Source organism: Mixophyes fleayi, chromosome 9 (assembly GCF_038048845.1).
Source record: "Mixophyes fleayi isolate aMixFle1 chromosome 9, aMixFle1.hap1, whole genome shotgun sequence".
In the NCBI taxonomy this organism is placed as follows: domain Eukaryota; kingdom Metazoa; phylum Chordata; class Amphibia; order Anura; family Limnodynastidae; genus Mixophyes; species Mixophyes fleayi.
This window is the reverse complement of record NC_134410.1, coordinates 32980334-33052422: the sequence shown is the minus strand read 5'-3', so window position 1 is coordinate 33052422 and position 72089 is coordinate 32980334. Positions and strand designations below refer to the sequence as shown.

Sequence of the window (72089 nt, the reverse complement as noted above, 5' to 3'; positions counted from 1 at the left end):
CCCAGCACGAGCTGTCAGGGGGGACGACGACAGACACACAGTCCCAGCACGAGCTGTCAGGGGGGACGACGACAGACACACAGTCCCAGCACGAGCTGTCAGGGGGGACGACGACAGACACACAGTCCCAGCACGAGCTGTCAGGGGGGACGACGACAGACACACAGTCCCAGCACGAGCTGTCAGGGGGGACGACGACAGACACACAGTCCCAGCACGAGCTGTCAGGGGGGACGACGACAGACACACAGTCCCAGCACGAGCTGTCAGGGGGGACGACGACAGACACACAGTCCCAGCACGAGCTGTCAGGGGGGACGACGACAGACACACAGTCCCAGCACGAGCTGTCAGGGGGGACGACGACAGACACACAGTCCCAGCACGAGCTGTCAGGGGGGACGACGACAGACACACAGTCCCAGCACGAGCTGTCAGGGGGGACGACGACAGACACACAGTCCCAGCACGAGCTGTCAGGGGGGACGACGACAGACACACAGTCCCAGCACGAGCTGTCATGGGGGACGACGACAGACACACAGTCCCAGCACGAGCTGTCAGGGGGGACGACGACAGACACACAGTCCCAGCACGAGCTGTCAGGGGGGACGACGACAGACACACAGTCCCAGCACGAGCTGTCAGGGGGGACGACGACAGACACACAGTCCCAGCACGAGCTGTCAGGGGGGACGACGACAGACACACAGTCCCAGCACGAGCTGTCAGGGGGGACGACGACAGACACACAGTCCCAGCACGAGCTGTCAGGGGGGACGACGACAGACACACAGTCCCAGCACGAGCTGTCAGGGGGGACGACGACAGACACACAGTCCCAGCACGAGCTGTCAGGGGGGACGACGACAGACACACAGTCCCAGCACGAGCTGTCAGGGGGGACGACGACAGACACACAGTCCCAGCACGAGCTGTCAGGGGGGACGACGACAGACACACAGTCCCAGCACGAGCTGTCAGGGGGGGACGACGACAGACACACAGTCCCAGCACGAGCTGTCAGGGGGGGACGACGACAGACACACAGTCCCAGCACGAGCTGTCAGGGGGGACGACGACAGACACACAGTCCCAGCACGAGCTGTCAGGGGGGACGACGACAGACACACAGTCCCAGCACGAGCTGTCAGGGGGGACGACGACAGACACACAGTCCCAGCACGAGCTGTCAGGGGGAGGGGGGAACACACAGTTCCAGCACGAGCTGTCAGGGGGGGGGGGAACACACAGTCCCAGCACGAGCTGTCAGGGGGGGAGGGGGGAACACACAGTCCCAGCACGAGCTGTCAGGGGGAGGGGGGGAACACACAGTCCCAGCACGAGCTGTCAGGGGGGGAGGGGGGAACACACAGTCCCAGCACGAGCTGTCAGGGGGGGAGGGGGGAACACACAGTCCCAGCACGAGCTGTCAGGGGGGGAGGGGGGAACACACAGTCCCAGCATTGAGCTGTCAGGGGGGACGACGACGACACACAGTCCCAACACGAGCTGTCAGGGGGGGAGGGGGGAACACACAGTCCCAGCACGAGCTGTCAGGGGGGAGGGGGGGAACACACAGTCCCAGCACGAGCTGTCAGGGGGAGGGGGGAACACACAGTCCCAGCACGAGCTGTCAGGGGGGACGACGACGACACACACAGTCCCAACACGAGCTGTCAGGGGGGACGACGACGACACACACAGTCCCAACACGAGCTGTCAGGGGGGGAGGGGGGAACACACAGTCCCAGCACGAGCTGTCAGGGGGAGGGGGGAACACACAGTCCCAGCACAAGCTGTCAGGGGGAGGGGGGGGGAACACACAGTCCCAGCACGAGCTGTCAGGGGGGACGACGACGACACACACAGTCCCAGCACGAGCTGTCAGGGGGGACGACGACGACACACACAGTCCCAGCACGAGCTGTCAGGGGGGACGACGACACACACACAGTCCCAGCACGAGCTGTCAGGGGGGACGACGACACACACACAGTCCCAGCACGAGCTGTCAGGGGGGACGACGACAGACACACAGTCCCAGCACGAGCTGTCAGGGGGGACGACGACAGACACACAGTCCCAGCACGAGCTGTCAGGGGGGGAGGGGGGGAACACACAGTCCCAGCACGAGCTGTCGGGGGGGAGGGGGGAACACACAGTCCCAGCACGAGCTGTCAGGGGGGGAGCGGGGAAACACAGTCCCAGCACGAGCTGTCAGGGGGAGGGGGAAACACACAGTCCCAGCACGAGCTGTCAGGGGGGGGAGGGGGGAACACACAGTCCCAGCACGAGCTGGTCAGGGGGGGAACACACAGTCCCAGCACGAGCTGTCAGGGGGGACGACGACGACACACACACAGTCCCAGCACGAGCTGTCAGGGGGGGACGACGACAGACACACAGTCCCAGCACGAGCTGTCAGGGGGGGAGGGGGGGAACACACAGTCCCAGCACGAGCTGTCAGGGGGAGGGGGGTAACACACAGTCCCAGCACGAGCTGTCAGGGGGGGAGGGGGGAACACACAGTCCCAGCACGAGCTGTCAGGGGGAGAGGGGGGAACACACAGTCCCAGCACGAGCTGTCAGGGGGAGGGGGGGAACACACAGTCCCAGCACGAGCTGTCAGGGGGGGAGGGGGGAACACACAGTCCCAGCACGAGCTGTCAGGGGGGAACACACAGTCCCAGCACGAGCTGTCAGGGGGGACGACGACGACACACACAGTCCCAGCACGAGCTGTCAGGGGGGAACACACAGTCCCAGCACGAGCTGTCAGGGGGGACGACGACGACACACACAGTCCCAGCACGAGCTGTCAGGGGGAGGGGGGGAACACACAGTCCCAGCACAAGCTGTCAGGGGGGGGGAGGGGGGAACACACAGTCCCAGCACGAGCTGTCAGGGGGAGGGGGGAACACACAGTCCCAGCACGAGCTGTCGGGGGGGAGGGGGGAACACACAGTCCCAGCACGAGCTGTCAGGGGGGGAGGGGGGGAACACACAGTCCCAGCACGAGCTGTCAGGGGGGGAGGGGGGGAACACACAGTCCCAGCACGAGCTGTCGGGGGAGGGGGGAACACACAGTCCCAGCACGAGCTGTCAGGGGGGGAACACACAGTCCCAGCACGAGCTGTCAGGGGGGGAGGGGGGAACACACAGTCCCAGCACGAGCTGTCAGGGGGGAACACACAGTCCCAGCACGAGCTGTCAGGGGGGACGACGACGACACACACAGTCCCAGCACGAGCTGTCAGGGGGGGAGGGGGGAACACACAGTCCCAGCACGAGCTGTCAGGGGGGAGGGGGGGAACACACAGTCCCAGCACGAGCTGTCAGGGGGGGAGGGGGGGAACACACAGTCCCAGCACGAGCTGTCAGTGGGGACGACGACGACACACACAGTCCTAGCACGAGCTGTCAGGGGGGACGACGACGACACACACAGTCCCAGCACGAGCTGTCGGGGGACGACGACGACACACACAGTCCCAGCACGAGCTGTCAGGGGGGACGACGACGACACACACAGTCCCAGCAGGAGCTATCAGGGGGACGACGACGACACACACAGTCCCAGCACGAGCTGTCAGGGGGGACGACGACGACACACACAGTCCCAGCACGAGCTGTCAGGGGGGACGACGACGACACACACAGTCCCAGCACGAGCTGTCAGGGGGGGACGACGACGACACACACAGTCCCCAGCACGAGCTGTCAGGGGGGACGACGACGACACACACAGTCCCAGCACGAGCTGTCAGGGGGGGACGACGACGACACACACAGTCCCAGCACGAGCTGTCAGGGGGGACGACGACGACACACACAGTCCCAGCACGAGCTGTCAGGGGGGACGACGACGACACACACAGTCCCAGCACGAGCTGTCAGGGGGGGACGACGACGACACACACAGTCCCAGCACGAGCTGTCAGGGGGGACGACGACGACGACACACACAGTCCCAGCACGAGCTGTCAGGGGGGGGAGGGGGGAACACACAGTCCCAGCACGAGCTGTCAGGGGCGGAGGGGGGAACACACAGTCCCAGCACGAGCTGTCAGGGGGACGACGACGACACACACAGTCCCAGCACGAGCTGTCAGGGGGGACGACGACGACACACACAGTCCCAGCACGAGCTGTCAGGGGGAGGGGGGGAACACACAGTCCCAGCACGAGCTGTCAGGGGGGGAGGGGGGAACACACAGTCCCAGCACGAGCTGTCAGGGGGGGAGGGGGGAACACACAGTCCCAGCACGAGCTGTCAGGGGGGGGAGGGGGGAACACACAGTCCCAGCACGAGCTGTCAGGGGGGGGAGGGGGGAACACACAGTCCCAGCACGAGCTGTCAGGGGGGGAGGGGGGGAACACACAGTCCCAGCACGAGCTGTCAGGGGGGGAGGGGGGAACACACAGTCCCAGCACGAGCTGTCAGGGGGGGAGGGGGGAACACACAGTCCCAGCACGAGCTGTCAGGGGGGGGGAGGGGGGAACACACAGTCCCAGCACGAGCTGTCGGGGGAGGGGGGGAACACACAGTCCCAGCACGAGCTGTCAGGGGGGAACACACAGTCCCAGCACGAGCTGTCAGGGGGGGAGGGGGGAACACACAGTCCCAGCACGAGCTGTCAGGGGGGAACACACAGTCCCCAGCACGAGCTGTCAGGGGGGACGACGACGACACACACAGTCCCCAGCATGAGCTGTCAGGGGGGGAGGGGGGAACACACAGTCCCAGCATGAGCTGTCAGGGGTGGAGGGGGGAACACACAGTCCCAGCACGAGCTGTCAGGGGGAGGGGGGAACACACAGTCCCAGCACGAGCTGTCAGGGGGAGGAGGGAACACACAGTCCCAGCACGAGCTGTCAGGGGGGGAGGGGGGAACACACAGTCCCAGCACGAGCTGTCAGGGGGGGGAGGGGGGGAACACACAGTCCCAGCACGAGCTGTCAGGGGGGACGACGACGACACACACAGTCCTAGCACGAGCTGTCAGGGGGGACGACGACGACACACACAGTCCCAGCACGAGCTGTCGGGGGGACGACGACGACACACACAGTCCCAGCACGAGCTGTCAGGGGGGACGACGACGACACACACAGTCCCAACATGAGCTGTCAGGGGGGACGACGACGACACACACAGTCCCAGCACGAGCTGTCAGGGGGGACGACGATGACACACACAGTCCCAGCACGAGCTGTCAGGGGGGACGACGACGACACACACAGTCCCAGCATGAGCTGTCAGGGGGGACGACGACACACACAGTCCCAGCACGAGCTGTCAGGGGGGACGACGACGACACACACAGTCCCAGCACGAGCTGTCAGGGGGGACGACGACGACACACACAGTCCCAGCACGAGCTGTCAGTGGGACGACGACGACACACACAGTCCCAGCACGAGCTGCCAGGGGGGGGGGGGGGACGACACACACAGTCCCAGCATGAGCTGTCAGAGGCTGGGGGTGGCTGCCCCCCGTCATGCATGCTTTATATCCGTCTACCGGTGTCCCCATGCTGCTTTTTGTGTGGCTCCAACTCTTTCCTCACTTCTTCCTCTGTTATTACCAGTATTAGAACTAGTCTGTATTTGCACATCATAGTCACAAGTATCCACCTACTATTGTCAGGACCTGTCACCACGGCCTATTAGATTGTAATCATTTAGTTTTACTTTGTGTTTCATATTATTTATTTGTATCATGATCCCATTGATGTGCAGCGCTTTGTAATAGGTTGGCGCTTTATAAATAAAATATAAATACTACTGATGGCATGTTATTGTTCAAAACATTCTGAATGGGACATGTTATTTTAGCTGTTACCTGCTGTGAGTAACACAGTGTTTGTCTCCGCTAATTTACGCACACCTATTTGATGTATATACTTCCCTCCCATTCTTGCACGCTGAATGGGATAAGTCTCTGTATCATTCAAAGTCCTATTCATATCCACAGTGCAACAGTTCCTTTAAAGTAATGTGCATGAATGTGAGGAGTCTCTAACTTCTAATCCTCTTAAAACTCCCAATTAATGCACAGTGGGACAAGTTTCGGAAGCCTGCTCTCCTATGCGTTTACCGAGAGAGTGACGTTTAGTTGTTGGCATATTCCCTAGGCTACACGTGTGTCTGTAGCCTTCTAATAGGGCCCAATCATCATATTTGAGAGAAGCATTTCCTGAAACACAGTTACTATTGCATTTGGACTCTAAAGTATCTGTGCAACTAACCCACTTAATAGAAGATAAGAGCACTAGACTGGAGATTGTCATGATTGTTAGGTCTTGCAGATCACTGAATGAGAAGTATGTGTAGAATGTGTACATTTAGCAGTATTGAGGGGATTGTTATGGTTCATCAACAGGAGAGTCACGGTTGAACCTCTTAAAGGCAGTGTAAGGCTGGGGTACCTTTGCTGCCAGGGAGTTGGTTCTCTGGGCCAGCTAGGCAGCAAGAAGGAAAGACTAACTATCTGTAACTAACTAAGTCTGGTGCCACTGTCATGTTTCAGGAGTCTAAGGCTGGATACACACTGCAGAAAATTTCTCCTGATGCAATATCTTTAACAATTTTACCAACAACTGAAAGTCCTGATCAGCATTCTCATTCATGTGTATATACACTATACGTGATTCACCTTCAGATCTGTGCTCTTCATCTGTCATAACCATCGACTGACAAGATCATGACTCTATAAACCCCGTAGAGATCTGCCTGCACTTCTGGTCATGAGTGCATACACACTGCAGAATTGGAATGACATTGTTCCATCATTTATAGAGATTTTTAGTTCATTTATAAAATCAAACAATACAATGTGTTTTGTAACGATAAAACTTGATCATTAGAGCATACACACTAATGCAATATCTGACTGGTCGTGTATTGTGTGATTGGCACGATAATCAGATGAGAAACCTGTATTGTGTACCCATGATAAGAGCTTTGCAGTACAGAATGAGTAACTGGCAGCAAATAAGGATAGGTGCTCCCTTGTAGACTGCCAAGTTTATCGCTTGAAGATATATTTCTCTGTATTCCAGTTGCTGTCAACTGTCTTAACCTGGCCACACATGTGCAGCCTTATCCTAACAATTCCCATCCACTGTTGAGAAAGTAAGGAAATCCTCTGCTGATCCAGAAGTGGAGGGGAGCACAAACAGACAAATGCATAATGTGATAAGGTTGCTTAGAGTGGTGCCTGGCCAAGTGTAGTCAAATTGCTCACAGATCCTTTCATTTGGCAATTGGGCTAAGCATCTGGGTTGCACAGTGCGGGACCACATGAAGGCTCACTGTAAAGAAATGGTTTTCTTGGCAAATATGGCTCATCTAAAAATATTTCTTAATGTCTATTATATGGCTGTGTTTTGTAAACGAGTTACAGCAAGTAAGTGGCAGTGTTTTATTTTTTAATTTTACACACACTTTTTTTATGTTTTGCATTCCCTGCTTGTAGGAATGTATCATGTTTAAATCTGGCCATACATGCCATAATTCAGTTGCTCATGAAAACCAAGAATCTGTATCACTTTCCAATCTGGCTACACATGGGTAGCCAAGTCTGAGAACCAACAGTTCAGCACTGTGGACTAAGTTACCAGATAATTTCTGACATTACTGGGCCTGTTAGTGCAGTCTGAATATGGCTGAACTAAAGGGGGGAATTCGATTTCCCGCAATGAATTTACAGACATCGCAGTAATGTCTGGCTGCGCTAATTTCCGGGCAGCTGAAAACCACAGATTTTCCTGTGCACCTCTGTGAGGCAGGAGGAACAACCTGTGATGTTGCATCTCAATGGAGTACCTCCTCGGCTCATATTTTTCAGAAGTGTTCACAGACCGTTATTTTGGGGACATACATGTGATGTTGAGCCAGTTGTCCAACATAGCATTCTATGTGGACAACGTAAGAGGATAATTTAACAATTTTTCCACAAAGATAAAGCAATTGCTCAGTTTTTACTGTGGTCCTTTTATAAATCTTAGTATTCCCAATTGAACAATATAGGGCAAATATAATAGTGTTGTCACAGCCTCTGTAAGCCACTATACTTTCTACATTACATAATGTTGATATACTGCAGTCTTGTTATTCTGACATAGGATTTCACCTCTTTGAGACCAAAGTTAGTGGCACCACAGGGCTTTGTAAGCTTGGTTATTGATTTTTTTTATTTTATATATACACTATTTGCTTGTACATAACAGAAAGTGATGACGCTGAGCTTCTAGCATACAAGTGCTGCTAAGCTATATGAATGTAGTGGACACCCTAATAGAGCATATAGGTGGTCATTTGATTTTCTTGCCACTTGCACAGTCTAATATGTGTAAGCCCTGGATTCCTAGGGCTACAATAAGTATGTACTTTATTATCTTAAAAATAGTAATAGCATTGAAAGCTTTACATAGCTTCTATGAATCTCTTCAGGTATTTGCTATACCACTCACCATCTCATATTGTCTCTTCTAGTTATAGACTTTATTAAGACTGCATTGAAATTGAGATTATTCTGTTAAAGTTGTCTATTTTTTTTTTTACTTGTTTAGTTTTGCTTTAAAGCTGCTCTACCACCTAGTATAATATTAACCTAAGGTGCCCCTCCAACTAGCTGGAGCCCTTTGGGCTACTCCATGCAACCTTTTTTTTCCTGCACTTCTTTCACCTCCATCGCCAAACACTGTGGTGGGGGGGTCGATTGCAAGCTACAATCATTAATTGCGTTTTGTGAATCGTCTTCCCATTCCCCTCCTCTTCTGCCACCATTTAAAGATGGTTAGCTTCATTGACCTGCTGGTTCTGTATCACATGATAATTTAAAATGTTAGGTTTCAATTCATATGTATACTTTTATATGCCCTGCGAATGGAGCTATGAATTTGTGATACTAACTTTTTTGTTGGAACACTTGTACATGTGTTTGTCTCTGATCTCTGAAATGCTTTTTTTTGCTTAAATTGGCAATAAACAAGCTTAATTTCCCTTTTGCCTTGTGTCCACTTTTAATATTTATTTAATACTTTTTATTATGTGGCACCATATAGGTTCAGTACTAGCCTTATATCCGTCTTTAAACAACCTGCTTTGGTTTCTCTTGCAAAAGGGGAAGAAAAAACTTTACGCAGCCAGGGGCTGCTTTGCCGTGTGACTATGCTTGTGATTGCTGAGTTACTTCATCATCAGAAAATGTTATTACTCGTGTTCCAACTAGACTCTAGAAATATTATCACTAGTTTCACATGATATTTAGCAGACAACTATACTGTAGTTATGACATATAGAATGTCCCATATATCCCAGAGAACAAACAAGACGCTACTTTCAGCTATTTTAATTGAATGTAATTTTGCAACAGAATGCCTTTGTTTTTGTCTGAACACATCTTTACTAGTAATAAGCCCCAAAATAAAATGCTAAAAAATGACGTTATGGGGCCAATTCATTTTGGCCACGTTGGTGTAAGCATAACACGGCGCTAATTGTTACTGTTAATACAGTAATGGTATCCCAGTTTTTTGCGTGTGGCTGCGAGCAAAAATCGGCGGTAAAATTATCGTACTAATGGTAATAGTGCACACTTTTACCGTAGTAGCACACTTTTACCGTAGTAATGATAATAGTGCGTAGGCCGTGTTATTCCTAGAATAACGTGGCTGAAATTGAATCGGCCCCTTTAAAATCTACATTAACTTATATCTTTAGTAAACACAAACATTAGTTAAAAAATAAACTTGTTCTCATTATTCCACTGTTAACCACCCTGAAATGTGAACTGCAGTCTGGTTTGGATACTGTCAGCAAAGCAATTGGTGATCTCTCTACTAACTGCAATTCCATTGTAGCTTTTGTTCTGTCTCAATGTTGCACTACCACGCTGTCCTTTCCATTTTGCTGGAACCCTGGGGCTGTTCTATGCAGCCATTTTTCCTATGAGTCCTCCATTTGTTTCACAGCCCTTGACGAAAACTGTGGTGGAGAGGGACCTATCGCAGGCCGCAATCAAGTGATTGCACCTTGTGATTGGTCTTCTCGCTCAGAACCCCCTTCACACCTGCCATTTAAAGAAGGTGAGCTTTATTGATTTGCAGTTTCTGTATTACATGTACTTGTTTTTCAGGGGCGTTGGCTAGGGGGAGGGGGACACCTTGCCGAAAAATATATTTTCCTAGGTGGTAGTGCAATATTGCATGACCACAAAACCTAAAAAAAAAATGCTGCTTATTAATTTAACATGCATGTATTTACAGCGTGTACATACAAAACCCATTCATTGTGGGTTAAACCTATTCAGTGTAGTTTCATGTCACAATTTCTACCACTAATGACGTTATTTTCTAGAAGTAGAAAAAACATAGGTTGTGGTAGAAATTGTGAAATGAAACTACTGTAAACTAATGCCTGGACCAGTAATATAAGCTTATGTCTGGTGCTGAGGTGATGCTTAGTTTTTGTGCTATTCATTTCTGATATGTTAAATCCTCTGTACTAGATAGCTGCTGTAGTTTTGACAGAACATTAAGGTTATTCAGGCTTGTGTATCCAGAGTTTATACTAGAGGTGGATATGTATACGGTCTCCTCTTTTGAACTGCAAAGTGTAATTTTGCATTTAAAATATTACTCACTAAGTTTACCTGCACAGTGGTGTTTATGTGCATCTGTGGCGCAATAGATATAATATCTTGGATAGAAGTAAACCTAAAAAAATATCTCTTTAAATTGTGGTCTTATTTGCTCTTCAGATCAGGGAATCTCCTGTTCTGCATTAGATGGCTTGATAAAGACCAGACAATCATGGCAGATTGAATAGCGGAGCCTAGACCAAACCTAAAATATAAGGGCAGGTAAAACAGAGTGTAAACAGACACAACCAATGTGTATATAGACCTAGCTGTGAAATGGCAAGAGCCCTAACATCTGTATCTTGACAGATGTCTTAAAGTTCTCTAGCCCATGTACATCTTACATTATAGGTATACAGAAAATTAGTTTTCTTTTTTTTTTCTCTTTCTATTAGAGAACCAGCTGTAACTCTTAATCTACAAGTCTGTTTTCAATATAAACACCAAACCTTGGCCACAATTTATTTGCTTGGAAATGTCTTTTCCTAATTGGGTAATTTCTATAACACAAGTTTTTACAGTTTAGATAACCACTAAACCTACAATTCACAGTGCTCTTTATGTAAAATAACTTTCACAAACCTATATGTGAAGCAACATAACTACTTGTTAGAAACTTGAGTGCCTGCCATTGCATTTGGTGCACAAACTTATCTTCTTATCACCAATTGTATGCTAACAGTGTTTATAAGTGGCTGGCTGCTGTTTGCAGAATAATAACACTGGCCACATATGGGATAAACTTGCTGCTTACTGTGTAGCCAATAGTAAAATAGGTATCAGGAAGTGTTAATTATGAATATATAATAGCTCATAAAATACACACTATTAATCGGGTAGTGTCATATGGGGACAAGTCTTGCATTGTTTTATAAAGTAATGCAGTTACAGAGCTATTGCTCATACATTCTGAACAGAGTTCATCACTATATCAAAACTTTGAATTGTAATCTCCTTGTTTAACATTGCCCTCTACCAGTGCTCTGTCAAGCTAGAAACTTTCCACAGCTGGCAACGCCTTCTGTGATCCTGCAGCTAATATTGGGAAATTGGCTCAGTGTTGTAGAATGTGTCACATCAAAACTATCACAATACTAGCTCATTTTGACAGGTGTGATAGTAGATGACCACCACTAGCAGCCTGTGTGTTTGGTCATTTTTAGATGCACTAACAGGCTGCAGTGATGCAGGAGGTTGGCAGATCACCTTGTATGTGGTGATCATAAACAAGCTGACCCTGGGGTGCTTGTGAATTTAACCATTAAAGTTGTAATATTAATCTAGATGAAAGCTGATTCTTGAAATCCATTGTTATACTGTATGATTTCAGCTACTAACATGAGGATGTGAGAGTTGCAAGTATTTTCAAACATAGGAGAAAATATAAACCACAGATGGCTGTATCATGAAAAATTATTGTTAATCCTGAATAGCCTCTCATTATCCGTTGTTGGAATTGCTTTCTGAAGGCACCATACATGCAAATAATAAAATATATAATGTCAGAAAGTCACACAACCAAAATATTTTGTTAACTTTTCCTGGCTAAAAGATGCAGACAGCAGAAGTTCAGTAAAAGCCTTGGGATTGACTGGTCCTCAGATTTGATGTTGTGCACCTGCTTCAGTGTAGTTTGTCCTGATATTCTAACTTGTCTTGCCCCAAAACTCCTGAGATGTCCCAGTAATCTGATAGAAATTCCTTACAGGACATAATGCCAAATTCTGCCACATGACTGGTATTGATTGACCTGTTCCTTTGATCAACGTTTTCTGCACTGTAGTGTCGGGAAGGATCTGGCTTGCTTGGCAAATGGCTTGCTTTCGTTAAATTTGACCACCTACATGTATTGCCAATTTGGCCACTGGTCCTGTCACTTGGCGTTATGGCTAACTGCCGGTATTGGCCTGTGTGTGACTGGTTTAAGCACAGTAAGAATATTATCTGTTTTCATTAACATTGGCATTCCTGTTTTGTTCAGTGGTAAATAATGTTCCTTTTAATATAATCATTTTTACTCATGCTTGCACATCATGTAGAGAGAATTGTGGGTAGTATAACCATATGTTCTTCCATTTTTTTCTTAGTTTCTCAAACAATGTCTAGAATGTTTTATACACAGTGATAGTGTATAATTTTCATACTGCTGAAATTACAGATACAGGTAAGCAATTGCTTTTCCAAAATACAGATTACTTCATATAGTTACTATGAGGTGGACTGCAAAACAATTTACTGAGGGGAATTCCAAGTGTTTTAGTAGATTTCAGGTATGGTGCTCGTATTTATTGAGAATCCCCTTGTTCTGCAAACCTTACGTCCCAAGCATTGCAATAGAATGGAATAATAGACCCATACCTGCTCTAAAAACAAGGACTTTTGGTAAACTTTGTTTCCTATAGAGGTGTGTTTGGCACAACAGTTATCCTTAATCTGTGCGGTTACTTGCCTACTTTGCCTGAGACATGTAGCCCTGCCCACCGTGGGCAGGAGTTTGTATGTTCTCCCCATGTTTGCTCCGGTTTCCTCCCACACTCCAAAAACATACTGGTAGGTTAATTGGCTGCCGGTTAATTGACCCTAGTCCAGGCCTGTCCAACCTGCGGCCCTCCAGGTGTTGTGAAACTACAAGCCCCAGCATGCATTGACGGTAGACAACCAGTTGATAGCTGGAAGGGCATGCTGGGACTTGTAGTGTCACAACACCTGGAGGGCCGCAGGTTGGACAGGTCTGCCCTAGTCTGTTTGTGTGTGTGTGTTAGGGAATTTAGACTGTAAGCCCTAATGGGGCAGGGACTGATGTGAGTGAGGTTTCTGTACAGCGCTGTGGAATTAGTGACGCTATATAAATAAATGGTAATAATAACTAGCCAGACCCCATAAGACAGGACAGGTCACACAAAATTGGCACACTCCTCTCCTGCTGCTGTGAACGCACCTTAATAAATACCTGCCAACGTGACTCAAAGTATTTAACTTTTTCTACATTTGTTTTTTTTTTGTTTGTTTTTTTAACAACATTTTGATATACTGTACATAAGTTTTAGCCTTATTCCTTTGAACAACTTCTTCACTGGAACGGACCTGTCATGTCTAATGTTCCAAAGTCTAAAATAGTTAAATAGTTTTGTCTTAATTTTATGTTTAATATGTGCAGCAGAAATAAATGAAACGTTTAAGTATATAGTCACCAGAGTACACTATTCTGTGTGCAGCTCCCACAGTTTTTCACAAGCACACGCCTGAAACATAACAGTGCATACATAATGCAACAGAAATTGCAAAGCTTGACCGCCCCCCCCTTTCCCCCTCCCCAACCCAGAAAAATAAAAAATAAAAAAGTAATGTATGGTGCGATAACTTTTTAGTTATATTTATTTTTATTGAGTTTAATCGGCTGTTTTTAAAAACAGTTTCTTTTCTGTCCTTCCTCCTTTTAACATGGAGTCTACGGGGGTTGATCTAAAAACCCATTATATGCATTTGAAACATTATATGCATTTTGGACATGTGGTTAAGATGCAAAAAGAAAAAAAAAACAGAGGGAGACGCACTTAAAAAATGTCATACTTTGTTTTAAAACATTGTTCAGAACAAATATGCATTTAAACAAGCTTTTTTTGGTTAACCTGTGTGCATATATTCTTACAATTAATTTTGTTGTGTTAGAAAAATAATTACATTTTTATAAATACTTGTCTGTAAAGGCATTTTTTGACATTCAGAAACTGTTTCCCATACTATGACGGAAACCATTCATTTGTGGTATGCTATGTAGCAGAATGCAGGTCTTCTGACATTTTCTCCTTCAGTGAAAGTCTGTATGGAACAATATTTCATCATAATTACAACCTTGTCTGAAATATTTAGGTCTGACAGCTTATTGAAACATTTATAGTATTGTGTTTATACATTTGTGAATAGCAGGGGTACTCTGATTCTGCTTGCTTCTTTGATTGAGCGTTTGCATTCATATGGTCTCCTCTAGGTGGTGCTTTAAACTGCTTGAAGTCACTGCTATTTCAATAATAGGTTTTTGTGAAGGATCTCTGGAAATTGGTCTTTTCTGTGTTTTCCGTAGTCTGCAGCATGGACCAGTTTTATATGTATTGCCTGTGTTAACTGCTTTGAATTACACTAAAATAAATGAAGGAAAGGACAGCTGAAAATATTTAAGAATAGTGTATTATGCACATATATAGATACAAGTGTATTAATACAGAATTTGGGGATGCATTGTGGTGTTATTTAACTAATGTGGGCAATTAATAAAATTACTTCTGGCCTGGAAAACTGCTGTATGCTTAAAGAATTCTGCCATTGTCTGTTGCTGGCCCTTGAATGTCTGTTTTTCAAGCGCCAGCAATCTCTATAGAGGGCATCAATCCAGCACTGTTTCGTCATATTTATTTAGTTTTTCATTTGTCTCTACACTAGTGCCTGAAATCACGGCTGGATAAATCCAAAGAGCCAGGTGGCCAATTGTTTTTTTTTTTTTTTTTTGGTTTTTTGTTTGCTCCAAGTATCCATTTTTTATGTGGGAGTGAAATACCCACAAGAGTTTTTGGCCGAAGAGGTAGACACACACCTATTGTTATATTCCAGTCAGACAGGAGACAGTTACTGATGGCATGTAACTTTTTATTATTTATTTTTGGCATTGGATATGTAACCTTTTTTTAAATGCTCTTGTTGGCTCCTAATTTTGTTGCAGTGGCTGTTGAATACTACATTATGTTGTCCACCCTTCCACCAAATGTAAAACTTTGCTGTATCATACATATACCATTAACCTTTGTATCGTTAGATCAAGTTCGTAATTAGCATTTGTTTCGTTTTTTTGAGGGTTTTGTTCTTTGTTGATAATTGGATATATGTCATTGTGTGTTTGATGTTTTTTCATGAATATACATTTAAGAATTATACATCATATTTGCATATGATTCTATCTAACTATGAGCAGCTCACAATCTCACAAGATGTTTATACACTGCAGTGCCTGGCATAGAAGAGCCTGTTCCATGGCGTACACTATGCCAGCCTGTGCCTTACACACAATAAAGCGAAGCAGTGCCCCGTGCACGCGCACAAACACTATCAGTTCATTTAAGTCGCTCATCAGCCAGCGTTTTTTTTACAGATTTCAGCACTTGTAATGAGATGCATGGCTGTAAGTGATGAAAGCTGCATTTCTGTATTCATCGGTAACTGGGGTCATCCTGACTGGGGCTTCCTTATACCAGAGCTGTTCTGTCAGCAATGATAGCAGCGCATCTCCTGGTACAATGTCCGGTAGCTGCAAACATTGGGAACTGGTGCTGATAAGTATGACTGATGCAGAGGGCTGTGTTACGGTGGGGGAGGCAGATGGGGACATCAAATAGTGTATAGTTTTCCTTTTTAGTCGCCCTGGCAACTGATATTTGTCCAGCTCTGGTTTATGCATTGAATCCGTGTGTACACTAATATACATAGTTCTGTGCATTAAAAACTTACTGGAATCCCACATACATAAAATAATTTACTGACTTGCCCTTCCCCCTGTCCACAGCTCCGGAATTGGAGCTGTGGACAGGGGGAAGGGCAAGTCAGTAAATTATTTTATGTATGTGGGATTCCAGTAAGTTTTTAATGCACAGAACTATGTATATTAGTGTACACACGGATTCAATGCATGGATGGGGTTGTGTGAAGGAGACGACCTATCACAAGCCACACTTGATCCCTTCTTTCCACAATTTTTGTCTGAGGCGGTAAGAGGAACAAAAGAGCCCCAGGAAAGCAGCCGTATTTAGTAGCCGCCATGCTTCCAGTGGTAATGCAGCTGTAATAGGCAAAGGTGTTTTGTGATCAGATTAAATTTCAGTTAATTATGACAAGTTTAGTTCGCTCAGATTGCTATATTTTAAAGTGAACCTGTCCTGCAGTTGTGGAAAATCTAACATTAATACAGAGTAAACGCCTAATAGCAATGTAAAGTTGTTTACACACACAAGTTCTTGATAAATTAAGATAGAAAACTGTGCTTATCCCTCCTTTGATTGTGCTTCTGTAGCCTTTTGTAGTACTTAAATTAGCTGATTGTATTTAGGTGCTCCGGTTTCCTCCCACACTCCAAAAACATACTAGTAGATTAACTGGCTGCTATTACATTGCCCTTAGTCTTTCTCGATCTATGTGTGTGTGTTTGTATTTTAGGGGATTTAGATTGTAATCCCCAATGGGGCAGGGACTGATGTGAATGAGTTCTCTGTACAGCGCTGCGGAATTAGTGGCGCTATATAAATAGATGATGATGATTGTTATAGTTGACGAGCCTGTGATCTTTCAGAGCCAATCAGAATCCAGTTTCATGTCTCCCAGTAGGGCAGTGAGCATGCTCCTGCCCGTATTCTCCTAATCATTTATACATACCCAGAAGATGGGTACCTTCATATAGATATGGTAAAAACTAAATATAGATGAAACTATGCAGCTGTAACAATGTCTGTTCAGATATCTGTTTCATTTGTAGTTGTGTGTATGTGACAGGTCTACTTTAAATTTAATGTTCTGGGATGAATTGCCAAACCTTGGGGAAGACACTTCTTTCAAGGTTCTGCCTAAGGCTACTTGCATACACTTGCAGTTTACATTGAGTCTTATAGTAACAAAGCAGCTAATATTCATATTAATACCTTACATATAGCAAGAGAGACAAAGGCCAGGTGTACTCTGCTCTCTGTTTCTGCCTTCACAAAGGGAAGCCCCCTTTCCATTAAATACAGAAGCACGATGCACACTTCCATGAATCTCACAGATTTCACATATGTGACCAAATGGATTAGGGGCCTCTTTTATTTTGGATTTATATATAAAACCGCTTCCATTTAACTTGCAGACTAGCATTCAGTCTGTCAAATAGGAAACTGCCTCTAAGAATGTTGCCCCACTGGCTTGGAAATCAGGAATATGTCTGGGTGTAGAAAACACTGGACTGGTTAGACTAAAATGTTCCACTATCTCATGTGCACATTGACTTGTTTTATTTAGGTTTGAGGTCTACCTGAACCGAACTGTCTCTTCTGTTTTTGACTTGGAAGCTCTTGAATAGAAGTGGAAGATCTTAATTGTGTGGTATACTTCCAGATTTATAAAACTGTGTGCTTGTGTATATTTGTTAATCTTTTTCTATGGCAGTTGTTATTTCTGTATAACACACGAATAATGTTTTATGTATATGTAATACACATATATTAATATGTATTAATGAAGTTATCATGTCCTCATCCTTTAGGGAAATCAGCGTATTCTAAGGAATAATGTCCCTCCTATTGTAAATCTGGATATTAGAAGCCCCCTTAGGTTTTCATATCCTGCATGAAAGCACTCTGCCCACAGCCACACGAATTTTAGATGGCATCTTTGTGACTTTTAATAATAAGTCATATCATCATCATCATCATCATCATCATCATCATTTATTTATATAGCGCCAACATATTCCGTAGCGCTTTACAATTGGGGACACATAGTGTACAATGATGGAGATCTTTTGAAATTGTTCCAGAATTTTCATTATATATCTAAAATGTTCTGAAAATCAAATTAAAATAGCTAATTTGCATTATGTAGTTAGTCTGAGTCACTCGTGTTAAACTGCCTTTTGACTGCAAAATCCATGTGTATGGTATTGCTGATTGTTCTCAGACACCCACATTGTGGGTTTTTTTTTTGGTTTTTTTTTTTAGTCCCCTTTTTGTATGTTCTAAAGCTGTCAAAACTATTTAACAACCAACAATATTGCACACATTTTAGTGTGACATATAAACTGCTTCCTCTTGAATGTATTTCTCATTGAATATATCTGGAATAGCTGCATATATACATTATATTACAGAAAACATCTTCACTGCCTCCACATAAAAAATAGCTCACTGAAAAGACGGCTTGCAGTGCACAGAATGAATGAGGTCTATTGTAATTAATCCGGGGGTCTTTTGTTTGCTGATTAGCTGGTACACACCATCCCTTTCTGATGAGCCTGAATTGTTGTTTATCTGCTGCTACTGGTTAAAAATCTTGTGCTACTCGGCAGCCTCTGGAGGTCAGCAAACAGACCAGAGACCTGCAGAGTGGCCCCATATGTACACCTGCATGCCTGGCTTCCCTGTCAGTACTTTAGGCAATTCCTGATCTGTTCAGGGGGAGGGGTGAGCATTCAATTAGATTGTTGATAGCGTCCCTACAAGGACTGCTATTAAGAGCACGCTTCTCTACTGCAGAAGACTGAGATATCCCAGAATCTACAGCATGTTAGCCGTAGAAGATTTTGCATTTCCAGAATGTGGCAAAAGAATAGGGAGATGAGAGACATCACAGCTGTACGCTATGCAGAAATGTACAGCCCTTCGTCTCTGCATGTTTCCGTCCCAATGAAGGATTAAAAGGACTGATATTTTTTTTTGTTGTTTCTCCCCCACATTATGGCACTCTTGCATTGTTTGACCAGAGCTTGCTCCAGAGGAAGACAGGCTGCTGAATTTAGCCACTGATCACTCACTAGCCCTGGCCTAAGGCTATGCTGAGAATTATATCCCATTTGTATTGTTGCAGCTCAAAGGAAGAATGTTCAGAGGATGACAAGTGTATTCTGAGTAGGTATGTTTTATTTTATGCAAATCCCCTTCTCCCACCCTCTGTACTGGATAGAAATGAAGCTAAAGCTTTCTGTGCTTGATTATAGTGCTGCTGTGTCCTTAGTAGACTTCCATTAGAATGAAGATTTTATTTGCATGTGATTTTTAGCTGCACAAGAATAAAGCTGCATTGTACTGCTGTGTGCAGTGCAGATTTTTTCCCTTCTCCCCTCTCCCTACTATTCACTGCAGTCAACGCTTCCCTAACGAGGTGGCACTATTGTTGAGGTAGAACGATAGACTCATCATATCGCTTTAGGGGACAGGAGGATTTAAAAGGCGATGCCTGGCAACCCTATTTTACTGATTGGAAGCATTGGTCTGGGGGCATTGGCAGAGTCATTTGCTTGTGTGCAGAGCAGCAGCATCCACTGCGATGTCAGTAGTGTGTGGGATGGAAGTCCTAGTTGGTAGTCTGTTATGGAAACGCTGTTTACTGTTATTGTAGTACCGTGGTGACAACATGCCATTGAAATGGAAAACCAGCTCTCCTGCTATCTGGAAATTCCCCGTTCCCGTGCTTAAAACATCCAGGTCATCGCTACTTTCTCCAGCATACATGTAAGTGAGAGACATGAGGCAACCTAAGGTGGGCTTTCATTCAAGAGAATACCCTCTGTGCAAAATGCATCACTCGCATTTTGCAGTTCAAAGTTAAAGATAAATATGTGGCAAACTGCAGACCTATGGGGAAAATCACTTCCCACCTGCACCCCCAGATTTGTATCAATTCTTTATCACTATAAGGTATACCTCTTAAATATTTATGTTTTTACGTATGTTATTGGGTATTCTACATTGAAAAAAGGTCCAGCCTTAAGATTAGTGGTCTTTGTAAGTTTCCCTAAACAACGACCATTGGTGTTTCAGTTTGTGTAAGGTGGACAAATATAACACATTTTATATTTATGGTTTTTGTTTTTTCTGGCAAACCATAACTTTAAATGTTTGAGCAATGATGTGTCCAACTTGTGTACTGTGCCAATAAGCCTTCATAAATCATGTATGCCCATGATTTATAAGATGTGATGAGGTTGGTGGATCCTATACCTTTTTGCATGTGTGTGTATGTATTTTATACATTTTAAAATGTTGTGCTTCAGGTTTCTGTCTCTACCCATTGTACCCTCTGAATAGTTTCTTATGTCTTGGCTATTTGATAAACTGTTCTTTTTGTTTTCTCAAATGTTCAAACTAACCTGTTTGTGTCATTAGTGATCTGTTTTAAAAGTGCTTCTATTACCATTAACAGATGCAAAATTATAGCTCTAAAATGATATTAATGCAACCACATTATTTATTTCATGTCTCTGAGGTTGCTGCAAGCTTCGTTCATAACCTCCATTACTTCCTGAATTGGCTCTGTATAGAGCTGGGCCCTTCCATGATGTGGACCTTCGGCACCTTGCTATGACAAAATTAAGAAAATTGCCTAACTTGTATAAATTGTATCCAGTGCTTCTCTTTGTCCATGACTTTTTGAAGACCCAATTGTGTGGTTTAATAAATGCACTTCTAGCTTTACATCATCAAGGACTCCTGAAATTGTTATGGCAACAGAAAAATCAGATTAAGGTGCTGGCTGATCTGTTTTTGACGGGTTACAGTGGATGCCACTGAGTGTTTTCATTGCGTAATACAATATGAAAAGTCTTATTTTTGTCACCCAGATTCTGCTTGTGTGTTTAAAATGTTTGTTTAAAGAAACTGTTATGTAAAAATGTAATGTAAGCAAGCGTCAGGCACTGCTTATGGTGTTCATTATTTAACCCTATGAGTGCTGACAGTGTACCGGTCTTGGAGTTAAAGGGCTAAGCCGACTAGTAATGGCAAAACATGTCAAATCTTTCCTGGCTGTCACAGGCAATGCAGTTACTTGTATAATGGACTTGGCTGCTAGCTGTGTCGCTTTGCATAGACTGTGTGCTTTTCTGGAACAGCTCCTCAGGTGGGCTTATGCACATTATTCTTTCCCCAAAAATGATAAAGGTCATCTTTTCCATCAATAAATAAAAGGAATATATGAACTCTCAACCAGGGTCTACTCTGATTAGTATTGCAGGGTGTTTTGTGTCAATGAATGCACTAGAATGCTGGTTCTTGAGCTTTGTTTTTGTGCTCTGGTTTAGGTCTGATGTCCACTCTTGGACCAATAGTTCAGTTTTGATCTAACGGTATGCCTTTTAATTTCAGATTTTAAGTACATTTTACAAAGTATCTTATTTGTATAGAAGTTTAACTGTTTGAAAATACCTTTTCAAAATAATAAAATGGAACTAACATTTTGTTAGCTAGTAGTACACAATAGGTTGGGAAAAGAGGTACAAGGAGACCCATTTCTGGTTGTTGTCTCTGCTAGAACAACCAGAAGCAATAGATTGTGTATGAAGAAAACATAAAGGCTGGGTATTTACAAGGTCAAATGCTCTTAGTTGTTTACATAGTGTTTTTTGTTTTTTGTTTTTTTTGGTCAAATACTTTTATAATGACTCTAATAACAAACACTGCTCTTTTGATATTGAACGTGAAATGGCCATTTGGGTGAAATAAATATATCACGGCTATCTGTTTTAAAATGACCAGTCAGTGTTTATCCACACTTACTAGTCAGATTCCATGTACTCCCATAAACGGTCCAACGTCGTACAGAAATGCCTTCTAATTTTTCTTTCCTGTTTTCCTGAATCTTGATTGTTGCTGCAACAATTGATTGATGGGAGAAAGGGGGAGGAGCTTGAACTATAATTATATTCTAAAACATTCCCAACACCATAATGTGTGCTACTTCATAGCAAGTTGTAATGTACAAACCTCCCTTAATGCCAAATAATTACCATTAACTTTATGGTCCTTTTAACAGCAATCTTCCAGCCTTGTATTTATATATCCAAATCAGTCTCTACTGCCTTTGTCTCTCTATATTAGAGGACATCTTTTGAAATGCACCCCCCAAGAGTGTGTGCCTTTCATGTTTTCAGTGTCCGTGACCTGATTTTCATGAAGTGATGCAGCTTGCGGGCATGTACATTTTTAATTTCTTTTCCTGTCCTGGTTATGACCCAGTTGGATTTCTTTTAAATGTGAGCACAGTGTCTTGCTGAGAAACATTTAGGGTTTTCTTTTGTTTTTTTCTTTTTTTTTTTTTTGTTCCACTAAAATAGGTTAGTCCTGAGTTGTTGAGCAAGTCACAGCCCGATTAGAAATAAATACTGGCTGTTAGTCTAATTTCGGGTAGAACTTTCTGGCGGTTGTGAATGTTTGCAGTCAACGTCCTTCTATCTTGTACTGTATTATGTATTCCTGTATGCAGGTCAGTTACATGCCATACTGAGAGAACCCTATTTGGAAACATTTATGAATGGGTTCTTTGCTGTAAAAATAGATCACTATTAACGGTTTTAATTTGTCTTACAATTTTTTATACGTTAAGTCTCATTGTAAGAGAAGCCTCAAATTAGACCAAGGCATTAAAAAAACTGACAGATCCATATCAGTGGGAAACACTTCTCAACTCTGCTTTTATGGCAGCCTGCTGCTGCTATGAACAGGTTAACTTTTTGTCTTAAGGCTGCATCACTTCTGTGTACACAGTGTAAATGTCATAGTTATTCTTGCACAACTGACATCAGCTAGTTGGTGCAGGGGGTGGATAAGGGAATAGAACATGTTGCAGTTTGGTGGGTAAGAATACTGTAAAATAAGGAATAAATGGAACACTTTGACATTAAAAAAACTTCTTCTATACATGTCTCCATTTGGCTTCACCTAGCAATTTTGTTAAACACTTTTTATTGTGAAAGTTGCACCATGACCTAGTATGACCTAGTGCAGCCATTTTTCCCAGGGCTCCTCCTATTCTCTCTCAGCTCTTGCTAAAAACCAGGGTGAGGGGGGGGGGGGGCAGGAGTGAGCTGGAGGACTAATGTGATATTGCAACTTGTGATTGGTCACTTCTTCTGCTGCCTTTTAAAGGTGGTTAACCAAATTTCCCGGTTCTGTTTTTACAGAACTGGCAGAGCCACATGGGGGAGAAAGCATCTTGTCATGGCCCCTGGTACCCTGACTAGGGGGAGGGGACAACGTGGGGAACTCTGTTCCTTAACGGTATTGCAATTTTAAGTGTGTTGTGTGTTTTTGTTTTTTTTGTTCCCCCCCCAATGGTAGCATTGTGGCTCGTGAATTCTAACTTGTATCAGCCAGTAATTGCCAGTAGGTTTGTTTAAAGGGGCCCCATCCCCTGCACATGTGCTATAATTTTGTGAGTTGTTATCCTTATTTATGAAGTACCAATATGTAGTGTTGTACATTGAGGGGATCCTGCTACAATGAGAATTCCTCCCATTAATTCATAAGATAGAAGTAATCTACCCAAAACATGGAAACAAATACTTCTATTTTATTCTTTAAAATATATATATTTTTTTAACGTATTTGTTCATTATTTGCCTAGTTGTCGACAAGCCTTAAAAAATGTTATAAATCTAATTCATGTGACAAGTTGCCCATAACACATTCTACTTTTACCATAAATTGCTAGAAAATACAACTGAGACTTTCTGGTGTGTACTTCTCTATTAAAGCTTTACCTGTTCAGTATTGTTTTGTGGTAAATGCCTGAATTTTAACCCTTGCTGTATTCAGAAGTCTGTAGGTCCGTGGATGTAGTTTGTATTGCATCTTAGTGATTTCTCAGAGCATCATATGGCCTAGCACACCCACTCCTGGTAAGATTGGCAAATGTCTTCAGCTTTCTCCATTTGCAAATATTTCACTGTAGAATGATGAGCTTCAAATTGTTTGGAAATGGCCTTCTAACCTTTTTCAGTCTGGTGAGCAGCAAAAATTGTTTCTCCGAGCTCATTATAGATGTATTTTCTCCTTGGCAACGTGTTAAAACAAACCTAAATGCTCCAGACTGAACTGCCAAAGGTTCTGCTTTTATATAAAGGTGATTCTCATCAGAAAGTGCACACTTGATTAGCAGCACTGGGCTCAAATTACTTTCTGTATCGACATGGAAATGGTAGGGCTTGTTTTTTGAATCACAATACAAAATCTGTGGTTGTCACATGACTGAATATATATATATTTATATAAATTTGAATATATATATATATATATATATATATATATATATATATATATATATATATATATATATATATATATATATAATCTCTTTCTATCCATATCCTGATCCTGTCTTGCCTCCCCATGGAAATATTTGTAAATACTGTTAAGGTCCTAGAGACTATCGAATCTCCAGCTTTGATGACATCTAACATAGGGATGGGGGGTGACATGTGTAATAGAAGTATTCATAAAATATAATTTTGCATTTCAAACATTATTTCTGCATAAGTTTAACGTGATCCTTAAATTGGGTCTTGTGTCACCATTTGTAATGTTATAGTTTGTTGGTAATCGCCTATTTACAGCATGCAGTGGAGGCAAAGATTTGTGAACTATTCCCAATATGATGGTCTAGTACCCTATTTCCCAAACCCAGTCCTCGGGAACCCACTAACAGTGCAGGGTGAGATTATTAACACCTGTTGATTTTTCAAAATGTGTCGATCAGTAATGAATACACCTGTGCTCCAGCAAAGAGATGTGGAAAACATTCAGTGTTAGGGGTCCCGGAGGACGGTGTTTGGGAAACACTGGTCTAGAGTGCACTATGTTGTGAACAAGTAAGGCATAGTGACTGTTTGTATTGGTGAATCCAAGGTTACTGTGAGCTTTACTAGTGGTTGACATGAGCTGGTTGTTACTGCACAATCTGAAAAAGTGATTTAAAATTCCAAAGGGTTTTTGATTTGCTCTGTTTTAATCAGCTTGAGTGCAAGCGATTACACATTGACTTTTTTATGGAAGCCTAACCCATGTTTAAATTCATCAGTGTGGAGCAATACATAAACTGCTTATTTTTAAAAGAAATATGTTCTATAGAGATTTTAATATCAACTTGTTTACGGAAACTTTATTTCAATGATTATGAAGTAGACCTTAAAGCAAAGCATGCTTGTGGTCACAGTTATGTATTTCGTTTTTTGTAGTCTTCATATTACAGCAGACACTTTTATTGAGATCATTGTGGTAGCTAAAATAAAACGAGTGGCTAAGACTGTTGAACAGAAATACATATAATAACTTTCACATTTGTGATTAGTTGTAAAATAAACATTGTCAAATTGAGGGTCTGTTCCAATTTAAGTCTACTTTGCTTTCAGCAAATGACTGGGACAGGTAGCAAACACGTTTAACCCTCTAAAGAGCATAATGCAAACATAATTTTTCATGCTTCCTGTCGTACCAATTTAAATCTGAATGTTACTTTTTCCATAAAGCTGCCGAGGCTGAAAAAGGAGCAAGTAAATGTCAGAACGGACCTCTATGCTCCATGTGAAAACATCACTTTTTGAATGATTAAACTGTAGTTATGCTGCTACATTATGGCTGCACATGAATGGAACTGGAGGACTAATACGGAATCTTACAAGAGATGTCAGAGAATGGCCACATATCGAGATCTGAGTAGGCAGCACCTATTTTACATTCACTTAGTAACAATGACTGATTTTCCTGCATAACTTTTTTTTTTCTATATTTAGAAGACAATTGATTACCTTCAAAATTCCCAATAAGCCAACTGAACGTTGATGGCCTTTCATTAAGTAACTCCCAAAGGGTTTAATACATTGAATCACTGCCAACAAAGTTAAACATGGAGCATTTTAGATGTGTTGGTGTTTGATACATGCTGAGCTGTGAACATGGAAGAGTGGTTCTCAAATGGATCAATTATCCCAAGACGACCACAATTTAAATTGGTAGTAGCGTACGTTCCCCAAAGGAAACACCTCACTTTACCACCTACGATTCTTACTGCTATGCTTTACTTCAATGTAATTTATTCCTTCAAAATGCGCTGATGGCAGCCCCCACTACCTTGTTTCTGTATCGCCATCAAGGAACTGAATGGCTGACACAAACTTTCAAATTGCCTAGTTATGCATTTAAATTCCAATTAAGTGTCCATGTCTAGATTTACAGTACAACTTTTATACAAGCAACACATGTTAGCAGGGCTATTCTACAAAAATCTGTCTTTGTAATATCTGTTTTGTAGCATACAAGATTGCCTACCTAATGAGAGGAATCAATAGATTGCGTACAAATGTTCATGTCGGGAGTAGATGAACAACAGTGACTAGTCTAGTTTACACCGGTCTCTTCATCTAGGAGGGAAAGTCACAATCACTCTGCGTATAGTGAGCGGTAATGGAACTTTCTTTTCTTTTTCTTGATTGCTCCATTTTTCTTATTTCCATTTAAGTGTTTAGCAACCATATGACTTCAGTCACAATGGCAGATAGTTTGAACATTGTCTCTAATGAGTTCAAAAAAATATATCATTCTTATTGATTCCAGAGTGTTGAAGCGCCTCTGTAGTGCCCAACCCGCCCCTCAAGAGTGTGGCAGGCAGGGGGCTGAGATTAGTCCTTCCATTTGTCCATTCTACAGATAGACCACCCAAACCTTGTCTTTAAACCAATAAGATTTCTGTTCTGATCTCGGATACCGAGGTTTAAACGTTCTTTCTCTGCAAAAGCGTGTACTTTTATTGTACCCAACAGGTGGTCTTGTTAACTCCTCTAAAAACAAATCCATAAAGGAATAAATAATTTTATGTGCATTTCACAATAGCATGTGTAGCTGGGTGCTTTGTGCATCTATGTATAAGGTAATTAGCTGTGGCCTGTGGGTACAGTTAACCTGTAGTAAATAACAGTATTGAATACACATCTATTAAGGATAGAACCAATTTCCAGGTACTTGAAAGAGCCATGTCACCATTAGGACCCAATCAAAGAACCAATAATTTATACTTTCTATATTTTTATATGTATTATAGTCAACAATATAATCCTTTGTTGCTGTTCTGTTGTAGACATCTCACAGAACACTCTGCTCCTCTAAAGTTATTAAAGTCTTATTTGAAAGCCTTTCCCCAGATAGTGGAACATTGGGGTCTCCTATAAAGTTCAGTGTTCTCCATGTAGTTATGCCTAACTGGTGTCACAGCAAACTATTGAGCAGTTTGTGCTTCTTCCTAAATTGTAAACTTGCAAGCAGGGCCTTTTTACTTCTGTCTGTATTACCCAGTACTGTTTTATTACTGTGTTTTTTAAAAAACCCAATTGTAAAGCGCTACGGAACTTGCTGGCGCTTTATAAAGAAATGACTATTTTAAGAAGCTCTCCCTCTGGATGATTGCTTTTGATGGCAATCACTATCGTCTGATCCATTTGGCAAAGGTTTCCCATGCAAAGGATGTGGACTGCGGTCTTCTATCACTATCACTTTATCTAGGGTTTGTTTTTTTTAAATTTAGAGAAAAAAATTGTAATCTGCATGCGCAATGGTCATGTGACACTGACAGGGAAGGTTGACTGAACTCTCATGCATACTGTTCTGCTGTATTCAGTGATATTTCGAAGTCTTTTAACCGAATAAAATAAAAGCCGGGTCACGTTCCACTTGTTTTCCCACAGTAATGCTGAGCCGCAAGTTTGACACGTCTCCCTAAGAGTATACATAAGATCTATATTGATGCACGTCTTGTACTTTGGAGAAGAACTCAAAAATGTATAATTTTTTAACATACATGTTGTTTGCCCTGTGACAAAGATGTACGAGGGGATTAACTTATTGTGTGTGTTGTTTTTTTATTTTTTGTTTTGTTTTTTTCCTGTCCAGGAGATTAGTTTTCATAGTCTATAAACTAAGCATAATTTTCTGTAACCATATTGGTTTATCTTGTACATCTGAAGATGCAAAGGAAGTGGCGGCTTCCTGAGCACCTTCATTCTCCAGTTTAGCAGATTGTCTTGTGTGAAACCCTGCAGTCTGACACTTACTATCTGACTGCTTTAACTATATCATACTCAATCAACGCGCTCTGTGTCCATGGCTTCTAAAACCAGGTATTCTCAACATTTAACGTTTAGGAACAATGAGTGTGATTATTTCCCTTTTGGATTCTTCAATGTACAGTACGATCATTACCTTTTGTTTATAAGGTTGAAGCATTTCTGCTGACCACAGGCTTAACATTTTTTTGTATACAGTGTAACTTTGTTGTCTTTTAGCTTCCCATATTGATACATATATAGTGCACTTCCATTGTCTTTTATTGACTTTTTTTTTTTTAGCATATTTGATCATTAACATTGTATCTGCCATAGCAATAATAAAACAACATTTTGGATTTTCATGATAATGTACTGAGCTTTTTAGGAAAAAAAAGTCTGGACCAAACTGAATCTAAATATTTTGTTGCTGCGTTGAGTTTTGTGAAGTGAACTTTGCATTATTTATCATGTAGGGCTTGTAGTTTATATTCTTTTCACCCTATTTTGGGGAAGCACAATTTTCTCTTGATCCTGTGCAGTGACCAGTTTATTACAAATTCACTCATGGGACTTTTCCAAATGAGTCATTTTAATATTAGTGAGCAAGGAATGGATTTTCATTTTTTTAAATACAACAATCGTTTATATTATGGGTTTTCAGTTAAAGGGTACAGAAAGCCAAAAAATGGATTTTGAGCACAAGTAACTAGCAGTAGAACAGGCATTTAAATATGTCACCAATTTAAAATGTAGTGCCGTTGTCTTTTTATTAGATTTACCACATAAGGTTTTGATTTGAACATTTTTTTTTTGTCTAATTGAGACATTATCACATGTTTAGCATGACCACTTTATCCTATCTGAATAGCTTGTTGTTGTAACGTTCAGTCTGTTTCTCTGTATCACACAGGCAGCAATGATTATCTGTATTTAACTAGTATTGTAGATATTCCAAATGAACGTGTTTAGTGACCACATGAAAGCCCCCACTGTGTTGGTGACAGATGCACTTTGAGTTGTTTGTATGCATGTACCCCCCCCCCCCCCCAATATATTTTACTCCAGAAATATTTCAGCTACTCCTTCCCTAGTGTAAACTGTCTATAAATTGGCAAGGAATTACTTGCAGCAACACATTATAACTGCTTGTATTTATGTAGCAATATGTCTGAAATATTTATAATGGGTTGTAAACTGTTAAGTTATAAAACCGTAAATAGATTATTATTTTGTTTTGGTGAAGAGAATGGGTTTCTTGGTTAATATTTTAAAGTGTTAAAAGATTTAGTCTGCTTACCATTTTATTTCAGATCTTTGGTGGAGGAGGAGGACCCTCACTTGAAAGTGTCTCTTGGGAACACCGATATGGGTGTGTCTGCTCACCTCCAGTCTTCAAAGACGGGCACCACTCGCTTTTTCACCAGCAATACTCATAGTTCAGTGGTGTTACAGGTAGGAGACCTACTTTTCATCTAATCTTCTAAACGATTTATTCACAGATCACAAAGGGAACTAACGTGAATCTTTTTCTTTACAAAGAATTATAATATGTGATTGAGATATTCATTAGTGTCTAATTGTTGTGTGAATGCTAAGAAGGTGTGCATTTAATTATTCAATTTTTTTAAAGACTGGTAATGGATAGTAATTAAGTTGTGTGTAAACTTTAATACAAACTGAAATATTAAAGCTAGAAGGATAATGTGGACATTCTAGACGGTGTGTTGGACTCATTAGACAGTATCATTATCTGGGTATTGAACACTGCTGTCTGATGATGCGGTTGAAAACAAGGTGCCCTAGAGCTCTGCCTGTATGACCCACACGCAGAACACTTAGATCTGTGCAATCTGATCTTCCATTTGTGAGGCTGAATTGGAACGTTATGTAGCCTAAAAGATCAGTGTTTTGGCCAGCTTAAGTGCTGGGAAAATACATGAAATAAATCGCTATTATAATCTGCTTCTGTTGCATGTTAACACGTCAGGAATAGGACGTGTTGTGTTCGAATAGCTGCATTCCAGCCTAAGGAGGCCTCAAACTGAAGACTCATTGCAGCCATTTTTACTGGGACCTCTATTTATCTCACAGACCCAGCCTAAAACAGAGTTTGTGATTTGGTATTCTCTCTCTGACCCCTACCTGCCAGCATTTAAAGACTATGAGCTGTATTGATCAGCTGGCTCTGTATTACAGAATTGGCTGAGCTCCCAGGAAAAACAGTAGCAGCCCCTAGGACTCTGGCTAGAAGTTGGGGGCACCTTAGGAAAATATTTTGAGGTGGTAGTGCAGATTTAAATGTAGTATTGGACTTTTAGAATACAATAGTGTGACCGGTACTATTTGCAATGTGCATGTCATGCATTTAAACTAATAGTAGTTAACCATTGTTATGTATAGTTATTTTTATTTTCCCTTTTTAGGTTCATGATGGTTGTGTACAAATAAAATGTATTAATGTAAATGAATAAAGCTGCTTCAGACTTTTTTCATGTGCTCTAAGTAATCATTTTTTTTTTAATTAAAAATGCAATTCATTTATTTTTAGGGTTATTCAACAACCTTTTGAGAAAATAGTCTTTCCAGCCTAATGTGTTTTTAGGTTGGAAATTTTTGATAAAACTTGTTATGAGTTACCCAGGAAAGTGTTGCACAGTAATTTTGTGCTAAAAATGCCATTATGTGTTACTGGTGGTTCCAACTCTCACGTTACCCAGGCAGACTTGAGATACATTAGGAGTGATGGCTATCGGCAATATAAAAGCATAATTAGAATGCCTGAAAATCTATTGTAATTTATTTGGTGAAATGTAATATGCCAGGCTGTTTTTATTATACAATAGTGTGTTCAGACACCATAAATGTTAATAGAGATATATTTTGCAAGACTATAATGAAAAAGTACTTTTCAATGGGCTATATGTATGAGTTGTAATTCATTTATTTAATGTTTTTTTCATAGAAAAATGTAAAGCTAAACAAAAACAGCATCAGATATAGGAGGGTTGGTGAAAGTCAGAATGATGCAAAAAGTGTTTAAAAAACAAAAATCAACTGGATTCTCATTAGTCCACCAAACCGGGCTCTAATAACTTTCTTCTCCTGATGCAGCCTGTAGATGAGGAGTCATGTTGAAAATCAGATGTGATTTATTGGGCGATGTCAGATTTTCCAGAGTGACATTAATAATTGTAATTCCTGACATTCTCTTTTTTCCTCTTGTGCTGATTTGTAGGGCTTTGACCAGTTAAGAATAGAAGGCTTGCTTTGTGATGTTACTCTAATACCAGGTGATGGGGATGAGATCTTTCCGGTTCACAGAGCTATGATGGCTTCCTCAAGCGATTACTTCAAAGCCATGTTTACAGGTGATATATTCTTGTGTAAGCTAAATAACACATACTACATCTCTGTTAACGTATTCTTGACTGAAACTAGGATTTTGGCAAGAAAAATCACACGTCCTTATAAGGCCAGCTAAAATGTTAAGCAATCTAAATTTCTCTCCATTGGAAGTTGGGGGGAGGGGTTATAAACTCTGGGTTTCTTGTAAATGTACCTTGAACTGCACCATATATACATTGCTGGATTTCTTCCCATGTTCCATTGCATACATACAACTAAAAAAATGTAGCCACAAATGTACAAGACATAATAAACTGGTAAAATCCTATTCATAAAACAGCGCTACCACATAGAAAGTAATAATACATTGACATTGATCTTTCTGGACAGTGATGAATGGAAGATATAGTAACTTATAGAACAGGTTACATAACTTGTGGTTTGTATTGCTCGATATGTATCTGCATAACTTCTGCCTTCCACACCTGCAAACTGTCAGTATGATCTATGCAAAAGAACATTACTGTAACTTTTTTAAGCCCTGAATAATTAAAACTAGAATTTCGTTTAGCACCATATGCATACTCAGGTGTCTGCTGTGAACAAAGGCTTTTAATGTACTACATTTTATTTAAAATGTGCAAATCTTAGGGATAATTAAAATGTCGTCTGATTTCTTGTCTAGGTGGAATGAAGGAACAAGACTTAATGTGCATCAAATTACACGGTGTTAACAAAATTGGATTAAAGAAAATTATTGATTTCATTTACACCGCAAAACTTTCCCTAAATATGGATAATCTTCAAGATACACTGGAAGCGGCAAGCTTTTTACAGATACTGCCTGTCCTGGACTTCTGTAAAGTATTTCTTATATCTGGGGTAAGAGCTCGGCACTGACAAAGCTTTCAATATTCAGATCGGCCTGAAGGATAAGGGTGGACGTAGTAGTGAAAACAAGTCCTTCTAATGGGGTTTCATTCCCTGAAATACACAGCAATTCTATTTTAGATCTAGTTAAGTGTTTGAGGTATTTAGAGAAATGGTTTATTTTGCTCAACACATTTTTACATTAACTCCTAGTTAGTTTGCAACTGGCATCACTGCAAATGGGAGAGAGGAGATTGACATTTAAAAAGCATCTGTCATGGCAATTCTAGGATAAAAAAAATAACTAAAACAATGAAAATTCAGTAGATAAGAACATTTTTGTTTTTTGTATGATCTGATTTTATGTTGAGAATTGCAACCACTAGGTGGCGCAAGTTTCTGCATAGAGAATTATAATCATCTTGGTATACTACTGCTGTGACAATTGTCAGTACAGAAAATGCTCCCCTTAGTGGCTGTAATTTCATGTTTGTAAACAAACCATCTCTAGGGCTGCTATCTAACTTATTACTCCCTTTTTATCTTAATTTTAGGCGTGAAGTAGCTGTAATTTATTCCTGTTGAAACTGAATATCTCAAACCTTGAAAATTGATGAATAAGATATATGCTATTGCCACCTATTAAAATAATAAAATAATCCACGTTCATTGGTGTTTTTTGTTTTGTTATATTTTTTCGATTCAGTACAAGTGTATTCAGTCCTAGAAATGTTTTATTCATATTTTAAACCATATTTCTTTGTCTATTGTTTACTATAATTGCCTCCCCCTATACCACATTGTGCACAGTGCCTCCTTCCATACCTTGTGAATCACTTCTCTGTGTGTGTGAGGTTCATCTTGCTGCGGAAGCTATATCGGCCTACAGTACAATCCTGCAGAAAAGCTTGTGGCTGCCTAAGTGGGGCATGTACTACAAGAAATTGATATACAGGTTGGGCACAGGGTAGGGAGCAATGTGTAACTATACGGGTTTCCTTCATTATCTTTAACAATTTGATGGTGATCATTTTTATTCAATAGATTTAAATGTAAGGGTTCCAATAGTGTTTTAAACAGTGCTTTATAGTCGTTTGATGGGTAGACCAATAGTCTTGTGTAGTCTGTCTAGTTAAATGGAAGTCTGTTTTACATATGCTTTCACATCTAAGCACAATTTAGCACTCCTAAATCTTTACCAATCCTGCAATATGTTTTGGTGGCTGCTGTGCCCGTCTCCCAAGCTGTGAGCTGTACTGGAAATCACAGTATTGACCATTACAAAGCTGTGGGCTTTCATAACCTGCTTGCTTGGAGCTTTTATGAAAGCACACAAGTTATTTTGAATTGGCCTAATTTTAAGCGGTTTTAATGACTATTCTGTTTGTCATTATTCCTGAGCAATTACACTGGGAAAAATTTTGTAGCACTGCACATTCCCATCATCAACAGTATGCTCTTGTTATGTATACCAGTAACAATGTGCTGGACTTGTAAAGGTTACCAGGGTAATATCAATGGCCTCATGCTTGTGGGTGTTTAAGATGTGCAAGGAATCTATTGTGTCTTCTGAACACACCAATGTCTGAATTTATATAATTGATTGACTGCTGCAGATAAATGTGTGTTTAATTGTACAGTGTATTGATCTATTGAATTTTATGTTCTTATTGAGGTTGATTTGATGCATGTAAAGCCATTTATCAATGTTGGGTGCCAGTAAGATATCATGAAAATAATTGCACATTGTATCTTAATAGTGACAGGTTGTGCTGTTGGTGAGATTTGTATGTTGCATTTTCTATATGTAGCATTATACAGAAATGTACATCTTACACACAAGATGATTGTAATAAATAAATGAAATCCACATGCCTATTTTAGGAATATTACCCCACCTTGAAATTGGGCTTTCAGTGGCTGTGATATTGATGACTGTTCTCTCCAGCACCTTTTTCCTGGATGCTGTTTTTCTGTGTGTAGTTGGTGACCAGAGCAGTTATGGCCACAAAAAAACCCTGCTGTGGACACAGTTTTCAGGTTTGACCCCTGATACAACAAGTAGATGCAAGTGGTGTCGTTAGATGGAAAAATGTATGCTTTCCGTTTAAGTGCCCTGAAAGGTCATCTCATGGAGCCCAACAGAGTCCTATTACAATAGCAGAAACCATTGTTTCTCCTATTATAACCGGCACTATGTAAGCGCTACAGGCAGCAATGTGTGTTACACCACTGACCACCAGTCTGACCAGTTCTGTCTGGTGCTGGTAATAACCTCCAACAGTTTTCATTATTATTGCAAAGTATTATAAATGTCTGCACCCGACTGCTGCTTAATGCCACCCGGCTGGCAAGACTTTATGGGGAGAACACTGTGACTATTCAATTGGTATTGTCTTAGGTCTCATACAAGAGTTTTTCCTGTGCCAATGGTTGGTGACTTAGTCTTGGGGATTTGAAGAGCAGAACTTGTATATAACATATCATTTTTATATTGACTGTTCAGAAAAACATTATTGCTTATGAATTGTCATCTGGAAAATGTATGTGATATGATAAAGTTGTACTCTCCAGATGATGGAAAGTGGCAAACCACAGGGTGTGTGTATATCTATATATCTATATCTGTGCTTTGAGTGTGTGGGGGGGGGTTGGTGCCTCCTTTTATGGGAATGTGATGAAGACTGTGACCTAATGTGCATTGCATAGTCCTGCAGAAGGTGGTAAAACAGAAAAAAAATGTTCTAACGTGTTTCACAGGTTACACAAATGTAATATACTTTAAATATAACCATTGCACAGACATGATATATATCGATCCCTTTTTACCCTGACAGTACAGTATGTGTAATATGTAAATGAGTTGTATTGGTGTGTCAGAGCCAGCTGGGAAGTGCTTTGCTTTCTTTAGCACTGCACCCTCCTCTCTGCTTCTTACAGGTCTCTACCCACAGATTTTGCAAGCACTGAGGGGAGGGTTTCAACTTTATATTAAGAAAATAAAAAGTAGTTTACTGCTTGTAAAATTTTTTGTTTTTTTTCTTCTTGTAGGTTACTCTGGAGAATTGTGTTGAGATTGGACGAATTGCAAACACGTATAATCTCACCGAAGTTGATAAATATGTCAATAACTTTATCCTGAAAAATTTCCCACCCTTATTAACTACTGGGGAATTTGTGAAGCTCCCATTTGATCGTCTTGCCTTTGTGCTTTCCAGTAATAGCCTTAAGCAGTGTTCTGAGCTTGAACTGTTCAAGGCAGCGTGCCGTTGGCTGCGCTATGAAGAAACGCGTATGGAATATGCTGCAAAAGTAATGAAGAACATTAGATTCCCTCTAATGACGCCACAAGAGCTTATAAATCACGTGCAGACGGTGGACTTTATGAGAACTGATAACACATGTGTAAATTTACTTTTGGAAGCTAGCAATTACCAAATGATGCCGTACATGCAACCGGTTATGCAGTCTGAAAGAACTGCCATTCGTTCAGACAACGCTCACTTGGTGACATTGGGGGGAGTTTTAAGACAGCAGTTGGTGGTCAGCAAAGAGTTACGGATGTATGATGAGAAGGGACACGAGTGGAAATCCTTAGCTCCCATGGATGCTCCTCGATACCAGCATGGAATAGCAGTTATTGGGAATTTTCTGTATGTAGTTGGTGGCCAGAGCAATTATGACACAAAGGGAAAAACCGCTGTGGACACAGTTTTCAGGTTTGACCCCCGATATAACAAGTGGATGCAAGTGGCCTCGTTAAACGAAAAGCGTACTTTTTTCCACCTAAGTGCCCTGAAAGGTCATCTGTATGCAGTTGGTGGCAGGAATGCAGCTGGTGAACTTGGTAAGATACATTTTTATTTTTAACTTTTATGTATAAATTCATAGGGCTGACCTCAGTGTTTGCGCACAATTGTTCATATACACCACTACGGACTGCAGTGGCAAGTTCACATGGTCAATTACAGTAGGAAACAAGATTAACATCTAATTGCATTTTTTTAAAAATCTCTTTATAAATACCGATTCATAGGTGTATATACAAAGAAAACGGCAAAACAATTTGTCAAATTGACAATTTATTTAGGACTTGGCAGTGAGGAAGCCTGGGTTGCTAAAATTTTGTGAGGCTGCAGGGAGAGGGAATTTTGTTTTGTTAACAAAGTCTTCCAAGTTTTCTGAAAAGCATGATACTCCTATCATTAAGTAGACCGGATAGTACTCCATGGAGGAAACAAAACCTGTACAGTTAAATAAGGCGTTCCTAGTCTGAGAAGGCTGTCTCCCCCATTCTATCAAAATTAGAAGCTTGACTGCATTATTTATGTGGGTGATGATCTTATCCATGTGTTTGTTGAGAGGTTTAATTTACTTAATAAGAAGTTGTATCGTTGGCTCTAAAAGTAACTAAATGTCTGTCATTTGGTGAGTTGGGTTGATGACCATAAGCCAGAACTGAGCTATTAAGTGACAATCCCACCAAATATGCCTAAATGACAGATTGTTCCCACAGTTTTTCCAGCAGAAGTCTGGGAACATCTGATTGATATTTATAGGTAGTTTATACACCCCTTTAATATGGCAGCTGAGAGATGTCCAAATGGCACCCTGCTCTCCAGAGTCACTTTTTAGGATCACCTAATCCACTAATCTTTCATTTTAAAGTGTACTATAATGTACTGTATACCAAGATGTAAGGGAACACTTAATCTATTCATGTTGTTCTTTCTATTTTTTTTTATTTTTAGCACTAACCTTTCAGTCCACCTCTATCGTCTCTACTTTTTTTTTTTTTTTTTTTTTTTACTGTCCTCATTCTCCCAAGCTTGGCCCTCTCTACCTCCTATCTCCACATCCTCTGTAATGTCTGCTGTGCTAGTAGTGTTGTCTTAAGTAGTTGCTTTCTCTAGTCTCTTTTTGTATTGATTTTTTTTTTTTTTTTTTTTACTGCTTATTTATTTATTTTTTTTCCATCTTATCTGTGGTTTTTTTTTTTTTTTTAACTTGTTTGTTTTCTGTTTGTGCGGCGCTGCAGATTCTGTGGCGCCATATACATGATGATGATATTGACACTTATTAGCACTTTGATTGTTAGAACCTGGCTACGTACTAGAACTCTGATTATTGTGACCAAATAAAGGCTTAAGTGGTTTTTATACACGCCATGGAAGTAATTTGTAATATCCAAAAATGACAATAGGTGCATTATTCCTTTTATAATCCTGTTTTCCTAATGGATGAGATGTAAAAATCATTGATGTTAAAAACATACATAGAATCATCTTTTACCCAGTCAAAAATATAAATAATTTGCAGACTCCAGTCCCCCAGCCGCTTTCCCCCGTTTTTCCCAGTGATCAGGCTATACGGTTGGCTGGAAATCGGCAACTTTGCAGGTAAAATTTAAAGGGGCGATGGCTTGTAAAGGCTAATTTGCCTTTACAAGCCATCGCCGCTTTAAATTTTACCTGCAAAGTCGCCGATTTCCAGCGACTTGCAGAGATCGGACATTCATACATTTACCCCTTGGTTTTCTATTTGTGGCTGTTTCACCTTGCTCCCACTATATAGCACCTATCAGTCCTTCATGAATCTGCTGTTTGAGAGACATAATTCAGATTTTCTAATTCAGGATTTACTGGCAACCACAGCTCTTTATAAAAATTATAGATGGTTCCTCGGTATACTCTGTTTGAAACCAAGGTTACTGCTTTGTGCTGTGCTGATGGAGTAGACATTGCATTATCCCAGGGCGGTTCCATGCTCACAAACATCAGTGCGCATCAGACTTGTCTATCACATTTTTAATAAGTTGTTAATAGCCAAGGTTGGTATTCACAAACTCCCAGTCAGGGTGATCCTCCTGTAGAGGAACTTTTAATAATAATAAAAATAATAATAGAGTGATGGACTTTGCACAGAGGTTCATAAGAGATGTTTATACAATGTTATTGTAGTAACCTAAGAAGAGATTGGATGGGTGATCTCTTATCTGTGAGCTTGTAAAGGGTATGGTGACCTCTGCAGCACAATTATGTCAGGATTGTCTTTGATCTACATCACTGTTTGGCACATTAATGTTCTTAATTTGCTGCTTATATTACATTGAGTGATCAGATGGTGACATTTGTTATGTTGAATGACGAGTATAAAATAAGGCAATGATTAACTGGCATCAATATTTTCCATGCAATTAAGTCACTGGTGCAATGTAGCTTGTAAAGTGACATTGCTACAGTGATCTGGATAGAGCAGTGTTTGCAGTATTTCAGGCTGACCCTGAACTTGTTGTTCAAAGTCTTATGTAAAATCTCATGGTTGAAAATGGGGAGTGCTGGCTGTGGAAGGATGTTCTGCGTCACGCAATTCCCTTATGTAGCTCTATTTCTTGGCTATCATACTTTGAAAATGACAATAATAAGCACACTTATGTCATGGAGCTTTGAATATAAAAGTAAAGCTTTTCTTTAACTAGAGACTTTAACAAAAATAAAATAGCAGTAGGTTAAAAGGGACACTATAATATATGGGGAAAAGCTAGTGCCATACGATCTTGAAATGATTGTTCCGTCACGTAATCAATGCTGCAAAAAATTACATGGTTTTTCTGTGTCTTTTGAATTTTGTGTCCCTCTAGAGATAGACCCTCTATCTCTAAATGTACGAACCGTCGGATCTTATCAGGTGATATTTCTTGCCCATTCACTCATAGTTGCAGAATGGTCGTATATTGTCGAATGTGGCCCCTTATGGAAACACATTCCCTAGATCCCAATGGGTCTATTAGTCTGATCAGCAGAGTCTGTTTTCCGCCAGTTATTAACATGTAATACATCCTAGATCAGGGGTCAGGGAACTTTTTTTTTACCTTTTACCCCAAAATATATTTCAATACACTGGCGTTACCCCCTTGATTTGAAAGGAAGGAAATCATATATTATTAATTATTGGAATTCAACATTTTTTTTTTTGAATCTATTCAAAATTTCTTGGAAAGCTGAAACTTCAAAACTTCAGGTTTTGGAGAAATTATGTTGGTTCATTTTTGATACGAGAGCATCAATATTGGGGTATTTTGATGTCAGAGCAATTTGGATATAGTCTTCAGGTCCAATCGATTTCTCTGCTTTGTTTTTATGTTCGTCAGCGTGGAAAATCCTTGTTCGCAAAGGTAGGTTGTTGCAAAAGGCAGCAACTTTTTGATTGCCTCCTCATGTACAATTTTGAATGCTTTTGCTGCTGTTGACATCCAGAAATATGACTGATCTGATTTTTTCCAAAAGCAATACGTGCTTCATTATTGCATCAAAGCTCCAGAAGTGCCTCTGCCAACCCTTGAGGCTTTTCTAGTACAACAGCAATTTTACATTTAAAGGGGTCTACAATCCAATTGACAGCATGTGAATCGGCAGCATTACCCCCAGGAATTTCCTTTTTACCCCATTTGAGGTAATTTACCACTGTTCCCTGACCACTGTCCTAGATCTAGATTACAAGTTCTCTGTTCACACTATAGTCTTAAGTAGCCAAATTGCTGCATGTATATACAACTTAGGTTAGTCGCTTGTCTTGGTCACGTAATTATAATTTAGTGTTTTTTCGTTTTTATATTCTCCATGTACAAGTGATTGAAGAGAAAAAAGCAACAGCTATTTTGCAAACATTTACAGGAAATTGGTAGCGATGCACACTTTTTTGTGTAGTGTTTGTACTTTTATATAGTATTTATTTCTACATATTTATACATAACACCAGAAGTCAGCAGAGTCCAGACGATGTATCCGATGCTGTGTGTGCACCTGCTTATTGATTTATGGCTCTTTGTGTTGGAATGTGCACATTGCTTCATTCTTGCTTATCCCCTAAAGCTAAAACAATGCCTTTAAAGCTGTTTTCTTTATTCCTACAAAGCAGCAGCTTGTTCTAAATAGATTTAAAGGAAAATCTCCTGGCAAATAATGTATTATAGCATGTTTATTGTACACCAAAGGTGCCTTTCATTATTCATGGGAGCATGTTAACAAATTAAATTTTATTTTGCAAATGGAGATGGCTGTGATTGCTATTGGTGAAAGCTTTGGTCCATGGAGACTGAACGCATGCTGACCTCACTAGGTGAGGATACATGACTTATATATGCGTTTATTGACTTTGAAAGTTGTAAGAAGTAAAAAATTAAAATTTGGGTGCCAGCAATAATTTTTCAGGGGTATTGACTACTTTGCTACTGGGATTTGTAAACAAGGCTTCTGCTAATATTTTAAGATCTATTATGAAATGTTGGTGAGTAGGACAGTGATGATGTCACTGTTTTATTACCCTGGAAAGAAACTAGAACATGGTCCTGGATCATTCATGAACCCTTTTAGTTGACATTTGCTTGCAGCAGAAATATGTTTTTTTTCAATGAGAAGATCTATAGGAAGGGCTGAGATGTAAGCAGGTTTTGGACTCTGAGAGTAGCACCTTGTACGCTTCTAAGTTTAACAAGTGCCTGCTTCCTGAAGCGGTGTTCCACATCTTCCTTCCTGTGACAGCTTGATTAGCAAAATAACTGGAAACCCACTTACAGTACTCAAAATACATCCAATAATATGTAATATTGCAGTAGGAACTAAATACTAAATCTTATTGTGCTTTCTTAAACATTTTACCCACTACAGTATTATATTAGTCTGGTGCAGGGTGTAGACTGGATGAAAGAGTTGGCTGGGTCCAGTCGCCATGTCTCTAGTTGTTTCTAGTTGCCTAGACCTAATAGAGATTATATTGAAATGATGCAAAATATCCAAGGGGAACAATAGTTGTAATGTGGGATTTTATCTTCTATCTATATGGCAGGTCAGTAGTGGTACCTCACCTGCTGCACGTTGTACTTACCAGACATAATTGTATTCTTTGTGCTGCCTGAGATGTGCGTCCTGTAGATGTTAAGCTGCACATACATGCAATGGTTTAACAGATAGGTAATAAAACAAATGTTTGTTGGTCCAAAACATCCTGTACAAGAGCTTTTCATGGTTATGCCATTTGATTATGCGTGGTTCACACACTTATATGCTACTGAGATTAAATGTCTTATGTATTGATCTGGATGCTATTCAATTGATTGGAGAAACATTTGTGAAATAGATGAATAGTGCAACTTGCTGCATTGGTAGCGCAACACCATATACGGTCAATTCAGAAAAATCGTAATGTCGCCATATAAATCCGTGTCTTCTATTTTCTGTTTTGTACAGTTTTCATGTGCCTATGAAGAGCATGTGTAAATTAAATTTGTCCACAGACTGAGCCAATGTACCTCCTCTTGAGGACAAGTGGGTCAGTATACTGCATATCTACTTTATTTCTGTTTTAGTTTTATACTTTAAATCATGCTTAAAAAAGGGAAAAAAAAATCCTGCAAGCAAGTGTGAGTAATGCTAGTGTGTTAAACCACAATGACACATGAGTGAACTTTATCCTCTATGTGACATTGTGTTCCACTCAGTAGTTAAGTACCAACATAGTGAACTATATTGGTTCTATTTATAGTGATTTGACTTTTGAAAATAAAGGTTCTTCAAATAAACTTGCTATTTTCATATGCTTTTTCAAGAGCCTGCACTTCGATGTTAAACTGGGCTGCACAGGTTGGAGAAAACACTGGGCAGTTATCTTACTAGTCTCCTAAATCAAGCTAGAAAAATTAGTGTCTCGAGATTTTCAAAGTGACTTTATTTCATGAGTATTTCTTTACAGCAGTGTCACTTGTGGAGATGTATTTTATGCAGTCTCTCCATAACCTGTATTTACACAACAGAGCAGTGCGTGCTTTTGATTTCCTCGTTTATCAGTCCTGGAAACTTTGAGTTTTTGAGTAAGTGGATGTAAAGTGTGTTGGAGTATTTATTTATTATTCACTTTTGTACCAGTGTGATCCCAATATTTCAAATTCAGAACCTAGAACTGCTTTTTATTCCTTTTAGAAAATATACGAAAAATAGTGTCAAATACTTAATGCAGCCTATATTAGGAGTGGAGATGGCAAAGTTTGTTACTCCAACTGTAACCAATACATATCCTCTTTGACCTGTATTATCACTTATTCAGGTGTATTATCACGTATTGCTTGATATAATAGAACTCTGTAATGTTCGCAGATGTATGTACAACAGCTTAAGAATGTTTGTGCTAAAGCACCCCAAACATTTTGCCTTGTAAATCTAATTAAGACCCTCTCACAGCCTTAATTGGCAATGGCCATATAATTTGACCATGTTTGTCTATTGGAATTTGACATATTATGTTGGTGGCTCTAAAGTTACAAAATTATTTCTTGACCCTCCTTATCCCTGACCCCCCCCCCCGTTCTGAATAATGAATCCCTTCTTTGTACAGTGTTGCCATGCAAGGAGCTCACAATGTGACGCTGGCCCCCTTGTTGAATACCATCCGTAAATATACAGTACCAAACCTGCTTTGAAATGCCCGATTTTCAATTTAACAAAGAGCACTAAAAGCGGAATATTTGTGTCGTTTACAAACGAGTGTAGGGAGGTGGAGGCTTTCTAAAGCAGTGTCCTTTCCCGAATCTGGGCCTCTGCCAGTGCGTCTTCCCGCACCTGCATTATACCATTAGGTTCTAACATCTGGTCATGGTCTCCGGCTAGGATAGCCATGCAGGTTAGGAACTGTGCACACACTGCTGCAGTCTGGTCTCCAGAGAGGCAAGTCCAGGATGTTTTCTGAGCTAAAACACCACACTTCAGTCAGGCTGGTTACATAATCTGCAGATTGTAAATGATGTGCAGGTCGTATGATATATCCTGACAGTATAGTATACGAATGGGAAGACAAGCTTCACTCGGCTGTGGCCCATCACAACCCTTCCAGAAGATCTGTAGAATTATATGTAGTATTTGTGTGTGTATATATGTGTATTTCTTTTTAAAAGCTCATTCCTTAAACCTATTTTAACACTTGCACAGAATTTTCATTTAAAAAAACTAAACAAAACTTGGCTCCAGTCTACATTCTTGCAGTTATGTTGTTTTTTTTGTCTTGTTTTGTTTTTAAACACAAATCTTTACAAACACAAATATTCATTTTTTTTTATTTTTAATGGGCTATACATTAAGACCGGGCCACACTTTATTATTGAATTGTTCCTGAAAAATCTTCATGGTCTTTTGCTTTCAGTAATCTGATATTCCATGAACCATTTATCCTCTGTTATTCATTCCTTCCTTACATTATATTCCAATTCCAGTCAATGAATACCCCCCCCCCCCCCCCCCACTTATAAAAGTACTTAATCTCCGGAAGTCTTACTGCATGCATATGTGTACATGTCAGCAGACTTAAATCAGTTATGCTGAAGTAAAATCCTTTTTTTTTTTTGGGGGGGGGGGGGGGGGGGGTGTACCACTAATAATAGTTTCTGTCACATTTAGGGATTGTTCACACATGTCTGGTGTTATTGTGCTATTCCATTACTAATACTCTAAGACCACATTAATATTAGGAGCAGTGGATTCTTATAGGTTTAACACCAGTGTTCTAAAATTTTGGTGCCACAACGCTTGAGAAATAGGTCATTACTGCTTTTAACAAATGCAACCAGTACAATTGTTGTATTGGCAAAAGCGCATGTAAGGACCATGGAAAGCCTATTTAAAATGCATTTAAATCACATGTTTCGTCTTATGCATTTTCACCTTTTTCCCAGCGTGTATATGTAATAGAGCCTTTAAATGCAGAGTAGCTTAAGGAGACGGCCCTGCACATGAGTTACAGTACACAGTGATTTGTTTCATTTTGGTTTACTTTATCTAATAATTGAACATTTGGCTTTAAGGAACATTAAATGATGTGTTTTAGAAAGGGAGAAACAGGCAAAGTTTAGAAAAAGTACATTCATCGTTCTTCCCATAGTTGTTCTATGCAGTGGGTGCAACCCCAGCAATATGATTTGTTTTCCCACAGTATATTTATACATTTTCTCAGCCTCTGTTGCAGTTGACAGAATCTGAATCCCCTTTTTCCCAAAATACTTTCTCCTACCCCCTCCTTCCTCCATATTCTCCCACTCCTCTCCACGCACTCCTTTTTAAATGTTGTAGAGCTGAAGCCACTGTGATGTGCCTCATTTGGGACATCTCTGTATGCCCTTCATTGTCCTCTTTACATGACCTTTTGTAAACCTAATTGGCGGTGTGAGATTGCAGTCAAGGGTTGAAAGTTCCATTTGTATTTCAGATGCAAACATCCGCTTGGTATATGGGGCATAACACTTACTAGCTTTTTTTTTTTTATTTATTTTTATTCGGTGGCTTCAAGTAAAATATTTATAGAATGTAAAATTTATGTACTGTTTGTGCACCACAAATTATTACTGAAAATATTAATAAATATTATAAAAAAACATCTTGTCAATAAGCCGCAACAACCGGAGGAGATAATGTATTCCTGGTTTTAAGTGTTTGCCAGTGGAATATTGGCGTTGAGTCTGAAAGCAAATTTCGCTTAATTATTGGGGATTAAAACTTTCCAAGGAAAGCCACTACTGCCCTTTCACACAGAAATGCGTTTAAAACGTAAACATGCTGAAAAATGCAGCATGTGTATCTAACTTGTACACCTGTTTAGGTGTGAAGGAGCTGGCATGTTATTCATACAACGGTGTATTTCTTCTCTAAGGCTGATTGTTCTTGAGCATATGTAGTTAAAAATAAAACTTTGGAGGGGAGACTCATAGAGCTGAAGATGGAATTCAGTGGAAAAGAAATATATTGTACAGTTAGTGACTATTCACTAATGAAATCATTTCTTCATGAGTTTAAATTGTCCTGTTTTACCGCGTAGCTGAATATACCACAATTAATACCACTTGTTTTATTTTTGTGCAGCCACTGTAGAATGTTACAATCCCAGAACAAATGAATGGAATTATGTTGCAAAAATGAACGAGCCACATTATGGCCATGCTGGAACTGTATTTGGTGGACTGATGTATATTTCAGGTAAGTGAACAACTTTCACTAATATTTTGTAATTAAATGAGTTTTTTTCCCTTCATATGCTACCCATCTTTACTGAGTAAGTTCCTTAAAATTCAACTGTGCTTTGTAGCAAGGTTTATGTATCATAGACTTTGTATGGAATATGATGCAGAACTGCTCTCCTGGTGCAGTTGTTGCCTAGTGTGTGGAGCTGATCCTATAACCAAGGTTTAAACATAAAAACAATTATGTGTATGTATCTATAATATAAATGTCTAGTGGTGTGTGTTAGTCTGTGTGTGTGTGTGTGTGTGTGAAAAAAAAAAAACCAAGCTGCAGCGCCACCTGCTGGGCTGAGTTATACACTGACCTACTAAATTCTTAGTGTGTGTGGAAAAAAAATTCAGAAAGGGCTGAAATTTGGTATACTAAGATGTTTTTAATTTGTTAATTGTTAAGTGTTTCTAAAGATTTAAAAAAAAAAAAAATTATATATATATATATATTTCTATTTCTTGAAGGAGAAGTGACAGTTGGGAGTGGTTGGTGGTTGCCGGGGGTGACAGTGGGGATTGGTTGGTGGTTGAGGCCTGGTCTATGGTCCAAATGCATGACAAGAACCTTTTTAACACCTTAAGTAGCTTGATTTGACTAGAATGCATGAGTATCATGCACGGGTTAACTTGTACATATATATGTGTGTGTGTGTGTGTGTGTATATATGTGTATATATGTATATATATATATATATATATATGTGTATATATATATATATATATATATATATATATATATATATATATATATATATATATATATATATATATATATATATATTATAATTTTATTTTTTTTATTTCATTTGTGGCAAGAGCCTGCTACTGCAGAAGCACACGCAGACAACTTCTTCCTTTTTATGTAGTTTTATTGTCAGGATGGTAAATGTTTTGACACCATATACTTGCACAGCAACCATGGAGACCCTAAACGCTAGCTATACATAGACCAGCTCTCTCTCAGGACCAGCCAGCTTTCCCAGCGTTGGTCTCCGTGAACAAATGACACAAACAAGCTTTTATACATGATACTCCTCCCCCAGCCTTAGCTTGATGGACAGGTGACACACCCACCTTCTCTTTAAGAGAAAACGCCCATCACTGGCTCTGTTTCAACTAACAGACACACCCTGTCTGTTTGCTGAGAGGAAGCAGCTTTAAAATCATGTAAGTTAACTAACTTTAAACTACTATTAAGTCTTTACTTGGTTTAACCTGAATCTAGGTGCATAACTGCGCCAATGTCTTACTCTGCTTGTATGTTTTCTTTGCATGTTGTCAGATAAATGCCTCCCTTTTTTACAATATATATATATATATATATATATATATATATATATATAATTTTTTATTTTTTTTTTATTTTTTTTTTTTAGTAAACCCACTGAGTACTGTATATGTGTACTTTAAATTCTGTAAAGCTTATTGCTACACTAGCTAAGTAGTCTGTAGGTGTTATGTAGCACTCAGCGTACACCTGTATCCATCTTTTCTATTTGAAAAAACAAATAAATGCAATCCAATTTCGAAGGAAAATCTGAACAGCTGACCATCCCGCCAAACAATCTTGCACCCCAAATTTCAGTGTGCACGTATGTGTTGTCACTTAGACTATTCATTTTATGTTAACAGGTTATAAATACATAAAACATAGTAGTTAGAAAGTTAAACATTTCTGATGTTCCTTTAATCACACTGTGACTGCTCTCCTTGTTGCCTTATAATGTTAGAGAGCTGAAAGCAGGCGCACCACTGCAAACTACAGGGAGTGCCCAATCCAAAAATAAAAAATGCTGTGCACTGATTCCAAAGATATATTTTGGTAGATATGCAGGCACAGTATTAAGATACATATCAATATATGTATGATTCGACTTTGGATATTGGCAGAGGACTATTATTATTCATGCAAAACCGCTAGTGTTAACTCAGAAATGAGATTAAATCCATAGATATTTCATTCCTCTTTCGCCTGGAACAATCCGACTTTTCAAGATGCGTTGCTTTGCTTTCAGATATACATTGAACAAAGCACGTGTAAGTGGTCCTTATTTATGTCAAGCTGAGAGGCTCATCACAGGAAGAAAATTTATTTCACAATGAAAAAGTCAATAGACCGCAGCTGTACTGCTCTCTTCATAGTGGCCTAATCGCAGTGAGATAGATGCCCTTCCTGTGATCAGCATTCCCTTCCTGAATGCGCCTGAACAGGATTTCTGTTATGCATTTAGTACACACCACATATTCTCATGTTAATGGGTCCATCCCTGCAAAACAGACGCGCACTGAATGACTTCCTTTATGCAGGAATACAGTGGCATAAAAGCAGGAGAACTTTCCCTTTCTTTCTGTTTGCTTGAATTCCTTGCTTAATTTTGCACATGTGTCTCACTAATGTTGCCTTTTTCAAGTGCCCCTGTATTTTCTCCCTATTATAAGCTAGTTACAGATCAGTTGTGCGAATGCATTAATTATCTGTAAAATATAGCAGTAATCCATGCAGAATAGAGCTGCACGAGAACAAGACATTGTCACTGCTGTGCTGAAGTGACACACTTGGTTGCGTTCCTGCAGAGGGTGTAAAGAATGGATTGCTAAGTACACATTAAATACTTAGACATTTATGTAAAAAGAAAAACATCCTTTTAGCTGGTAAAATAGTTAGTTTACATTACTTGACACTTTGTGTAGAACATGTTAAGAACCACTGAGAAATGTAAAATGTTTCTGTAGAATGATCTGATGCAGATTGCTTTGATTGCCCATTCTTGACCCACAGTTTTACTTTAATAGCCAAAGTCTCTTAAAAAAACAAAACAAAAAAAAAACCAGTAAATGAAAACTGTTGTTTTTAAAAGTGAAACATTTCATACAGCATTCCAAATATTGCAAGCATCAAACTATCGCTTAATGTTCGGCAAATCTAGTCCCATTGTATAGTCCATATAGTATGGTTTCTCATGCATATATTTGTAACGTTAATCACCAAACCGTTGCTAAAGGTTTTACTTGTAATACTTTGGTTAACTGCATTGTTTACTGTGGATTCACTGGAAATATGAGCTATTTCCACTGAATGACAAATGCTGGTGTTAATAAATACACTTAAAACGCTTAATTTTAAGTTAATGAATAAAGAGTATCTGTAATCTGAGCAAAGGTAGCTCAGCAATTTGTAGATAACACACACAGTTGAATAGTGGGGTATTGCATGTGATTGACAGTTGCCTCCCCTCAGATGAACAGGGCTGCAATATGAAATGAAGGCCTGAATTGGCTTCCAGTGGCAGTGCTGGCATTGAAGAAGTGTCCCAGCTTTGCTCCATTTACAGTGGTCGTTCATAGGGATCATGTTTTTTTGTTTGGGGATTTTCCTGGAGTCCCCACTTAGTTGGGTCCCATTTATTCTGCCCAAGTCGTCCCCTCAACTTATGGAAGCTTTGGCTTCTCTGCAGGCCAATCCAATGTGCCCTTGTGGATACCTAGACCCATTTGCACAAAGGAAGTGCACAATCTAAAGCTGTTTTTGCGCTACAGAGTGTCCGTTTCGCCCTTGATAAATGGCTTCCAAAGTCTTCATAAAGTCTAAGCACAATACCTCGGGTCACAAGGTATTGTGGACCTTAATAATTCAATTAACATGTATTTTTTGCAAAAGGTGTGTTTATGTTTTTGTATCTCTTTAGGTATAATGGACAAGGATCTTGTAAGCCACCTTGTCCTTTATGCATTAGCCACAAGGGTGGCAAAGAGGCCTCTCCATGGGGGTCCCCTTTTTTATTCAGACCCCCACTGTCCAGGGAATGACTTAGAATGTCGTCTGTGGAAGAATTCTATTTTGTTATTTTGTAATCTTCCACATTCTCTAATGGAGCCACCATCCCTACTCTGAGGAGTCTGGTTTCTGGTTATAGTAAAAGGGACCTCATGCTGCTGATTTCAACGTTGTTGTGAAGCCCAGGCCGGCTGGTTAACACTGTGCTTGGCAACTTTTAGGGAGATATGTGGTCTGTACCCCCCTTCTCTTCAATACTTTGATTTTGTCAAAGGAACTAGTCCTTTGTGATTCGGAATATGATCACTAACAAATGAAAACTGAGAGCAGGTTGTATGTGTACAGTGGGCTTGTCAACGCTTGCTGCATCTGTATTTAGAGCATATATCTCCAATATTAGAAAGAAAAAGAAAATCGCTAGACATGAAAGAAAAGTGTGACTCTATGAGCGATGATTCATTTGGTTATATTTTATAGAACTGTTCTTTCCTTGGGAAAAGTTAAATCCTTTTTAAAGTGGTCTCCATGTTAAAATGTCAAGACAAGTTTTAAATGAGGTTCGGACAAACTGATGCTGCAAATCTCTTTCACGAGGAGTTTAAAGCACTGCTTGCTTTTACAGGAGCCTCCTACTGCAGGGTACTGGAGAACAATTATTGTTAAAATAGTGTATAATACATATACTCATTGTGGCATATTTACTACACCTCAATGGATTTCATTTTGTAAAGTAAAATTTGCATAAATTTGCTACTTTTCTCTTTGACTTATTTATAATGTATTTTTTATCAGGTGGAATTACTCATGACACCTTCCAGAAGGAACTGATGTGTTTTGATCCCGATACAGACAAATGGACTCAGAAGGCTCCCATGACTACAGTACGAGGTCTGCACTGCATGTGCACTGTGGGAGACAAACTTTACGTCATTGGTGGAAACCATTTCAGAGGAACTAGTGACTATGACGATGTCCTCAGCTGCGAGTACTACTCTCCATCTCTGGACCAGTGGACTCCAATTGCCGCAATGTTACGTGGACAAAGTGACGTTGGGGTAGCAGTTTTTGAAAATAAAATTTATGTGGTTGGTGGATATTCTTGGAACAATAGATGTATGGTAGAAATCGTCCAGAAATATGACCCTGAAAAAGACGAATGGCACAAAGTGTTTGATCTACCAGAATCCCTTGGTGGCATCAGAGCTTGTACTCTAACAGTTTTTCCACCAGAGGACAATAGTGGTTCACCATCTCGGGAATCTCCTCTCTCCGCACCTTGAAGACCGATCTTGTAATATCTTTGCACTGCATTACGATGGATATTCTTCTTCTTTTTTATTTTTCTTTGAGAAAGTATCAAACAAGCTTGGCCAACCGGAATTGGCGTTCCTCTTTAAAGCGTTTTGTACTATTAATTTGGCATATGTTATTTATCGAAAATATTAACTAAAATGTTTATTTAAAAGGCCAGATGTTAAGGTTAAAAATTCAAATGAGTCCATTCGGTACGTATGCAATATTGACTATGGGGTTCCTTTTGTTTATAAACTTAAGAAGGAGCTCAGTTGGGCTGTAATAGTCTTGTCTCTTTAAATCCACCTGATGTTTGGGTAGTTTTATAGTCAATTTTAAATAGGGAAAACTATTTAAAATTGACTATAAAATGGTCTTGTCCCCTAAATGTAACGTTTTCACATTTATTTATTTATTTAAGCGCTTGGTTAAGTGTCCTTTTGAAAGGGTCAGTAGTGCCTAACAATGGATGTCCTACATGCACACCAAATTGCATTTATCCCTATGCAGCATTTGCAACTTTCCTCCCTTTTTGATAAGGGGATGAATTATATGTAATTTTCCTACCTACTGTGTGTCATGCCTCAGTGATGCCACACGTTGATTGGCTGAATATTGGTTCAGCCTACTAGCAGTGTGTCAATGGTAGGTAAAACTGCACATCCGTGGAGACACATCCCTTAGATTTTCTCGTGGCTCTGAAATGCTTTAGACTGCCTTGCTGTAGGTAGTCATGTGCAACCATCTGGCCTTGGTTTGCCTCTAATGTGTTACCCTTCTAACTCTACTTCTCTGTATTTAAGTAGGATGGAAGACTACTGTAAAACAGCAGCCCTAATGTCAGAGCCATTATCTGCTTCGTTATTGAAGCCTGCACACTTGAAAATGTATGCATATATCATTGGAGGACAAAATGAAAACAAACGTCCTTTCTGAGTATTTGTAGAACGTGTGTGCTCATTGAGATGTTTAAGGCGTGAGCCCAAAAAGTTAAGCTACAAAAGTGAATGTTTAAGGACCAGTGGCTGCCATGCTCTTGGGGTTTGCCCAACCTGTTATATATTTGGTATCTAGGCTGCTTGCCAAAAAGGTTTTTTTGTTTTGTTTTTTGTTTTCCTTTTGGCAAATGCTGACCCTATAGTAAATGTTGATGTGTTTCATTATTTGGTATTACTGGCCCTTTAAGGTTTCCTATTCCAGTTCTAATTTAAATACATTGGAAACTCATATAAAACAGACTTGTATGATCCTCTTCCATCATAAAATAAAATAAAACAATGTTTTTAAATCCACTGTACATGCCTTATTCCAAATATTGAATTTATTTCAAGCCTAAATTTAAACTGTTTTCTGTTATTACAGTTTTCTTTATCCAGGAGCAAGAATAAAAACCTATCTATGAAAAATCAGCTCAGAATTTTGTATCCTCTATACTGAATTAAATAAGCACTTGACATGTTAAGGGACAAATTTAATTTGACATCCAACCAAGGGGCATGCTTCATCCATACCCCCCCTCTCCTATTTGAATAATGTGCATATATATGTATTGTACATTCTGCGGTCTTTTAGCACAAAATGCAGCTAAGGGGTTAGATCGGCTGTTCCTTTGTCCTGAGTCATGATTGACCTTTTTTTGTTATAAAAAAATACAAACCCTTTAACTGCAATTATTGAGCGTGAGAAAATGAATACAGAATTATTATATTCTTGTGCCTGACTGTTGTCTGAATACACCCTCCCCTGTTTTTTGTGGGTGAGCTAGCTCTATTTGCTAGGAAACCAAAGCACAAATGTGTACTGTGACCTACATTCCAGCTACTTTTTTCTTTTTTTTTTCTTTCTTCTCCTGCTTCCATTTGCTGTATTAAGCTTGAAGAGCACTGCAGTATAAAGCGTGTAGATTGTTACAGCAGAAACAGCATGGAATTTGTGTGTGTTATAGTTTTTGCTGTGCCTTCTGATGACTTGCATTGTTTTGGAAAATCATTGAATATATTTAAGGTTCTTAATATGTTTGCTGTTAGCTTGTGATTTTTTTTTTTTTTAAATAATTTAAATGCCAATGGTATATTTGCAAACTCTGTCTTTTAAACCCATCTATGCACAACAAAGGCAGCTAGTGTGTGTGTGTGTGTGTGTGTGTGTGTGTGTGTGTGTGTGTGTGCGCTCATCCACTATTCATGAGGTTACAATCTATCAGGGAGAGTCTAAATTCAGTTAATCTGCATTTTCATAAATGCTGGTTTAGCCCCCAAAATGGCTATCTCCACTGTACATTGTTGTCACATGACTTGTTTTGGCGGCGTTCCATAACAGACTGTATCATTGTAAATGAAGATAAAATGTATATATTAGGATTTTCTCTTATTTTTGTAACCTTATATTGCCCTCTGCACTTGAAGGAGGCATTCTTTCAATAGAGGGCTTGGTTATATTTCACCACTGGGTCATTCCACATAAAATTTAACACAGGGTTTCAAACTGCCCGTCTCAGATTGTAATGAAATTTGGTATAATAAATGCTCTTATGGGTATAAAGAAAACTCCCAAATCTTAGGCTGATATGTAAACTTTTTAAGCTAAAGAGTTGGGCAAGGTCTCATTTTAGACCTCTTTTATGGGCTTTCATATGATGTATAACACAGCAGTATGTTTCAATAAAAATTTAAATTGTAGAATTTTCAATATCAAAATTTTGATTTTATCAGTCATATTTTTACATTTTTGAAAAACCTCTCAAATTGTTCATACTGTTGATAAATCCCCAAAGTTTTATTTTGGGATCATCTGCTACAGGAGCTTTTGCTTTGGACTGTTAAAATAATGAAAATAAGAACTATCTAGGTCTGTTCATTATTTATTTTTAATCTATCTCCTTAAACGATTCTTTTGATGTATAATATGTACATTGACACGGTATCTTAATACTGAAATGTTTAAAACATTTGTGATATTTTTATGTTTTTCACATATTCTAAGAAAGGTTACTCAGATCACTACCATTTGGTGCTGATGCTCTGGATGGATGGTGCTACTTGATTTGTTGGAACTGGCTGACGGCTTAATTTCTTTTTAGTATTTCCATTTCAGAACAGGTGTACATTCAACCTGTTGAACTTAACGAATTCACCTTACACATAACATCTAACATAGTGGTCCATAAAATATCTGGCTTTCTTGGGTATGATAAAGGTGGTGATGGACAAGCTCGATGGAGAAATGTCACTTTATCAATGTTTTCATCTTTCTCCAGAGTAAACGTGCGCCACCACTTCTTGTCATAGATAGCAGTTACATAAACTCTGATGTCAGCAAGTGTACTACATTCTTGAGCAAACTGAGCAATGACCCTTGTGCTCTTTTTGAGGTGTCCTAAGTTTTCTGCTGCTGGCACAAGCTTTTGCAACTTTTGGCATTTCAGAAAATAATTTACACATCCATTCTGAAACCGTTCTCAACCCCTTCTGTGACAGGATGGACCCCCTATGCCACCCTGTCCGAGTTACAGGGGACCGTCTGGGCTTGCCTTGCCACCGTTCCCTTTTCTTTATCCCAAATGCACCCTTTAACAGCAGGAGAGGTTTTTGCTGCTGCCACCACCAGGCTTCTTCATTGGCAACTAGAACCGTGTCCTTTTGGGTAACTCTCGCTGCTAGTATACCCACTTGCTGGACACCTGGCTGGTACATCTAACCTCTTACCTTTAGATGAGGGTTGTTGTGGATGGTTCCCCCTGGCCTGTCACACTGGCCAGAGCTGCAAGTAGCGGGCAGAGCATTGGTACTGGATACAGAGTTCCAAAATCAGAACCGCTGGATAATGGATTAGATTGGTCTAATCTGTAGGTCACAGGAATTACAGCAGGTAAGTAGGCGTCAAAGCAGGATCTTGAAGCAGTGATGTTTATTAGCTCAAGTGTCCTAATAAGGACAGTTACATAAACTAGTTTAAAGTACTAGTGATTTCCAGAAGTACAGATGTAATAATACTACATGGTCAAACGGAGCTCCTTTTTTATACAGATTCTTACTCCATTTCAGACATGAGGTAAACCAGCCCCCTGATTCGACCAGGCACCGAAGTGTCTTATATCGCATCAGATAATTTAATGTCAGGATGTGATCTTTCTCTAGACATGGAGGGGTGAGCAGAGCATGTGCTGAGCACTGATTGGAGGAGCCTATCACATGCTCCTCAGACCCGGGGAGATCAGCAGCAGCCTCATGGGCTCTGCTTTCTCTTCCCTGCCTGGCAGGGTGACTGAGGCTTCTTCTTGTGAGTACAGTATTACTCGCAGTCTGCTGTCTCTCCCTCCCAGCACCCCTTCTCCAGGTTTCTGTCCCTCCCTGCTCCCAGCACACACTCTCTCCCATTCTTATACTCCACTGTAATTAAACACTCCGCTTTTTCAAATGTGACACACATGGTCCAGGGTCAGGTAGGGTTTGGGTGGGCTTAAATTAGTGACCAAGGGGCTTTTCTTCACTAATTAAAGCCCGCCCAAACCTAACCTATCTCTGTAAAAGTGGGCCTATTCAACACATTTGAAGTGTCTTTCCATGTAGAGTATCTTTCCACTTAAAGTTTACATGCCTGTGGGAGCAGGCACTGTCTGTAAAATCTTGTCCCCAAACACACCTGAAGAGGAACGTGCATTCCTCTAATGAAGTTAACTGGAAAAAATATTATTTTGTTGATTTTCTTATTTGTGTAGTGCTTAAATAAATACAATTTTCATGAATCTCTCAAAACTGAAAGCTCTTGTAGCAGATGATCCCAAAATAAAACTATGGAAACCGCCGCCTTTTCCTCTTTCGTGTCATTAATCGCCGACGAAGTGACCAGAAGTGACGCGTGCATTCCACAGTGGAACGCACGCCGACTCTCTCCATCGATACACTGCTTCAGGATTTATTCCTCCCACACCCACTTCTATCAGCAAGTCGGCCAACACATACCTTTACCATCACTACCAAGGGGAGATCCTTGAACAGCAAGTGTTTTTTGACACCTAAGACTTCTTGTGTTGCAGTGGGATGTTGATTATAATTCACATTGCTGGACATTTTGGACTTACCTTCCACCTATTGCCTATTAGGGATAATCTGATTGAGATTTTGTGTTCACAATTTTAGAATTTGTTTTTAGGTTGTTGCTACTTACTGATTCCTCTTTTTGATTTTATTATGTCGATATCTATGTATTGTTTATTTGGTTTATTAATTAAGTCTTTATATACATACTATCATACCTGCTTTCCTTAGTACGGATTTTGAGCGCTGGATCTACTCCAGTTTCTGTAGTTACCCTCTCACAGGTCTAGGACAACGTGTATGATCTTTATCAGCCAATCCATGCTACCATAGATTTATTGTGCGCAATACCTGTTTTTTTTGTATAGCAACATCTTGAAATCGGATCACTACATTTTGGCAACTGTGCTTGATCCTAGGTTTAAGAGCTATGTCTTCTCTCTTTCCAACTGACCCAGATCTCAAGAGATGCAATGAGCTCCTGGTCAGCAAGCTGACAGCTCAAGTGGTACATGACACAACGATGTCTCTTCCTTCAGTTTCTCAGCCAACTGCTTCTAGGAAAAAAAAATTAGCTTTCCCAAGACACCCAGTGGTAATGCAGATGAGTCAGCACAACATTTTGACATTTGGTCTAAAAAGAATTGCCCAAAAATCGTGACAGGTGTGCCGTAAAATGAACTACAAATTCCATGAGGAAGGCCATTACCGGCAATTACATCAAAGTACACATACTTCTGTGATGGTGGATTCCAGGGATGAATTAGTATTGTTTGAGGATGATGTACACACTAATGAGGGTGAATATGATTGTAATGTAGAATGCAGGTGCTGAGATCTGGCTGAGAGAAGGGAGCTGGCTGATGCTGGTATGCTTGGTAATATTTTGGGTAGAATGGGATGTTGGCAATTTTATGTTTTTCTACAGTAAACTTTCACCTTTATTAGAGTTTTTGTTTTGTTCTTTTTTTCCTTTTAAAAGGTTCAAGCTTTTTGTTTACATTTTTGTTTTCCTTAAAACCACTATGCACTTGAACATAGGCTTTAGCACATGAGGTAGAGGAATTTGTATCGTCATGACTGAGACTGAAGAGTGACAAAGGCACTGCCACCCCTCTTGTTTCTGTATGAGCTATGGTACACTAAAATGTCACGCTAGACTTTTAAAATCACTGCCAGCCTTATTTAAATTTATGTTTCAGAACTGAACACTGCCACCTCTCCTTCTTCTGGGTGCGCTATGGCACAGTACCGAGCCGGCTCGGTACACGGATATCCTAAGTTTGGGTGGGCTCAGCTCTGGGAGAACCGAGCCTAAGCATCTCGTGTGTGTGTGTGTGTGTATATCTCATGGCTTCATTTTTTTATTTTGCCAGTTTATGCTGTAATCAGTGATTTCAATATTCCTTGGGCCTTAAACATGTATTGAATTGTGATTGCATTACTAGTCACAAGCAACTGATATTTTTCCATCTATCTGTATTACATGCAAATGTTTTGCTGATTACACAGAAAATTAAATTGGAGTCAATCAGGAGATTACTCAGTCAGGAAAGAAATATGATCTAATATAACCCAACAGAACATGTACAGATCTGCAAACTACTGCGTTTCCTTCATATTCAAGTCATTTACACCAAAACACCTATCGACACGGTTATGTTCATGACTCCATGCAATATTAGGACATCCGGAGGAGACTTGCGTAACACCACTTGGCTACGTCGTTAAACTATTTCTCCTGCACACTACAACCTGCTCTTTCAGCTGTTAAGCTGCCTTATGTTCACACCCTTCCTTCCCCACTAATGGTATTGGAAAGTTAAAGTACACCAATATTGACTTTTTTTTTTTTTTTTTTAAGTTGAACTATGTAGATAAAATACATTATTCAATGTTGACATGACCCGGTCCACAGCTCTCTTTAAAAGTGTATAAAAGTTTGTCACAGACTCTTACAGACAGCTGAAGTGCCTACCACATCTTTAGGGCAGTGTCCTAATGGGATTTAAATTGCTGTCACATCATTGGGCCTACCCACCCAGTATATAAATTCACACAGTCCAGTTTTGAAGAGCGACTAAGTTGTAAGACACTGTCTGCTTGGAGAAGTCTGCAATCCCCCCCCCTCCCAACATGACTTTCTGCAGAAGTATGAAAGAAGCCACGATGGACGTATTTAGTTAAGTTTTCTTCAGCTATTTGGCGTTTGTTTAAGCTTGGTAAACTGCAGCCTTCAACGTCGTCTTTAACCCCATCATGACCAGGGGCATTTTAGCTATTTTTGACCAGACAACAATTTTGTTTAACTGAAGTTTTGTTTGTTTTTTCCCCCACATAGCTGAATTGTTGGACAAAACCTATGCCACAAATTTTTGATAATCTAGGAATACCAAATGTGTGGATGTTGCGTGAGGGAACATGCAGATATAGGTCCTGGAAACAAATGTGTTTTTTATTTAAATTTTATTTTAACCAAAGAGGGCAGTCTTGAGTTTCTCATGTTGACTGCTCTGATGGATTCAGTGTAACCTGTATCTGACAGCGGCTGCCATATGAGCCACTGTTCTAACAAGTATACACTGAGTCCGTCCGTGCTAATATGCAGGGGAAATTTGAGACCTGGTTCTTTGGAAGTTCATGGGATATTCCTGATGTCACTATAGTGATGTCATGATTTCTTTTGATCAGTGGGAAAGACTGAGTATCCTGTGAGCTATACATAGTTCCTCATTTTCTCACAATTAAAGTCCAGCAATCATGGGTAAATGTTCCTAATCAAAAAAATTAATCAAATGATACAATGTGTTTTGGTACGATAAAACATGATCATGGGAGCGTACACACTTGCAATATTTGATCAGACGGTCGTTTATCGTGTGATCTGCACGATTATTGCATTAGTGTGTACCCAGCTTGACAGTGTGTGATTCTTGGAATAGGTTGTGCTGTTCTCAGTGGAGTGCAGGAACAGTGGGACACACTTGCTATATATATATATATATATATATATATATATATATATATATATATATATATATATATATATATATATATATACACATCTGTAGTGTATTCCTAAATGAGACAGACTACATCTTAGCTTCATTCTATGGGGAGACGTATGTGGGGTTAGACGTGTGTGATTTCTGCACTAAGTGGGATTTTCTCACAAAGTGGACGAAAATGCACAGTTGGACAAACATTGGACTACATTTGACTTGCTTTTACTCCCAGCAATAAGCAACATCTGCCACAGCCTATTTCTGCACTACTTGTCTATTTATATGGAATACTGCTAAGAGGTAATTCTTAAAATACCCTTGCTTTTTGCTTTTACCCCTTTTATCACAATGTTTCACAAATTGCTTTTCTTAGTCTCATTTCATGGCATGATCTTTAGGACTGTGTCATCTTTCACCCCTCCACCAACACACAAATTTGTTCATATTGCACCTGCATTACTCCACTCACCTCTATTTAACACCCATGAACTGTTGTCCTATTTATTATCTCTAACAAGTACAGCCTCCACCTGTCGCCAGAAAATAAAAGGCCACACATCTTACAATCCCCTTGCTTATCTTTCGCTCACTCTGCTTCTATTAGCTGGTGATATATCACCTAATCCAGGTCCCCCACACTCCTCACACACACATACATCAGAACACTACCGTTCTATAGCAAACCTCAAACACATCACCTGTCTCCCCTCTCTTCCCAAGTCCTTTAAATGTGCCCTTTGGAATGCACGCTCTGTTTGTAACAAACTTACCTCCGTTCATGATCTCTTCCTCTCAAAAAACCTCAACCTTCTGGCAATAACAGAAACATGGCTCATGCAATCAGACACTGCCTCACCTGCAGCACTTTCACATGGTGGCCTCCATCTCACCCACACCTCCAGACCTGAAGGCAGACAAGGAGGTGGGGTTGGACTACTTCTCTCCCCACAGTGCACATACACAGTTCTACCAAATGTGCCATCACTCACGTTCACATCTTTTGAAGTACATGCTATTCGCATTTTTAATCCATTCTCCCTACGTGTTGCGGTGATCTATCGTCCCCCTGGAGCACACCAACAATTTATTGAGGATTTCTCTGCATGGCTCCCTCACTTCTTATCTTCAGACATCCCCACCATCATCATGGGTGACTTCAACATCCCCATTGATAACCCACCTTCCAAAGCTGCTTCCAAACTACTCTCTCTAACATCCTCACTTGACCTCTCCCAGTGGATTGAATCATCTACTCATAAGGATGGCCACTGCCTTGATCTTGTTTTCTCTAGACTATGCTCAGTTTCTAATTTTATTAATACACCCTTCCCCCTCTCGGATCATCACCTTATCAGCTACACTCTCACCCCCACTGCTCTAACCTCTCTACTGTCTAACTCAACCAAGCCTCCTCATACTCGTAGAAATCTTAATTCTATTAATCTTCAACAATTTTCCACCTCCCTCCAACACCTTCTCTACCCTATCTCTACATTCTCATCCCCTGAGATGGCAGTACCTCATTTTCACCTAACCTTAGCAACGGCCCTTGATCAAGTGGCTCCAGCGACACTTCATACTACACGTCGACTTCGATGTCAACCGTGGCACACCAAAGCAACACGAAATCTTCAAAAACTGTCCCGTAAAGCAGAACGTCACTGGCGTAAATCTCGAAGCTCTAATGACTTCTTCACATATACTTCTGTCTACCACTCCTATCGAAATGCTCTGGACACTGCAAAACAAACATACTTTCAATCTCTTATCTATGCTCAGGCTTCTAACCCCAAACGCCTTTTCAATACATTTAATCATCTTCTCAATCCTCCCACCCCGAACCCTCCATCTACTATCAGTGCTCAGGACCTTGCTTCCTACTTCAAGGACAAGATTGACAAGATCAGACTAGAAATGGTATCCTCTTCCTCAACAAGCCATCAGCTCATTTCCTTCCCTCTACCCTCTGACACCCTTTCTTCATTTGACCCCACAAATGAAGAGGAAATTTCTACGCTCTTCTTATCTTCCTACTCTACCTCCTGTCCTCTTGATCCTATTCCCTCGCAAATTGGTAGATCCCTGTCTTCTGTGCTCATTTCACCTCTAACTCAAATCTGTAATCTCTCACTCTCTACTGGCATCTTTCCATCACTATACAAGCATGCAGTGATTACTCCTATTCTAAAAAAACAAAACTCCGACCCAAACTCTCTCTCAAATTACCGTCCCATCTCTCAGCTCCCTTGCCCCTCCAAGCTTCTAGAGAGACTTGCCTACACTCGCCTCACACGCTTTCTTTCCGCAAACAACCTGTTGGATCCTCTTCAGTCTGGCTTTCGTTCTCAACACTCCACAGAGACTGCGCTGACCAAGGTTGTTAATGATCTGATCACTGCTAAGACTGAACGCCATTACTCTCTCCTAATTCTCCTTGATCTCTCGGCTGCATTTGACACCGTTGACCACTCTCTTCTCATACAAACGCTGCAATCCCTAGGTCTTCAAGACACAGTTCTATCCTGGTTCTCATCTTACCTCTCTAATCGCTCTTTCACTGTTAATTTCTCTGGAGCCACCTCTGCTCCGCTTCCCCTATCAGTTGGAGTACCACAAGGCTCGGTGCTAGGTCCTCTGCTGTTCTCTATCTATACCGCTTCTCTTGGAAATCTAATAAGTTCCTTTGGCTTTCAGTATCATCTCTATGCGGATGATACCCAAATCTATCTATCCTCTCCTGATATCTCGACATCTGTGTTGTCCCGTGTAACTGACTGTCTTTCTGCCATTTCATCTTGGATGTCCTCTCGTCAACTCAAACTTAATCTTTCTAAAACAGAGTTAATAATATTCCCACCCGCCAACAAGAGCATACCTGACATTTCTATCTCTGTTGATAACATGACCATAAATCCCACCCCACAAGCTCGCTGCCTAGGTGTAATCCTTGATTCACGCCTATCCTTTGTTCCCCACATTGACTCTATATCTAAATCATGTTACATACATCTAAAGAACATTTCCAGAATCCGCACATATCTCACACAAGACACTGCTAAAACCTTAATTCATGCACTAATCATCTCCCGCATTGACTATTGCAATTCCCTCCTTACTGGTCTTCCCAAAAACAGACTCAAACCCCTAAAATCTATTTTGCATGCTTCGGCAAGACTGATTTTCCTTGCAAATAGCTATTCCTCTGTTGAATCACTCTGTATGTCTCTACACTGGCTGCCTGTCTTCTACCGAATCCAATATAAAATACTTTTACTAACCTACAAGGCCATCAACAAAGCTGCACCAACATACATCTCCTCTCTTGTCTCAAAATATCTCCCAACTCGGCAACTCCGTTCTGCAAAAGATCTGCGTCTCTCATCCACCCTCATTACATGCTCCCATTCCCGGTTACAGGACTTTTTTCGGGCTGCACCCACTCTATGGAACTCTCTCCCTCGCACAATAAGACTCTCCTCTGGTCTACAAACTTTCAAGCGTTCTCTGAAAACCTACCTATTCAGACAAGCTTATAATATTCCTCAACCACCATCTTAACCTCACTACCTTTAGCCTGTTACACAATTTCACACAAGACAACTACCCCCGGACCAACATTGTTGTGTGACAGGATCATTTAGCTTATGAGTCACCCTACCTTTGCAGTCTGGCTGGTCCAAGATGCAAAATGTATACTTAACCTCATGTGTCAATCTCCCATTGTCCCATAGATTGTAAGCTTGCGAGCAGGGCCTTCTCACCTCTTTGTCTGTTTTACCCAGTTTGTTTATTAGTTTATTACGTTTGTCCCCAATTGTAAAGCGCTACGGAATATGTTGGCGCTATATAAATAAATGATGATGATGATAGATATATATATATATATATATATATATATATATATATATATATATATATATATATATAATATATAATATATTGCAACAGAGCAATAGGTCAGATGTGTTTGTAAAAGATAGTGGCTTTTTTCTTTTACAAAGCACTTGGCAGTAGTTACAAGGGTTTTTAAATGCTGCATATGAAAAATAAAGGAGGAATTGTGATGCTAAAAACAGTCAAATGATTAACAAAATGCATGATGATGTGTATTTACTGCTATGACCAATCATGTCCAACACATTTAGTTTGTCTTTGACTGGTATTCAAATTTTAATAGATATCGAGGGATCAGTGGGTTTTGTTTGCTAAAGGTATTTCTTTGTCTCAAAAAGTTTAGAAACTGCAGGTGTTAAAACAGTGATGTAAGAAGTTTTAAACAATGCATTTAATAAAAGAGAGAGACCTTTAACATACCTGCTGATATATTATTACAGGTAATAGTGTTATAACCTATAACAAATAAATCTGACAAAGCAGAAAAGAGCAGTGGCCACAGGTGTAGGAATGGAGGGCCACCTGTTGTCCAGAATATGACTCAAGGACAGTATAAAAGTATAGCTTAAAGACAATAGACTTTGTTGTAATCAATGGTATTGTTTTATATATTCATAAATCTAGATATTACTTTTGATCTTTAAGGAATGGTATGTTTGTGATTTGTAACAGTGTTTATAGCCCAGAATGAGCTGGCGAAATGCGTAGTGTTTGAGAGAAGTATTTTATTATTTCTATATAAACTGTTATTTATAGAAAGAGTGTAGACCGTGCTGGACAATGATAATATTTTTGCTTTGTCATTTATATAGTCTGTATATCATGCAGCTCTTTATTTAATCAATCACATTAGCCAAGTGGGGCCAGAGCCGGATTAACAATAGGGCTAAAGGGGCTACAGCCCAGGGGCCTCAGGCAGCTGGGGGGCCCGCCGGCATTCATCGGGTCGGGGGTGTCCCTGCCCCGGCTACGACTGTCACTTGTTCAAGGAGAATGGCAGGCACCTAACAGCAAATGTTATGCTGTTAGCTGCCTGCTGTCACTGTAGGACTTGTGGAACAACAGAAGGAGGTAAGCTCATAGGGGTGGGCCTCATGGCTGGGGGGCCCTCACAGTACCCTTAGCCCGGGGGCCTCCCTTCCCTTAATCCGGCCCTGAGTGGGACCAACAATCTATAGTCTCTACCACACATGGAGACGCGAGCGCATATACACATGTACACGTGAATCTAATCAGAAGCTGGTTACGCTGCCGATATGTCACTGGGGAGAATTTACAAACTCCACACAGATGGGTCCATGATCGGACCACTTTATTACAGGTAAGTAACATACTTTTCAGTCTGGTGATTATGGCATCTCATCTAATTAAGATTTATTTTGCAAAATCTATTAAACACCTACACTCAGAGCAAACCTGCATTTACTATACTGGATTGATAGTTTGGTGGTGATTTAATTTTATAAAATCCGCACAAATGCCTAAAGAGATTTCTAAAGGCAGATATGGTGTGATTATAGGACTTAATAGCAAAGAATGATTTCGATTTTTTTGCCCTTATTTGAAATTGAAAACTGAAATCTTTTGAGTTTAAAGTTATTAGTGTTTGAATTTCATGATAGTTGGAAAATAAATTTAACATAATGCACTAGAATCCTAATTCTGAATACACGTTGAATAACAATTTACTGTCCGTAACCACAAAGCATTTGTCCACATCAGGATGAGTAAGGTTATGCTGCCGTTTGGGACATCTTAAGTATTGTGTACAATTTTGGAGGCCCTAATGTCAAAATGACAATAATACACTAGAATCAATATAGAGGCATGATACTAAAATAGTGTAAAGACAGCAAAAACCAGAGGAGTTAAGGGAGTTAACGGCTGTGAAGTTTGGAGAAGTGAAGGGATAGAGGAGATGTGGTAGAAATATTCAAATATATTGATGAGGCGCATTTATACACAAGGGGATTTGTAAAACCAGGGTATGCATTCTAAAATTGGAGGTAGGGAGAGTCTTCTTGCAATCATGGTGTGGAGTCATTTAGTTAAAGGAAATACCCTTCCAGCTTATTATCTCTATTAAAGGAGAGTATTGTAAGAGTATATGCAGTTGTTTGCTATATACTTTAAAAAAAAAAAAATCTGAGCAGCCTGAAATTTATGTTTAGAATCTTAACGACTTCTTGCTTAAATCACAGGTACAAGGTGTTAAGATATTGAGAATATAAGGTAGCTCCATCATTTTCAATATATTTCACCACTTGCAGCAGGCATGCACCAAAAAACATTTTATTGTTTATTTTCTTTTTATAACTCAAACGGCTTTACAGAATCCCATATGTTGCATAAATGTACTTCCTTTTGTTACACATTAAAAGCAATTAAAATGCGACTTTAATCATTTTCGTGCATAATAAATTATGTTTTTGCATAACCATTTTATGATAAACCTGATGGTACAAACTACTTAGTCCATCTAGTTTATGTACAAAGCAGTGTACAATCTGCTTTCAAGTAAGATTTCTGCCATAGCACTTCCCAGCATCCCTTTCAATATACCAGTCTGTAGCTTTCATTATGGCTGTCTACTCAAAAAGTCTCTTTCAAGCTGTGCTTTGAAATAATACAGGACCTCAAGCAAACCTTGAGGTTTTTATACTTGGGGGTCTTACCCCAAGAGGTGGAAAGCTAGATCTTGGTAGAACCATCTGTTTTATATTTAATTCATTCTCATGTGTTATTTAATATCACTTGTGAATAAAGCAAAATTATTTTCTCAGATTGTATTTCAGGAAAATTGTTGCATTAATTCTGCAGGACGGATCACTGCTTTGTGAAATTGTCACTACATCTACATTCCACTAGAGAATACTTCGATTAGCCATGTCAAGTTTTGTCAATCTCCTATATTAGTGTCTGTTGGAAACAAATCTACTTTCGTTACTAAGCTCAGATGGTTTTTGTATAGTAGAATGTTGTTGGAAAAATGTGCTTTCCCACCTATTTTCTGAAAACCTATATATGAAGCAACGATACTTAACCCTCAACGGCATTGGGAATGTTCAGGGTCTGTGGTCCACAACGCTGCACATTGATTGCATATGATTGATTTTACAATCATGCACTAGATACATAAAACTAGAATCAGCTCAAGGTCACTGTAACTATAGCAATTGTGTTAGGTCCCAAGGTGCTAAAGGACCAATTGGTATACTAATCTGTTACTGTTCCAAGTAGCGAAAACTTCATTTTTTTTTTAAGTGTATCAAAGCGAATTGCATATTGTTTGTATTTTTCATTTATCGATATGGCTCTTTTGGTATCATTTTAGAATAATCGTTTGAAGGGGAAAGTAATGTGAGGGGCCCTTTTTGTCTCAGGCTTTAGCTGTTATTAAGCCATCTCTACATGGAAATGTAGTTACTGATTCACCATCATCAGCTATTTATATAGTGCCACAAATTCTGCAGCGCTGTACAGAGAACTCAATCACATCAGTCCCTGCCCCAATAGAGCTTTACAGTCTATAACACTGGGTGAACATACAAACCACACAGAAAAGGCCATGGGAAAAAGTGCTCTCAATGTCCAAAGGGCTACAAAATAAAAGCTTAAACACTCAAAGATAGTGGGATGTTCATTCCTGCATAATCAAACCAAATTTAAAATGTTTGCAATGTGCCAGTTTTATATATTTTCTATAATTTTCAGGAATGATACTGGTTTGTTTTGGTAGCATATTGGAATAGCTCATTAGATTGTAAATGAAAGCAAAATAGAAGCAAAAATTTACACTTGAAACTTTCTAGAGTATCAAACGATGAAACTTTTACACCAAAATATAACTTTCTAAATCACTATATAACTGCATGATACTTTAGTCTTACAATATAAAGTCTAAGTGCAAATGTACAAATTGTAATTCTTATCACCTCCATTTGCCTACCTTGCCTGTCAAGTTGATGCTTTTTTATGTTGTTGTGTTGTTTGAGCTAAATTTATTCTGTGTGTGAGGGTCTGTCAGTGTCATGCAGAATGGAGTTATCAGTCACCTAAGGAGGAGATTGGGATCATCATTGTTTATTTGTAAGGCGGCATAGATTCCTCCCTGCTGGACAGACAGCAATATAAATCATAGTGAATCAAATGTGAGCATAAAGCAAAGCAGATTACACTAAAATCATACAAGACTGAGGTGTGAACATAAGACAGAAGGAAGAGCGTTTAGACAATCTCATGAGATTGTCTAAAGGGAGGGGGAAACAGAGACAAAAAATGGTGAAAAAGAGGAAGGCCAAGGAAAAGGTGGGATTGAAAGACTGGAGGTTAGATGAAAGACTAGTAAGGAGTGGAAGAGCGCCCCTTAGGTGGGGAGCAGCACAGGGTAAGTCTTGTCAGGGAGAAGATGAGCAGGTCAGAGACAGAGCGAAAGAAACAACCATGAGTGTATCTCGTGACAAAGTCAGAGATGTATGTAGGAGATGCATCAGTGAGGGCTTTGTAGCTGATGGTCAGCAGCTTGAATTGAGTTCTGGAGGAAATGGGAACTCTGTGTAGACCTTTTGCAGAATGGTGCAGCTGAAGAGGAGTGAAGGGAGAGCAATTGAAGAGGAAGATTAGATTCGATGCAGGACAGTTTGAAGCAGGGAGAGACTGGTGAGGAGAAGGCCAGTTAGCAAGAGACTTCAGTAGTCGAGATGGAAAATTATGTTAGAGTGAGAGTTTTGGTGATGTCTTGGGTAAGAAAGGACAGTGTTATGAAGGATTTTGTGATGGACTGTGTATGGGTAGTGAACCTGATGGCATCCAAGATGACACCAATGCAGCATGTCTGGGGAACAGTAGTGTTTGTGAAGTTGTCTACTGAGATGGTAGGAGGAGACGGAAGAAAATTATGAGTTCAGTTTTTGACTTTGAGAATGCGTTGGGACATCCAGGTGGAATTTACAGAGAGGCAGTTGGAAATTAAGATTAACGGAGCGGTAGAAGTCAAAACAGGAGAGGTAAACCTGATTGTCATCAGTGAAGAGATGGAAGTGAAGGTCAAAGGAACATGTAACATAGTATTATAGTAACATAGTTGATGAGGTTGAAAAAAGACACCAGTCCATCAAGTTCAACCTATTTTGGATCTCCTGCGATCCTGCACTTATATTTGAAATTAATTCGGAGTAGGCAACCGCCCATCTGTTTCAATTTTGAAAATCCCCCCAGACTCAATATTGCAATCCAATTTTTACCCTATATCCACTACTATCCTTTATTTTAAATTAACGGTCGTATCCCTGGATACACCTTTCCGCTAAAAATTTGTCTAACCCTTTCTTAAACATATCTATTGAATCTGCCATCACAACCTTCCCTGGCAATGAATTCCATATCTTGACTGCCCTTACTGTAAAGAACCCCTTCCTTTGCTGGTTGTGAAATTTCCTCTCCTCTAACCTTAGGGGATGACCACGTGTCCTGTGTATGGTCCTTGGGGTAAAAAGTTCCCATGAAAGCTCTCTGTATTGACCCCTAATGTATTTGTACATAGTAATCATATCTCCCCTTAGACGCCTCTTTTCTAAAGTAAACATGCCTAAACTGGCTAACCTTTCCTCATAACTTAATGACTCCATACCCTTTATCAATTTTGTCGCCCTTCTCTGAACCCTTTCTAGTTCCAAATTATCTTTTTTATAGAGTGGTGCCCAGAACTGTACTGCATATTCAAGATGAGGTCTTACCAATGATTTATACAGTGGCAAAATTACACTGTCTTCCCTTGCATCTATGCCCCTTTTTATGCATGCCAATACTTTGTTTGCCCTTGCAGCTGCTGCTTGACATTGAGCACTATTGCTAAGTCTACTGTCTACGAGCACTCCCAAATCCTTTTCCATTATAGATTCTACCAAATTAATTCCATTTAATTTATAGATTGCGTTCTTGTTTTTGATCCCTGAATGCATAACCTTACATTTATCTGTGTTAAACCTCATATTCCATTTAGCCGCCCAATCCTCCAGTTTATTTAAGTCCCTCTGTAGAGAAGCTACATCTTGCTCTGATTTTATTACCTTACAGAGTTTAGTGTCATCTGCAAAAATAGAAACTTTACTCTCTAAACCATCACCAAGGTCATTAATATATTAAAAAGGAGTGGCCCCAGCACGGTACCTTGAGGTACTCCACTTAAACTTTTGACCAATTAGAAAATGTTCCATTTATCACAACTCTTTGTTCCCTATTCTCTAACCAGTTTTCAATCCAAGTACAAATTTTGCTTCCTAGACCCAGTTTCCTTATTTTGTAAAACAACCTCTTGTGTGGCACTGTATCAAAGGCCTTTGCAAAATCTAAGTAGACCACATCTACTGTCCTGCCCTGGTCTAAGTTCCCACTAACTTCCTCGTAGAAACTAATTAGATTAGTTTGACATGACCTATCCCTCACAAATCAATGTTGATTCCCACTAATAATTTTATTGCGTACCAAGTAATCCTGAATACTGTCCCTTAAAATACCTTCCAGTAGTTTCCCCACTATTGATGTCAGGCTTACAGGTCTATAATTCTCTGGTTGTGATCTCGTCTCCTTTTTAAACAACGGCACCACATCTGCTATTCGCCAATCCCTTGGTACTGAGCCTGATGAGATTGAATCTCTGAAAATTAAGAATAGCGGTCTAGCTATTTCCGAGTTTAATTCTATAAGGACCCTTGGGTGTATGTGAGATCGCAGAGAGGTGTAAAGGGAAAGCAGAGGAATAAGGAAAGCTTTAATGGACTCCAATAGAGAGACAAAGTGGAGGGGAGCAGAAATCCGAGGTAGAGACACTGAAGGAAACACTGGAGAGTAAGGAGGTAAGCCGGATAAGAATAATACTGTGAAGGTGAGTGGATGGTGTCAAGAAGAACAGGGTGGTCAACAGTGGCAGAGGAGATGTAATAAGATCAGGCAGAAGTAACATTGATTTGCCTGTAAGATAGTTGATATATTTGGTGAGGACAACTTCGGTTTAGTGTAGAGGTTGGGAAGCCCTATTAGGAATGGTTGAACAGTAAATGAGTGGGAAGAGAGTGAGTCAGGCATTTGTAGACAAGCCATTCAAGTAGATTGGATGCAATAGGGAGTAGAGAAATGAGACTGTACCTGGAGTAACGAAGAATCAGATTTTTTTTTTGAGAGTGGGAGAGATGAGTGCATGTTAAAGGCAGAAGGAAAACTGCTAGTGGAGAGGGACAAGTTGAAGAGGTGGGCTTGGGGCTGGTAGGCAGTAGGTGAAAGGGAGTGGAGGAGATGGGTGGGAGCTGGTTTGAGGAGAGAGAGAAGAGACTATGACAAGCGTGGAGGGAAGCAGGGTGGGGTGAGACTGAGTTGCCAGTAGGAGATTTTGTGGTGGATGGTGGTGATTTTGCACTCAAGGTAGATGGCAAAGTTGTGGGAAATAAGGTGTTGTTGGGCAGTGGGTATTCGGGATCTAAAGTAGGATTGTTTGAAGAGAGAGGGCGGTAAAGTAGAAAGTATAAATTTGTAGTGGAAAAAGTCAGCGTGATTTTCTCTGTGAAGTTGGAGCACTTTTGTAGGTGGGGAGTCTGAGTGGAGTGCCAGGGTTGGGCTTCATGATCATCGGGCATGGCTGGAGCTACTGTGCCCAGGGCTGGAGTGTTATAAGGATAGAATACAGGACAGAGTAGAGATAGGAAAGACAAGTGGTTCAAGAGAGGCAGAGATGAGGAATGGGGGGTGAAGACCATTAAGGGAACACTGGCCTGATTCATCAAAAACCACAACACGAACATAACTTGTAGGTTTTTTTTGTTTTTTTTATAATGCACGTAACCCGTACATACGCACATCCGTATTCAAAGACAAACACACACACAAAATACGTTCCTAGATGAATTTGGTAGTAAATCGCATGACCTAAAACTGACACATTTTTATTTGCTCTTCTATGTGATTTGGGAGCAATTGCACCTTATTTCACTACAACCTTCTTTAGGCCTAATGACCTACTTACCCTAATCCACCTTATTACTCCTAAACACCCATGTTTCATGACAATTACTGCATATTAATTCCTTTCAATGCATAACCACACGAACCTGCGCTTTTCATGATAACAAAAACCCTGTAGAACCTTCTTTACTCACAAATATATGTCATTAGTAAACATTTGCTTACAAAAAATAGAACACACACTTTTTTTTTTTTTTTTTTAAGATAATTTTTTTATCATGGATAAACAAAAAAAAGCAATATTTCAAACATTTTAAATTACATAAAGAAAAAAAAATCTTCGTGTTTTTTTGGAAAGAATATTGAGTAGCGCCAAAAGAGGTCAAAGTCTCAGGAATAAGGGATCACAGCTAGGAGACACAGAACCCTACAAACTTGCTTCTATGAATCATCTAGTACAATAATGCTCCAGCCCATGTTGATCTTTGAAGCGCCAGTGTTAAACCGAAAGCTATAAATACAATAGCGTACTATATGTAAATTGTCTTAAAATATTGAGGAGACACTTGCCTATTTTTGGTGGTCTATGCACTTTGGACACCATTACACCACCGTTCATTGGTGGATGTATGAAGGGACAGTGTTTATCCTGGTGTTCCAAGAATCGAATCTAGTGCCGTCTGTTCTCCTTGGACTTGCCAATTTTCTGAATACATAATTGAAAATAGCATCTACCTCCAGTTTATTTTTGCCTGAACAATAAAATGTTCTTATTCAGATCTTTTTTCTTTGGAAACTTGAGCTCTTCATGTTTGGTCTGTGTCTTTTATGCAATGACTTTCCATGATAAAATTGCCTTTAACTTGTGAAATCGTTCACAGTGTAATGCTCCCGCCTCTGCTTGCTGTTGAGGCGCTTTAGGTAATAATCCAATAGTTTCTCAGGTTTTAATAATGTGTTGGGTTTTTTTTAAACTATATTTTTTTTCCTTCTGATTAATACGTGGGCAAGTGCTGTATCATTTACATCTAGAAACAAAGTACATTTTAATATCCTAACATTATAACATTTTGGAAATGTATCTTTGCTTTATGGATGTAAAATGTAAATTGGGCCCGCGCTTTCAAATACTGCAGAGATCGGAGGTGCTACATTCATAGAAACCCTCTGAAACATTCATCTTAGTGTGAACACAGTCCTAGCCAGAAGACTGTATTTTAGAGGCACATGCACATCTATTAGGGGGGGGGATTGGGCCCATGAAGTCAGACACAAGTAGAATAGCAATCTTTGACTATGCCTAGACAAAGACACATTTAGTAAAGAAATTATTTCTGAGGCCTTCAAAAACAAGAATTAATGTAATACTAGGTTCTAAAATAAAGATACTTACATTCTACTTCAGGGGACTGGGATGTTCTCCTAGCTTCTGCAAGCTGGGGTTAGTCTTGAGGCTCCTCCACTATGGTAAGCGCTCCCTCCCAGGAATCCTCCTGGTCTTCCTCTGAGGATGGGGAAAGGGATTGCTCCTGGATGCTCTTACTAAGAGGCCTACCTGCGTCTGTCTACTTCAGTTGCAATTACGTGAACACACAATGTACTTTGCTTATGCGTGCCCCTTCGTTC

The 72089-nt window shown here is 40.2% G+C and overlaps 1 protein-coding gene across 6 annotated transcripts; it reads left to right on the top strand.

Annotated features, from left to right (window-relative positions):
- Positions 1 to 18272: 18272 nt before the first annotated feature.
- On the top strand, positions 18273 to 51984 carry KLHL13 (kelch like family member 13). 6 transcript variants are annotated; one of them, XM_075187230.1, is made up of 8 exons: positions 18273 to 19287; positions 19778 to 19890; positions 29558 to 29699; positions 31483 to 31615; positions 32278 to 32474; positions 35514 to 36309; positions 45359 to 45472; positions 50075 to 51984. In XM_075187230.1, the coding sequence occupies exons 2-8, from the start codon at positions 19793 to 19795 to the stop codon at positions 50560 to 50562; spliced, it is 1968 nt and encodes a 655-aa protein (XP_075043331.1). In that variant the 5' UTR covers positions 18273 to 19287; positions 19778 to 19792; the 3' UTR covers positions 50563 to 51984. The 6 variants fall into 6 exon arrangements, with proteins under 6 accessions (XP_075043331.1, XP_075043332.1, XP_075043329.1 ...); XM_075187228.1 differs by having other exon boundaries at positions 19202 to 19291; XM_075187231.1 differs by lacking the exon at positions 19778 to 19890 and having other exon boundaries at positions 18273 to 19291.
- The last annotated feature ends 20105 nt before the right edge of the window (positions 51985 to 72089 follow it).

Bases quoted from the DNA above. Each gene is read 5' to 3' on its own strand.
- KLHL13 (XM_075187230.1), top strand. From the start codon at position 19,793: ATGCCATTGAAATGGAAAACCAGCTCTCCTGCTATCTGGAAATTCCCC. The intron at 29,700-31,482 runs GTAGGAGACCTA...GCTGATTTGTAG, and splicing joins ATAGTTCAGTGGTGTTACAG to GGCTTTGACCAGTTAAGAAT. The intron at 45,473-50,074 runs GTAAGTGAACAA...ATTTTTTATCAG, and splicing joins TGGACTGATGTATATTTCAG to GTGGAATTACTCATGACACC.